Genomic DNA, 72,089 nt, shown 5'->3' with positions numbered 1-72,089 from the left:
TCCACAAGTGTCTGTCTCTCCGTAACCAGGCTAGTTTTGACTATTATCATTTTTTAACTTCTGACAATTTGATGAATAAAAATTAGTATCATGTTTTACGATGCATTTCTATGATCACTAGTGAGGCTTGACAGTTTTTCATATTCACTGACCATGTGCGTTTCCTCATTTGTGACATATCTGTCCTGTGCCCTTATCTCATTTGTTACTGAAATACTCTTTGTTTATGTTGAGGTCGTTTGTTAAAGTCATAGGAGTTCTTTATGTACCGAGCATATTAACTCTTCTTATTCTTGGCAAATATTTTCCTAATTTGTTGCACTTTTGATTTTGATGTTTTCAGTCGTAGAGATGATTTTACATTTCATAGATTGATTGTAGATTGAACATAGATATATAGATTATAGACTGATATAGATTTATAAATCTATTAGTTTATCCACTTTGGTTTCTTCCTTTGCTTTTATGCAACAAAGTCATTTCCTACTTAGAGATCATTTGAAAACTGAATTTTATTATACTTTCATGTCTCATCATACCTTCATATCATATTCATAACTCTTCATATCATTGATATTCATTTAGTGTATGGTGTGAAGTGAGGTCCCAAACTGTTTTCTTTCCAAATTGCTTTTTTCTGATTTTGACTTTTCTCCTACCATTTATTACATAACCCACCCCTCTGTCACTGATTTGTGAATATTCTTTTCTCTTATGTAAGTACTGGGGTCTAAACAAGGGTAAAATGGGATGTATTGTATAAGGGTAAGTACGGGGTGGGGGGCATTGCTAAGCCATCCCCTTTATCTGTCTGTCCTTTCTTACACTACCTCAACACTATTATGATTTTAGCAGATATTTGAACATCTGTTAGTATTAAAATGTATGATAAAATACCACTCTAAGTTCTTACTTCTCAGAAGAAATTAAAGGGCATCTTGGGAGTTTTTATGTTAGGAAAGAAAAACCCAGCATATGACTGAATAATATCAGCAGAAACCACACACAGATACTTAACATCAAGTTTTGAAAAGATCCAGATGAGAACCAAAAAAAAAAAAAAAATTATCTGAGAGTAAGAGTGCAAACACACGCTGTCTTGGGACAAATTGTCTCCCCATTTCCTTTAAGCCTGTAGATAACCTCAGTCAATTCTTGATCCTTCTGGTTAAATCTGCTACCAAAATGTGGCTAGAACTCCATGGATCATCAGTCCCATATTAGCCATGACTTAGCCTTTTCCCCAACCAAATGCATTAGCAGAATCTTAACAGAAAGTGTGCTCTGCGTAAACAGTATCTCTCTCTTCCTTCCCTGGTCATGTTCCTTGGGTGGGTTGTAAACACAGAGATCCTCCACGTGTCAGCAGGGGGAAGAAACACAGTAGCTAAAGCTCAGCTGGGTTGTGTAGACGTGGATGGGCACACTACCACCCGCAGGCCAAGTCTAGCCCACAGCCTCTTTGTGGACATAAAGTTTTAAGAACACAGCCCTGATAGTTCTTTCTCTTGTTGTCTATGCAGCGGCAGAGTTGAGTAGTGGCAACAGAGACTGTATGGGCTGCAAAGCTGAAAATATTCACTCTCTGGCCCTTTAGAGGAGAAGTTTGCTGATTGTGCCGTGGAACATCTGCTTCTCCTGTAGACGATCGCCTCACTGATTGTCAAGACAGACTCCTATTTCTCTTTTACTTCCACCCCAGTAATTCCTATCTGCTTTTAATTAGAATCAAATCTAGACCTCAGCCATTCACACAGAAGACCAGAGGGTAATGCAGTCACAACTTTTAATTTCCCTCCACTTGTCTGCAATCAGCAATGAAATTCAATCTGATTATCAAGGTCTGAGACATGTTCAAGCTAGGACTAGGAAAAAAATCAAGGTATAAAAACTGAGAAAAGGGCAAGTTGCCTCTTTTGTTGTGCTATTTCTGATGTATAAGAGAAGCCTAGTCGAAGGTGAAAATAGCAGTGTGGAAACGTCCAAGTTTCAGGCTGTCTAAAATAGATGCATTATTTTTAAATGCATTGCTTCTGTCAGTCTGAAACCTCTTCAGGTAAGAGCCGAGACATTTACAGGCCTTTGCCATCCACGAGGTAATTGCTGGCTCTAGTCCAAGAGGTTCAGTTCCTGAGCCGTAAATTGAGTGACACTTTGTACCAATAATCTTGTGTTTCCACAGCAGCGAATGAGAACAGCAAACCAAGCGGATGATAACAATGTTCTGGGCTTACACTCTGTCTCCGACTTCTGAGTTTGAAGCATGTAAATTGTTATTCAAATCATTTTCTACAAGCTCAGCCACAACCTTTGGTGAACAAAATGATAGGAACACTTCATTTATTCTTCTTTACCAGAAAATGAGGTATTCCATATAGGTAAAGTTTCCAAAGAAATAAATGTGGAGTTCAGAATTCTTTTAGTCATAATCACTTTGCAAATATTTTTTTTCCAAAATGTACTACTTTACTTTGTACGAAATGCAAAACACCAGATGGTTTTTGTGACCAAGGGCCATCACTGGGCATGTTTAAGACTCTGTCAAGAACCATCCTTGCCCTCAAGGAGTTTATAGTCCAGGTGTCAGCAAACATTTTCTCTAAAGGGCTAAATAGTAAATATTTTAGGTTTCGTGGACCACATACAGTCTTTGTTGCATGTTCCCTTATTGTGGAGAAATACAATTCTAGCTGGGGGCATTAGGCTTTTTGGAGGATCTGAGTTGAGTCCTCAAAGGATGAGTGACACTCTTTGTTTTCACAGGTAAACATATATCCAGAATATATAAAGAACTCTTACAACTCAACAACAAAAAGACAAACAAACTAACTGAAAAGAGGGCAAAGGTCTTAAACAGATGTTTCTCCAGAGAAGATATACAAGCAGCCAATAAGCACCTGAAAAGATGCTCAACATCATTTAGTCATCAGGGAAACACAAATTGTTATGTTAGTGAAGGTGGCTTTTGTCTTACACGTAAGGATGGGGGCTGGTTGCCAGGAGAAACAACCATGTGACTAGAGGGTTAGAACTTTGAAGCTCACCGCATGACCTCCAGGGATGGAAGAGGGGGTGGGGATTGAGTTCAATCACCAATAGCCCATGATTTAATCATTCATGTCTAGGTAACAGAGCCTCCATAAAAACCCAGAAGGACAGAGTTCAGAGTTTCTGGGTTGGTGAACACGTGGAGGTGCTGGGAGGGTGGGGCGCTCAGAGAGAGCATGGAAGCTCCACCCCCTTTCTCCATACCTTGCCCTCCGCATCTCTTCCATCTGGCTGTTCCCGTGTTATAACCTTTTGTGATCAACCAGTGACCTAATAAGTGAAATGTTTCTCTGAGTTCTTGGAGCTGCTCTAGTAAATTAATGGAATCCAAGGAGGGGGACACTGGAAACTCTGATCTGTGGACAGTAGATCAGAAGCCTAGGTGACAACCTGGACTTGGGACCGGTGTCTGAGAAGGGAGTGAGGGGACCGTCTCTGTGGGAATGAGCCTTAATTTGTGAGATCTGATGCTGTCTCTGGGTAGACAGTGTCAGAGTTGAGTTGAATTGTAGGACACCCAGCTGGTGTCCAAGAATTGCTTGGTAATGTGGGAACCACACACACACACACACACACACACACACACACACACACACACACACACAGACATGTTGGAGTTGGATGTCAAGTCATTCTCTGTTTTTTCTAGGAAGGTTTTACTTTTCCTGTTTCTTAGTCCACCTGGAATTGATGTTTGTTTATGGTGAAAATTAGGGCTCTAACTTTAGAAATAAGGAGGATAGCAGATAAGATTATCGCTGGATTTTGCATTTTGTTTATTTGGTTGGTTGGTTGATTGGGTTTTCAAATTCGGTTTTGTCTTCGGAAGAGTGAGTTTTGTTTTTATTCTAATTTTTTCAATTATCTGCGCCTGTGTTGCTGTGGAGAATGGTTTTAACTGCAGATTCACAACACAGTTGATTCAAGAGTAATGTTCAGAGCCTAATATTATGGCCCCTTTCCTTTCCAATGACGTCTCTTATGATTCCAGACTTGGTCCAGTGAGGACTTGAACAAGAGTGTACATCCGTAGATGTGAATAAAAGCAAGCTCAAGTCAAAGCAAAGGAAGGGAAGATGCCTGAGTGGTGACACCATGATGGCATATGGGCATTTACAACACTCAGCAACAATCCAGATCTATGCCCATAGGACTGGGTTTGGGGCCAAGATCTTGGGGGTACCATCAAAGTTGTTCTTGGGTTATGGTGCATGTAGTGGGGATAAAATGTTGCCTGACAAGTTCATCCTTGTTCATAGTGAGTCTTAATTCACAAGTTTCAACGAGGAGCAACAGAATAAGAGTGACAGATGCTCAGAGACCACAGGAAGCGCCTAACTGCTTAGAGCTTTCAACTCCCTGGGCCACTGGCTGGAATCCCCATGCAGACTAGGAAGGTCAGAGAGGAGGAAGTGAAACTGTGGTCAGTCCTTGGGCACATCTGGCCCGGCTGGCTGACAGAGTCTATGTGTCTCTCCTTTATTCCTTCAGCTTATGCCTCCTCCTATGAGATTTAGCTCCAGCCCACTTCATACCCATCTTTTTTTATTTTTTAAATTTCTTTTATTGAAGTATAGTTGATTTACAGTGTTGTGTTAGTTTCTGCTGTACAGCAAAGTGATTCAGTTATACATATATACACATTCTTTTTCAAATTCTTTTCCATTATGGTTTATAACAGGATATTGAATACAGTTCCCCGTGCTGTACAGTAGGACCTTGTTGTTTATCCATTCACTATCTAATAATTTGCATCTACTAACATCAAACTCCCAGTCCATCCCTCCCCCACCCACCTCCCCCTTGGTAAGTACAAATCTGTTCTCTATGTCTGTGGGTCTATTTCTGTTTCATAGATAAGTTAATTTGTGTCATATTTTAGATTCCACATATAAGTGATATCATATGGTATTTGTCTCTCTCTATCTGACTTACTTCACTTAGTATGATAATCTCTAGGTCCACCCATGTTGCTGCAGATGGCATTATTTCATTCTTTTTATGGCTGAGTAATATTCCATTGTGTGTGTGTGTGTGTGTGTGTGTGTGTGTGTATATATATGTATATATGTATATATATATATATATATATACATATATATATACACACACACACACAACATCATCTTTATCCATTCATCTGTCGATAGACATTTAGGTTGTTTCCATATCTTGGCTATTGTAAATAGTGCTGCTATGAACATTGGGGTGCAAGTGTCTTTTTGAATTATGGTTTTCTCCAGATATATGCCCAGGAGTGGGATTGCCGGGTCATATGGTAGCTCTATTTTTAGTTTTTTGAAGAAACTCCATACTGTTCTCCATAGTGGCTGCACCAGTTTACATTCCCACCAACAGCGCAGGAGGGTTCCCTTTTCTCCACACCCTCTCCATCATTTATTGTTTGTAGATTTTTTGATGATGCCCATTCTGACTGGTGTGAGGTGATACCTCATTGTAGTTTTGATTTGCATTTTTCTAATAATTAGTGATGTTGAGCATCTTTTCATGTGCCTGTTGGCCATCTCTGTGTCTTCTTTGGAGAAATGTCTATTTAAGTCTTCTGCCTATTTTTCTGTTGGATTGCTTGTCATACCCATCTTCATCCCGTTGTCTTGCTTTATCTTCATTGAAGCACTTTTTGAAAATATTGAACTTTTTTTTAACAGGTTTCCATGTTGTTATGGGTTGAATTGTGTCCCCTTGAAAGAAACAATGAAGTTTTTTTTTTTTTGGCTGTGTCGGGTCTTCATTGCTGCATGTGGGCTTTCTCTAGTTGTGGCGAGTGGGGGCTACTCTTTGTTGTGGTACGCGGGCTTCACATTGTGGTGGCTTCTCTTGTTGTGGAGCAAGGGCTCTAGGCATGCGGGCTTCAGTAATTGCAGCACGCGGGCTCAGTAGTTGCGGCGTGTGGGCTGTAGCGTGCGCGGGCTTTAGTAGTTGTGACGTGCGGGCTCAGCAGTTGTGGCGCACGGGCTTAGTTGCTCCGTGGCATGTGGGATCTTCCCGGACCAGGGATCAAACCCATGTCCCCTGCATTGGCAGGCGGATTCTTAACCACTGTGCCATCAGGGTAGTCCCAGAAACATTGAAGTCTTAACCCCAGATACCTGTGGATGGTACTGGAGTACAGTAGGCCCTTAATCCAATATGACTGGTGCCCTTATAAGAAGAGGGACCTTTGGACATAGACAAAAACACAGAGAGAGAACACAGCCATGTGAAGACAGAGGCAGAGATTGGAGTTATACTGCCAAAAGCCAAGGAATGCCTGAGGCTAAAACACTAGGAAGAGCCAAGGAAGGATTCCTCCATAGAGCCTTCCTGAGGGAGCATGGCGCTGCCGACACATTGATTGAGGACTTTTAGCCTCCAGAACTGTGAGAGATTGATTTATGTCATTTTAAGCCACCAAGTTTGTGGTATTTTGTTACGGCAGTCACATGAATTTAATCCACATGTTTACAATCTACCCAGGCCCTGGCCACATCTGGCAGAAACATGAAAACGAGGGCAAAGACAGGTCCTGTATCTCCGATACTTAGAATAGCACCTAACACATAGTTGGCACTCAATAAATGTTTCTTGGAAGGAAGGGACTGTAACAAGCTTTGGCACCTGAGATGCGGTGCCGCATCTGTATCCCCTTCCTCTTGCCTCTCTTCCCGTCCCTTGACTCTTGGCAGTCTATCTCAAGACGAACAGCTTCGAGCTGTGCTGTCCAGTCCGGTGGTGCATTTGGCTTGCTGAGCACTTGAAATATGCCTCAAGCACTGGAGGAAGTGAATTTTTTATTGTCTATCACTTTAATTAATTGAAATTTAAATATAAAAATAAATGCTCGATTCAGTTACTGGAAAATGTTTAAGTATGCTTGGAACATCTGGGCTATGTGAATCCACTTCTTCAACTGTTATTTTTATGAAAACCAAATGCAAACTAAGGATGTCAGATAAAACTCCAGCCTCCAAATTGAGATGTGCTTTGAGTGTAAAAGCACATTTTGAGGATTTTGAGGATTTTGGATGAAAAACAGAATATAAGGGTTCTCACTGATAATTTTATATTGATTACATTTGGAAATGATAATATCTTGAATATATTGGGTTAAAATAGATTATTAAAATTAATTTCACCCGTTTATCTTTATTTTTTAATGTGACTACTAGAATATCTAACATTACAGAGGTGCCTCACATGGCATTTCTATTGGAGAGAGCTGGCTTACAAGTTAACAGTTCTGCACTCAGAGCCTGGTTTGAGTCTCCACTTTCTAGGTTTGTGAATTGGGGCAAATAACACACCTTTCTGAGAGTGGTTTTTGTCATCTATGGCTTGCAGGGTCTTTGTTACGCTTGAAAGAGATAAATAAGGCAATTTGTACAATGAATGGCATAGAAGGGCTCAAAAAATGGTAATTCATTTTGAATTGTATTATAATGATCACTTTTCCTGATGGGAGCATTAAAAAGTTTCTACCTCTTCTGACCTGCTACGGTAACCTCCCTGTTAAAAATTATCTTACCTTGACCCTGACTGGCTAGCTAATTTGCAGAACTCAGTGCAAAAGGAAAATATGGAAAAAAAAAAAAGTGCTCTTAAAGCCATTAACATATAAAAAGTTTTCCTTCCTCCACCATTTCGCTCTCAACCTGTGGTGGTGGTATTTGCTATCCCATGCTGGGCTCCCCCAAGCATTCCTCCAGTATCCATGGGGTACTCGTGATGTGAGTGCAGACCCTCTCAGATGACGGAGACCCTGGCCTTGTAACTTGGTGTGGTCACATACGTGTGTGCACCACCCCTTGGCTGCCACGTTCCCCCTTGAGCCCGCCACCGGGCCAATGGGACAGGCTGGACCAGGAGCCAGAAAGTCAGTCCATCTCCCCTTCCAGGGAACCACCACCACATCCACAGTGGCTGGGCAATGCCCCCAAGGGATAAAAGGCTCCACACAGGACACACACAGCACCCGGATCGTGGCGGATGCAGGGGTGCCCTTCCTCCCCCACCCCCCTCCTTCCCTGTCCTGGGCGGTGATGACAGCCACCAGCTCCCACCCCGAGATGCAGATGTTGTTTGGCACGACAGGTTCCAAGGCTTCCTCCGTCCTCCAGAGCTCCCAGGGATCAGGCTGAAGCTGGGACTTCCCTGTCCTGCATCCTCCCTTCCCACCTCCTGGGAGCACTTCCTTAAGAAATCACTTGCTCTCAAATTCTCGTGTCAGGGTCTGCTTCAGGGGAACATGAGTTAAGACAAACCTTCCTTTTACTGCTTTTAGATAATAATATCATTTTTGAGGACTGCCGTTTTTGAGGACTGGTCTCTTCATCCCATGAAGCAGTCCGTGTATCTTCCTTGGTGTGGAGCAGAGCAATCAATGATGATTTGCTTGGAAAGAAAAGCACAAATGTAAAAAGAGCAATCATCATTCGCAGAGCAGAATACTTAAATTAAGGGAGTAATGTGACACATCTTCAATTAGCAAGGCTCCTCAGACAGAATTGCCCAGTCATCAGTACACTGTTTTCAGTGTTATTCAGGCAGTCAGATGGTGCTCCTTAGGATTTAAAGAAGCTGAAGATTTTATTTGCTGCCTTTAAGCCAAAATATTCTTAAGATAAACATACAGACTCACTTAGACATGACCATATGTGACGCCAAGAAGCAGAATCATTTATTTTGCTCTAATGGAGTAAGTGAAAGAAATTCCACGGGAGAAAAACATACACTAAGTATAAAGGCAGAGTGTACTCTTTCTTTCTCTTAATTAAAAACCACATTTTATTCAGATGAATAATACCAGTTATCCTAGAGAGAACAGAAGAGAAAGAAATCCTCTCTTTTAAGTAGGCAATTGGATCATCAAGAATTTCTTTGATTTCCAAGGGTCTACTTGAATTAGAGAATTATGTCTCAATGCTCTTCACTCCTGTCATCATCCAGAAAGTAATTTTTCTCTTTTAAAATGAAAGCACAATTTTTCCCTTTTCAACAAGAAAAGTTAGCAGTTGTACCCATAAGAAGGTGAAAACGGTGAAAAAAACTTTTTTTAAAATTGAGCATAGGTATATTTTATCTAAATCATGACAACTTACAAAAGTTCTGTTATGTTCATTTGATAAGTCTGTATTTTAGGAAACTTGGAACATGTAATCCCGTGCAAACTGTATGATACAAGGTCAAGACAATTGAAAACCCTGTTTAATCCATTAGGTAGCTAAATATAATATTAAAATGTTATTATAATTCCAACTAATTTCCATGTATTTGTATGGAAAATTCATCCAGAATGGTCATATGGTATGCCCCAAATCTGGCTTCTTGGCAGTAGCATCCTGAAACAGAAGGGCTATAAGGGGTACAGTAGACAGGTAGTCCAAGAAAAAATGTTTGTTAATTATTTACATCTGCATAGGTATTACATAGATATTTTTAATTTAGTTTTTTGAGTACATACTAAACTTTCAGGGTACTAAGTTCAAAGTTGTAAAAGGGCATACAGCAAATGTCTCCACTCACCATGTCCCTACCCACCCATTTCCTCTCCCATGTCATTAGTTTCTTGCATATCATCCAAAGGTTTTCTCTGCACACCCAAGCAAATGTGAATCCATTTTTTCCTTCTCTTTTTATGTCCATATTGTATACCGGAATGTCCCTTGCTTTTTTGCACTTAATGATAATGGTCTACTTGAATCAAAGGCTATTAAGGAAGTCTTTGAACCTCAAATTTAATTCAGTATCATAAGAGAAGATTCCCAAAGTGACAACCGCTGGACAACCAATATCCGAATTACCAAAAGCAGATGTCTGAGCTCAGCTTAGCCTTGAGACTCAGAAATGTGTACACACCAAAGTGTGTGATCTGAAGATATGAGCAAAAGAGCATTGGCTCTGGGGTCAGGTAGATCGGCGTTAGATTCAAATCCAGTCTCTGTGTGTGTGCACACCTTGGGCACTGGGGATAATGGTGTCTACCTCCATGTCCCTGGGAGGAGTAGAGATGAGATGCATATTCACATTAGGAAACCATATCAGGATCTGATGTGTCAGCCCCTAGGCACCCATACCAGCATCTTATAGCCCTCTCTCTGGAAGTTCTAGCAACTCCTCCCACCAACCTCACTTCTGGCCAAGTAGGGAGCTTCTTTGCTGCCCTTCCCTTTCTTGGCAACTTGTTGCACTCCGTTACCTTCCTTCACGACCAATTAACTGAAGACATAGCTCATGAGTAGGAGGTCCATGAATAGAATTCTTCCAGCACATTCATTCAGGGGGGTAACAGGCACAAATAAATAAAGTACATATTACCATAAAAACTAAAAAGCAAACAAAGAAGAGATAAAGAAAGAGAACACTTTGGGGATGGTAGCTGAGAAAACCTCTCTGCAGAGGTGACATTTCAAGGTCACCCAAAAGATGACCAGTTAATATCAGACTAATTCTCATGCTGAAAATAATTATAAATGGTGAACAAGGTATAGAAAACAACCATTGGAACGCACTGCAGGGCGTCCAAGCCAAGCGGGACTAGAAGCCTTGAGAAAAGAGGAGCCCAGGAAGCAAGCTCTGCATTCACCCCAGCTTTTCCCTGACAGCACTTCACACTCACGGCCCAAGTGGACAGAAGCTGTGTTACTGAGCTGAGGAGATGGAGATCACAGTTTGGAGCTGCCAAAGTGGCTGGAACTTGAGAGGAAGTTTCAGACAGACCTTGAGCCCCAAACTCTGCACCAAATTTCCTCTCAAGTGATTGGCTGTCTCCTTAGCTGTCTGTGCACGGGATGAGACTCTAGGAGACCCATCAGAAAACAGCAACTGACAGGTTAACGAACCAGGCAGAGGTGGCAGCAGTCACACGGTACTAGGAAGACAGAAGTAGTGGCTGCAACTCTGCCAAGGTAGAGGGGCCTTGATAAATACCCTAGGCCTGGTAAACACTCCTAGGTCACGAGCTAGCACGTGGAAATATGCTCTAGGATTAAGGGGAAAACTGAAATAGACCATCCCTCACAAAACCTAAAAACTGAAACTTGATAAGACCAAAGTAAGCCACTGGCATTTTATCTGCCTGCCAACAGAAAAGTTAACCCTCTCTGGAAGAGGAGAACATCATTCAGAGCCTCTACTCTTTATTGCCCACAATATCCAGTATCCACTAAAAAATTACAGGCCATGCTAAAAGTAAAAATCAGGAGCAATTGACCAAAATCCAAGAGAAATAAAATAAGTAATTTAAACGGAATGGTGGGTGATTCATGATATTAAAATCTTAAAATAGTTAAGATTAATTAAAATCTTAAAATAGTATGGAAAAGATGAAGATTCAATAGATGGCTTTAACATTAGGTTAGATACAATTGAACAGAGGATGACAGATGAGTAGATATATACAAATTGATGCACAGAATATAAAAAGATAGAAAAGAGCATAATAGCTGTGTGGGACATGGAGAATAGGCCTAATACATGTGTAATTGGACTCCTAGAAAGAAAAGAGATAAAGAGAATGGAACACAACCAATGTTCTAAGCAAAGCAATAACAGCTGAGAATTTTTCCGATATTGATGAAACCAGGGAAAGATACCAACCCACAGATTCAAGAAGCTCAGTGAACTCCAAACAGAATAAATACAAAAAAAACACACGTAGGCATATCTTAGTTTAACTGTTGAAGTAGAGGCTTCATGATGTGTTTTTGATCCCTGGTCAGGACAAACATCTCCCTCAAGGAAAAAGATGAAAGCTAGTACAGTCTATGTGTATCAGGTGAGAATATTGCAATAGAACAAGAAGGTTACTATTGCATGTGAGAGAGAAGTAGGGTAGGAGGAGGGGAAGCAGACAGATGATTGAAGGAGTGAAGAAGTGTTCAACAAGGTATAAGAGGATGGGATCCAGAGCTCAAGTGCAAGGGTTGGAGGGAAGAGAACCACAGCAACCCAGTGGTCGGTCCTATGTATTTATTTGTTGAGTGTGTGTGCCTACGTATGTGGAGTGGGCTTGCAAAAATGAAGTCATTCTATACATACTGTTTTGTATACTACTTTTTTAACTTTATGCATTATGAAGGACTGTAGTAAATGCTATCAGGGCCTCTAGCCTTTACCACTTCAATGCCTGTAACCCAACTTCTTACATCATCTCCTGTATCTCCTTTCCCAAAAGGCTCTCTGTGGCACTGTAGTTGCTTTGACCACCCACGGGCAGAAGTGCCCGGGAATTAATGCCTCCTGGGAGCAGCTCTCAACAAATGACTGGTGGGAGTTGGTAAGTAAAAATACCCCAGTTCCCTTGCTCCTGAGCTGAGGTAACTGTGAGATATGTTGGGTGTTTTTTTTAACATCTTTATTGGAGTATAAATGCTTCACAATGGTGTGTTAGTTTCTGCTTCATAACAAAGTGAACCAGCTATACATATACATATATGAGATATGGTTTTATACTGGCTGCCAGAATCTCATCAGTTCCCATTCATGGCACGTAACTTGTTAATCCTTCACTGCCTGCCTCTCCATTCACTTCTGCTCACTTCTCCACCCTTTACTAGAGCTTCCTTCACCCTGCAGATAAACTACTTGCATTTGAATTCTTGTCTCAAGAGTCTTCTAAGGGAAGCCAAGCTAAGACATCACCTGTCCATAATAGCAAGGTGGAAAAGGATGTTACAAAGATTAAAGGAGTGAATATCTATAAATTAGAAAATTGCTAGATTATAATTGGCCCTGTATGAGTTTGCTATCATTATTACTATTATTATTATTACTACAATCTCTATGTTTAATGATTGGGAACATCACTATTAATAATTGTCCCCAGGGCTTCCCTGGCGGCGCAGTGGTTGAGAGTCCGCCTGCCGATGCAGAGGATGCGGGTTCGTGCCCCGGTCCGGGAAGATCCCACATGCTGTGGAGCGGCTGGGCCCGTGAGCCATGGCTGCTGAGCCTGCGCGTCCGGAGCCTGTGCTCCGCAACGGGAGAGGCCACAACAGTGAGAGGCCCACGTACCGCAAAAAATAATAATAATAATTGTCCCCAAATGCCTCCTACCTTGCTTCACTAAGGAATAGTTTATTCACCAAGCAACTGGAATGCTCCATCATTTCCATTCCTGTAGGCTACAGCAGGCCTTTATCCTTAGCAGAATTCTTAGAAATTGAATCGCCTGTGTCTGAATTACATTTTTTGTTGTTGTAATCATACTCCAAAGCCTTCACACTCCTCTCTCACTCACATATGAGGCATGCATTATTAATTAAATGACATTATTATAGCCAGTAATTGAATTACCCCAGAGTTCCTGCCTGCAGTAATTAACATCTATCAAAATAAAAGAGGAGGAGTTCTGTTGCCCTTATTACAAATGGTTTGGTTTCATGGGGTTTTGATCAAATTAAATAGAATCAAAGTAACCAGTGATTGAATTAAGTGAAAGGCATCATCCTTGCATTGCCCTTATTTGTTCCCAAATATGACTGAATATTGAGAGTCCACTTTAGAGTCGACACATTTTTCCTTAACAAACTTCTTCCTTCTAAGTGCAGACTCAGGAACGGGACTACACTTTTAAATTGATGAATGGTATTCTCATCAGGCTATATTTAGGAGCTGTTTTACACACAAGAAACTACTTAAAAGTAAGTCAAGAACAACCAATTAAATCTAAAAACGGTTCTGCAGCCACTGTACCAATTATGGGCATAACCAAGGAGCAGTTTGTAAGCAAGAATACTCATATCAGAATGGTGTCAGAGTCGGTCAATAGCTATCAATTTTGATTAGTGTAAAGCAAAGCAGTAATGCGGGGAAGCGCTGAGAAGGCCACAAACTGAATCAAAGGGAAGTTTTCTCATGAATAGGCAAACAGATGGTCTCTCAAACAGCCACATGATTGTATACAGAAAAATCAGTAAGAAGAAGACAGACCACCCCCAAAATAAAAGAGCTTTCTACCAAATCACATCCCCATGAGTATTCGGAACATCATGAACCACAAAAATGTAATGAAATCTGTATTTGTAACAATATTCATGACAGCTGTGGACTTCAACAGAAACATAGACTACTTTTCTCCTCTACCTGAACTCACAAAGACAAAACCTGCCTTAACTGGAATCTTCCTCTCTTTAGACACTGTTCCGTCGCTCCGGTACACAAACACGCATGCAACTGCAGCCCTCACTCGTTGGTTGGCTAAAAGCAGCCTAGATGAACTTGTTCTAGCCTAGACTGCCTGGCATAGTCCCGTTTAAGGCTGTTGTGCTAGCTGAATTAAGAATAGTACCCTTTTCCTTCTCAAAAGTGTCCTCGTTTGGGCTTCCCTGGTGGCGCAGTGGTTGAGAGTCCGCCTGCCGATGCAGGGGACACGGGGTCGTGCCCCGGTCCGGGAAGATCCTACATGCCGTGGAGCGGCTGGGCCCGTGAGCCATGGCCGCTGAGCCTGCGCGTCCGGAGCCTGTGCTCCGCAACGGGAGAGGCCACAACAGTGAGGGGCCCGCGTACCGCAAAAAAAAAAAAAAAAAAAGTGTCCTCGTTTGGAAGATAAATTATTTGGTCCTCTGGTGTCCACATTGAAGGATTCCAACATATATTTTCATTCTCTTCTGATCTGACGTAATAAACACTTCTGAATCCCAGTTAGCACTCCTGAACGACTCCACATTTCCTTTCAGATGCTAGACCTCTCAGATGCTAGAGCATGGTAGGCTTAGAGAATAGATTAGGAGAGAAGAAAGGGATTAAGAAATGAAAGAACACCTCCTGATCCCTCATAAGAATTTGAGATAATTTATACAAGTTTCTTGACAAGGTTTTTCTTCTCTTAATATGTAAATGACAGTCTACTAGATAGAAGGCATGGATGAGTAGCATGCCTTTATTCTGAACTAAAGGCAAAGCATTATTATGGAGCTGAGGTGCTTCCGTGCTTAAAATTTCTTAAATAATAAAATGGAGTTGTCCTTAAAGACAAGTGAGTTTCACACATACAAACAGCACTTGAATTTGATCATGAATAATTTAAAAATCAAACTATAGAAATATCAAATGGTGGAGCAATAAGATCAGGTAGGTGTAAGAACATTCTAGAAGTCAGTAACCTCACTTTGTCCTCAATATAACAGTATTGTGTCTGGCATTTACCTGCCTCAGCAGGATCTTCTAAGCAATCATCCATCAGGATGATAAAGTATTGGAAGAGGCTGGCTAAAGGAAGTGGTGGGCTCTCTATACCTCGAGATATACCAGAAGAAAATAAATAACCACCTCTCCTGAGTGCTATGGACATTAATCTTCTGAACCAAATGATTTTTCAAGTTACTTTCCAGCCTTACAAAATCTGTGATTCATTGGAAATTTGAAGTCTTCTGTAAGCAATAGGCTAACACAAATGGTATAGCATTAAGTACATCCAGGGAAAATGTGACCTTGTGTAGACCTAAATTTGCAAATGGCCAAATTAGAAAAACAGCTCATGAGCTTAAACAGTAAAACACTTTATTTCTTAAAAATCCATTCTAGTTACTCAAGGAATATGTGTTCACTGGGGAAAAGTTGGAAGACACAGTTATAGCAAATAAGAAAATCACTCAATTCCAATATGGTTCACACTTTGGCTTATGTCTTATGTACAATTGGATGATGAATGTATACTCCCATGTAACTTCCACCAGAAGCAAGTAGTAGAATATTTCCATTTCCCCCAAAAAGGTCCCTGGTGGCTCCTTCTGGTCAATCCCCACCCTCCATAGGCAAACATCCATCTGATTTCTGTCCCTGTAGATCAGTTTTGCCTGTAAACTGCATAAAAATGGAATCACGCCACAAAATGTTCTTGAGATTCATTCATGTTGTTGCATATATAAGCAGTTCACTCACTTCTTTAATTGCTTAGCCATTATCCACCATATCAATACAGTGGTATCCCATTGTGTGGCTATACCCCCATTTTGTTTACTCTATCTCATATTGATAGCCAAGGGTAAGTAGAATGTAGACTCAGTGGTAGAGGAGAGAACAGACAAGTATCAGTTACGGCCTCAAACCCGCTGCAGAGATGAAATCTATAGTACTCACTAACTTTCCTCATTAAGGATTTTGCAGGAAAAGAGACCAACCAGACTTGGAAAGAAGCCGTTCCCAGAACTTATTATAAGATGCAAGGACATCCGGGACTTCCCTGGTGGTACAGTGGTTAAGAATCCGCCTGCCAATGCAGGGGACAGGGGTTGAGCCCTGGTCCGGGAAGATCCCACATGCCACGGGTCATCTAAGCCCGTGTGCCACAGCTACTGAGCCTGCACTCTAGAGCCCACGAGCCACAACTACTGAGCCCACGTGCTGCAACTACTGAAGCCTACGCACCTAGAGCCCATGGTCCGCAACAAGAGAAGCCACCGCAATGACAAGCCGGAGCACCGCAACGAAGAGTAGCCCCTACTCGCGGCAATGAGCCCAATGCAGCCAGAAATAAATAAATTTTAAAAATTTATATATATATATATAAAGATGCAAGGACATCCCAGTTGCACAAAGGATGGTGTGGTCTGGCACAAAGAATGGATGCTCTGAGGCACCAGCCAGATCCCCATTAAGGCCAGAAGCACTCATTTCCACAACTGCTGGAAGTGCTAGTGGTTGATAGCCCTCAGCTGAAGAGTGTTGACTCGCCCAAGGTTATAGTCCCTCCCTGAGAGAAGCCAGCAGCCAATGAGTGGTCAGATTCAGGGTATAAAAGCCAGGCCTCCCTTACCTCATGGCAGGGTCGTTCTAAAGGGCTACCTTGATTGCAAGGTTCCCTGAGAGGTCGACTGAGGCAACTGTTGCAGCTCTTCAATTTTTCCCTCTGCTTAATCATACTTCCTTCACTTCTTACAGGTATTGTTCCTTCCAGCTCTCTCCCATAAAGCTTCTGCATGCAAATGTCACAGTCTCAGAACTGTTTCCTCGTGGAATCTGAATCATAACACAAGTTTTCAAGTAAGGTAAAGTCCTCCAGTTTTGTTCTTCCTTTTCAAGATGGTTTTGATAATTCTAGGTCTGTTGCACTCACATGTCAATTTTAGAATGAACTTACCTATTTCTAACCAATAGCCTGTTGGCATTCTGATTGGAATGGTGTGGAGTCTGTGGATCAATTTGGGGCTGAGGTTAATCTTTTTCCATATGGATATCCGGTTGTTCCAGGAATATTTGTTGAAAAGATTATCCTTTCCTTCAGTGAATTACCGTGGCATGATCATGTCATCTGCAAATAAAAACAATACCGTGTTAGGTGCAAACTATTATATAGAGAGTGGAGAAAAAAAAGGACCTACTGTATAGCACAGGGAACTACATAAACCATAATGGAAAAGACTATGAAAAAGAATGTATATATATGTATAACTGAGTCACTGTTGTACAGCAGAAATTAGCACAACATTGTAAATCAATTATACTTCAGTAAAATAAATTTAAAATAAAATACAATGTTGAATAGAAGTTGTGAGAGCAGGTATACTTGCCTTCTCTCCAATCTTTGGGGGAAGCGTTTGCTCTTTCACCAGTGAGTATGTTAGCTATAGGTTCCCCCACCATGACCACCAAGTTGAAATACCATCTTTATTAAATACCAAATTCCCCTATATTCATGGGCCTATTTCCAATGATCTGTCTTTTTCTACAACAGCATCACCCTGTCTCATCACTACAGTTTTACTGATCATTTTTATATCAGATAGAACAAGCTTTTCTTTTTTATTATTTTCTTGGTTATCGTCCATTTGTTTATTCTTCTAGAGAAATTTTAGAATACTATTTATTTGTGCAATTTTTGTTGTTCCTCTGTTTCTTTCTTGATGTCTGTTAGTCAAATATTGTTTTATTATTCCATTTTAATTCCTTTATTGACTTTTTGTCTATAACTCTCTGTATTATTTTTAGTAGTTATTCTAAACGTTATGATATGCATCCTGAACTTATCAGAAACTATGTAGATTTAGCGTACACCACTACACATAAAATGTAAGAACCTTGTAACACTCGAATTCTATTAACCCCTCCCTTGTTATTGTTGCTATTTATATTACACTTATATATATTATTAATGCCAAAGTAAAGTATCACTTTTGCTTTAAAGAGTCAGTTGTATTTTAAAGAAATTAAAATTAAAAACAAAAAGAAAGAGCCTTTTACATTTATGCAAATATTGATCATTTCCAGTGCTCTTTATTTCTTCTTTTGTATTTGAGATACCATTTGATGATATTTTCCTTCAGCCTAAAGAAATTCCTTTTTCATTTCCTGCAGTTCAGTTCTGCTTAGAACAGATGCCTTCAGTTTTTGTTCTTGTCAAAAAATATTTTTAATTTTTTCCTTTCACTTTTAAAAAACACTTTCTCCGGATACAGATTTGTGTTGGGTTTTTATTTTATTTATTTTTTACCAAATATAGAATTCTGGTTGAATTTTTTTTTTTTCTTTAGGCTCTTTTAAAATGACATTCCAGGGACTTCCCTGGTGGTTCAGTGGGTAAGACTCCATGCTCCCAATGCAGGGGGGCAGGGTTCAATAACTGGTCAGGAAACTGGATCTCACATGCATGCCGCAACTAAGAAGCCTGCATGCTGCAGCTAAGAGTCCACATGCCACAACTAAGAAGTCCGCATGCCACAAGTAAGACCTGGCACAGCCAAAATAAATAAGTAAATTTAAATAAATAAATAAAACGTCATTCCAGGGACTTCCCTGGCCATCCAGTGGTTAAGACTCTGTACTCCCAATGCCAGGGACACAGGTTCAATCCCTGGTTGGGGAACTACGATCCCGCATCCCACATGCCACACGGTGTATAGCACACGGGTGCAGCCAAAAATAAAATAAAATGTCATTCCATTGTCTCTGGGTAGCTATTATATCTGATGAGAAGTGAGACATAATTCATACCATTGTTTTCTGATGTATCTCCCTCCCCCAAGCTGCTTTTAAGATTTTTCTCTTTACCTTTGGTCCTCAGCAGTTGGACTATAATGTGCCTATGTGCCTAGGTGTAGTTTTCTTTGTAGTTTTCCTACTTAATATCCACTGAGCCTCTTAGACCTATAAAGTGATGGTTTTCACCACTGGGAAATTTTCAGCCATTTTTTTCTGCTCCTTTCTCTCCAAGCCTTCTCATATACCAATTACACATATGTAAGACCATTTGATATAGTCCCACCTGTCCCTGAAGGCCGCTCAATTTTTTTCAATCTTCTTTTCACCTTATTCTTCAATTTGGATAATTTCTATTGATCTCTCTTTAAAATACATTATCCTTTCTTCTGCCAATTCCAAGCTGCTGTTGAGCCCATCAGTGAATTTTTCATTTCTATTATTGTATTTTACAGTTCTAGAATTTCATTTGGTTCTTTTTTAGGTTTTATTTCTCGGCTTTAGTTTCGCAGCTGCATACTCATTATAATAATTTTTTATTGAAGTTCTTGGATGTGATTATAACTCCTTCAAAGTTCCTGTGTGCGAATTTTCATCTGTTTCTATTCACTGCTTTTTTTCTGACCTTAGGTCACATGTTTCTGCTTTTTTGCATATCTTGTAATTTTTATTATATATTGGACATTGCAGATGACATGTTTTAGAGAATCTAGACTCTGTTATCCCCTGTGAAATTGTGTTGAGTTTTGTCTTAGCAGGCAGTTAGATTAGTGGCTGATAACCGTGAACTTCTGGAGGCTTGGTTTTACACTTCTATCAGAGTGCATCTGTCTTGATTTGTCCTTAGTCTTAGGGTTAATTTCTTAGTCCTGTTACAAAGTTTTCACACCCTGGGCATAGCCTTTCTGGAGTTGCAGTGGAAAATCCAAAGTACTTGTCTCCCTTGTTGTGTGAGCAGGAGCTTAAATCTCTGCCCACAGTTTTCAGCTTTCCAGCTGTTGCCTTTCACTAGTATGCTTGGGTGCTCCCTCCTGATTCCGGGATCAGCCTAGGATGTCAGAGGAGATTGTACACACATTTGTATGCATATATGAGATGCATTTGTAGGATTTAAGGGGAGATTACATGCAGCCACCTCTGTGACTCCCTCCTTCCTAGAGTTTTACCACTCAAATTCCAGCCAGTCTTGCATCTCCTAATTTGGTCTTCTGACATCTCTAGCCAGTGTGATGTCAGCTTTCTGTTTGTGTTTTAGCATAGACTGGAGAATGCCTTTAGAGAAAAAGCTATATAAACTTGGATCTTACCCAGTGCAGTTCCCTTGTTTCACGAGTCAATTCCAATTTCTGCAGCCTTTTTGTCACTTTCTATTGCCTTCAAATAGTTATTTTGTTAATATTTTGTCAAACGTTTACAATTTATATATGTAGGAGGCTTCGTCCGATCCAAGCTATTCTGCCATCACTAAAACTGAAAATCCTCTCTGCATACTGTTTGGTAACTTGCTTTGTTTACCTAACAATTTAGCTTGAACATTTTCCTTTACAGTTAGGATTTTCTTCCACAATGTAATTTTTCAGATTTAAGCATAATTTTTTCAAACAAACCTCACTACGTTTGTGTCTGAATCATGGAAACTGCTAAAATACATAACTTTAGTTTCCTCATAAGATTATGATGACAGTCTGGTCTGAGGTGCCGTGGAGATGCTGAGAAAATATTAGGTAATCTTTTGTGGAAATTCGGAATTTCACAAACTCTTCCACTGAGAGTTCAGATAACTTGTTTGTTATTCCTCTCTTCTGGCTGTACATTAACTGATAGACCAACCTTAAGGATATTGAAAAAACTGTGACTCAGGTTCTAAATGGAAACCCCTTCCAAAAAAGTAAATGTTCCTTGCACCTCTCAGATCGATCTATTTTCCATTTCTCAGCATGTGCTCCCTTTACCCACTAGTATTTTCTTCATGGGAGCTCTAGGAAAAGGTGTAAAGAAGAAAAAATTGACACTAATGGCAACCCTTTACCACACATCAGAGCCCACCGTTACTTTATATTTCAAACACCATCTATGATTTACAAACACAGTAAAACAAGAGAGCTTGACAGGATGTACTAAGTCTGTGGGGAGCTCTTCATATCTAATACTGACTTATAAAACCCTATCTATCTATTCAGAGACAAACTGGGGTGCTTCTCTTAATACACTCTTTGGCAGCTCTCATCACTTAGAGCAGATAAAAATCTCAAGCGTTAGTTATCAGCTCTTACAAGATTTATTTTCAGGTTTTTGTTTTTCTTTTTTTTAATTCCAGAGTTTTCTAGGCAGTTCCATCTCCTGGGAAAGAAAATATCTCTTTAAAGTTCATGCCTGTGTTTATTATTCTCCATGGAGAGTAAACAGCTGAAATTAAATGACTACAAAATCAGGTTTCCCTTTAGTCATCAGAATGTGGAACGCAGCTTTTCCTGGATTATTATTCTGCTATTGGGGTTTCAGAAGTGGAGCTGTGGTGGTGTTTACTCAGGACACCTGAGCCCTTGCATTAAAAATCTAAGCCTGCTGGAAAATATAAGATTCCCTAGGCCTCAAATCATTAAATCCTCAGCATCAGAATCTACAAGCATCCCGCTGCAGTTCTCTGTCTCTTGGACAGAAATGCTGGCTGAAAATTCAAGTAATAAATTTGACAAATTATGCCATCATACTTATACTAAGCTGTTCTTAAAAGAAGCATATGTTTTGAGGGACAAAACGCATGTTTGTCTTTTTATGATCAATACACTTTCAGTTAGCCACATATGCTGATGAGTGTCTTGGACCAAACACACCCCCACCTAGAGGTAAGGTAGCTGAATTGCAGCCGAGGTAGTCATTTTGTTTTGTTTTGTTTTGTTTTGTTTATGGATGAATAAAACACTTTTAATTTGAATCTTCAAACTTTAAGTTACCACTTTGTCCATGAGGAAAATCACATATCTCTCTGATGACCACTAGAGTACTCCTGTACTCTCTCAATTTTTCAAGAGCTGTAATCTAAGTCCTGTGATTCTTAGAATTTTCCCAGCCTGCTCTCAGGAAGAGGCTTGATTCTTACATACCAGAAGGATCTGTAAGTACTCACTCAGCAACAAGAAGCAGGCTGACATAAATATGAGAAGTGGAAGAAAGGTGCAAATAGCATTTCAGCCAAAGGCAAAATGTACTGAATAGGTAATTAGTGACATTTGAGAAGCAGGAGGAATAAAAATGATTGAAAATGAAGGTCATTATAGGAGAGGTAAGGACAACTGATTGGGTAAACGAGACCCCCAAGTAGGTAAAAATAGATGGAAGCTGGGCTCATCAATGTTATGCAATACTCCCACATGAGTTATAACAGAGAGAAAAATCTGAGATGGTTGTAGATAAAGATGAAAGACAAGCCTGGGCATTAGACAGCAACCCAGTATAAGTGCTGTACTGCCACAAAGTAGTTCACATCAGTTTGCTTTTCCTAAAAGTGATGCCCATATGTAATTGAGAGAATGGACAAAGGAAACACCTCATTTTTTCTTAAGGAGTTTGTGGGTCCTGTGTAGGTCTACAATGCAAAATGATATAGCTATCAAATAAGGGTCTGGAAGAAGATTCACTTCCTAAAAACGAAAGAATATGGCATTTAAGGAATTCCAGATGTGAACCAGGAGCTTTACATGGTATGTCACTTAATTTTCTTATTTAAAAAAAAAGTGTGTTACGTTCATTTTAAACATATGAAACTGAAGTTTAGTATCATTTATTAAGCTCTTACTATCTTACTATGTGCAATGCGTATGTGCACTTTACAAACATTATCTTATTTTATCTTCACAGTAACTTTTCAGGTAGGTGGTATTATGCCCAGTTTACATACAGTGCAAGTAGTAGCTGGGATGACCCTTCCTTCTGAGATACATATAAGCTTGGTGTGAACCTCCATTTCATGAAAAACCAATGCTAGTAGCCCCTTGATTTCTAAAACTTCTTTGGGGGCTTACTTTCTCGTTGTTTCCCCTGCCTCCGAGCTCCTGCTTTTGCTGGATGAATTTAGCTTAGTGACTGTCTGATCGCTCCATTTTTTTCCCTTTTCTATTCAGTTCTACTCTAAACATTGGGCCCATTCACTTTACTTAATTCACAGGCGAACACAAACACACACACAAATGCAATCAAGCCATTTGTGTCTACAGCAAATTTCACCAAAGATTCAGAAAGACGAAGTGTTCAACATGGTAACAGAAGTAAAGGAACTGTTACTACCACTCCGTGTTCCTAGAATCCTTTTGGCTACACTTCGTGTAGCCCCAACCTTTCTTACTGGCTCCTCTTGCCCCTTGTTCCTTACTCCTTCTCCTCAGGGCCAAAAATAAATTAATAATTTCTCCCCAAATGACTGGACTTCTCTGTAGTCTGCATTTCCTTTCCAGACCCTTCTCTGAGGCCTGTATTTTCATAGCCAAATTTTCCATCAAGGTATTTTCCCAAGCAAAGAAAGTTCTGTCCCCAAGAGGAATTCTGGTACCAGGTAACAGGAAATACAGTTAAGGGAACCAAGGCTTGAAGAAGTTTAGAAATTTGCCCCAGGTTAAGCAGGTAGTAAGTGACAGAATCAAGATTCATTCTTTAGAGCTGCACTGTCCAGTACAGAAGCCACTAGCCTCATGTTGCTACTTAAATTTATATTGTACTTAATTAAAATTAAATAAGATGAACATTTTAGGTCCTCACTCTCACTAGCCATATTTCAAGTGCTGAAGAGCTCATGTGGCTGGTGGTTATTGTACGGGACAGTCCAGATATAGAACAGTTCCATCATCCCAGAAAGTTCTATCGGGCAGTGCTTCTTCAGATGCTGTACGGTTCCCAGATTCTGCTATCTCTTGCTCAGATGCCACCATTGGAGATGGGCACAGATCCATCTTTTTTATGTTGGACTGCCATCTGCTGTGCCATTAGAAATGAGAAGAAACACAATACAGAGTTACAAGTATGGAGTCTTTGAAAAAATCAGCCTCGCTTCTCTGTCAGCTGTGTGAAGGCCGCCTCTCACTCTGCACAGGTGTCCTACTTTTAGGTGAGGAAATCGCCAGACCATGCTCTTCCGACGTTTCCACTGGCCCTGGAGGACTGTTGAGATTTCTTGTCCTCCATAAACAAAAGTTTCCCTTCATAATCAAGGCACTGGCCACTTTATGAACCTTACAGAAGCAGCAGGTCTTTTAAAGAGTAGTTGTGTTTCCTGCTCCCCCTACCCCCTTCAATGATCAAGCCCAGTGGTCTCTGAGAGGAGGAGCTCTTAATGGTGTCACATTGAGAATAATGTGCCTAGCCCCTCCCTCTAGAACAGTCCACACTGGATTCTTTCTGCTTTCTCTCAATTCTCTTGAATTCTCTGATTCAGTTACTCAAACTGCCACCATTTCTGTGTGTGTGTGTGTGTGTGTGTGTGTGTGTGTGTGTGTTTGCGTGTTTGCGTGCGTGCACGCGAACGCGCATGTTAATCAAGAGGGTGACATAATCAGATATGCCTTTTTTTTCCACTTTTTAAAATTGAAGTAGAGTTGATTTACAATATTATGTTAGTTTCAGGTATACAGCATAGTGATTCAGTCTTTTTATAGATATACTCCATTATAAGTTATGACAAAACAATGGCTGTAATTCCCTGTGCTGGTCAATATATCCTTGTTGCTCAAGTCTATTTTATACATAGTAGTTTGTATCTCTTAATCCCCTACCCCTATCGTGCCCCTCCCTATTTCTTCATTCTGAGCTTTGATAGCAGGAGGGATGATTCATTGGGATTGAAGGCCTTTAAGCCAATGGTTCTCAACTTGGCTACCCAGGGCAATCACCTGGGGAGCTTGGAAAAATCCCGATGCTCAGGCTTTCTAAAAAGGGCATCTGAAATACAGCTGGCGTCTAGAGAATCCTCAGTTAGAGAATCCCTATGCAGTGGACACTTTTCCATTCATAATGCAACTTTTCTGCCTCAAAATTAGTCTTTCTCGCTAGCACCCAACCCATTCTGTAACTGAGTCCATGGTCCCAGCATCTTGCCTTATACACTGTAGGTACTCAGTAAGTCTTTGAATATGAGTAGCTAATGTGTAGAAGGATTCCTATTTTCATAATTTGACATTCAAAGATATTTTTAAAGGTATACTTTTTACAGTCAAAAAAGTCCCTTTTGTAACAATCAAATTAGTTCAGTGGCACATCTTTGCATACAAAAGTGGTAAAGTAGAACTTAGGGACATTATTTAAATTAGCAGAAGATGGACCCTGCAAGCTGTCTAATTAATGCATTGGGAATTAATATCATTCCAATTTTAAGTAAATTTTCTGAAGTAAGTGGAAGAGCCTACTGAAACTTTCTTCCACATATCTGTATGAATTTTGCTCTCAAATACCTATAAACTAACCAGAAGACCAAAGAAAATAGAAACAAATGTTACTTTTTTTCCAAGGGGATTTCCTTGCAGAACCCCTGGCAGTTTCAGAGCTGGGGGGGCGGGGGGCCTGGCTTTTATTAGAACTGCCTGTAGGTGGTTTTTCTCAGGCTTAATCACGGAAGTTTCAGGAGCTCAGAACTGCTAATAATTCAAAGGTGCTCATCCAGGGACCCTGTAGAAAGAGGCAACGTTTATTCCCAAAGAGGAGGATCTTTCCTTCCTCCCTTTTGCTTGTATTTTCTGTCATACAATAAAAATCGACCACTAGGTAATAATAAATTTACATCTACCAGCTCAGTAGTGAACACTGGGAGTTCTGTTTTTATTCAAGTGGAAATTAGGACCTTTTCATCTCTGTTCAAAGGTGGATTAAGTGGTCAAACTAGTGCTCACTGCTTGTTTGGAATCCTTCTCTTTATTGGGAGCTTTCTGCAAATTTAAACCTCTGATGATAAACATTAATCCATGATAGAATATTTTGTCCATCACACAAAAATTTCCAGTTGTGTATTCCTTTATGCATTCTTCACAGATAAAGGAATACTTCAAAATGCATCTTGAAAGTAGCTTAAGAAAACAATCTAAACACTGAAATTCAGTATGCCAGAAAATCTATCGATAATGGTAAAAATGTGGAAACAAACATCCCGCGACAGAAGAGTGGTCTAGCAAATTATACTATAGCCGTTTGAAAGAATATTTTGAAGCCATTTTAAATGTTGATTATGAAGGATAGCAACCTGGAAAATGCATATCAAATAATTTTTTAAAAAACAACATACAATCAACACCACACTGATATGCCACTTCATAACCAGTAGAATGACTAAAATCAGAAAGACAGGTAATACGGGACTTCCCTGGTGGCACAGTGGTTAAGAATCGCCTGCCAATGCAGGGGACACGGGTTCGAGCCCTGGTCCGGGAAGATCCCACATGCCGCGGAGCTAGTAAGCTTGTGCGCCACGACTACTGAGCCTGTGCTCTAGAGCCCTCGAGCCACAACTATTAAAGCCCACGCGCCTAGAGCCCGTGCTCCGCAACAAGAGAAGCCACCGCAATGAGAAGCCCACGCACCGCAACAAAGAGTAGCCCCTGCTCGCTGCAGCTAGAGAAAGCCCGCGCACAGCAAAGAAGGCCCAATGCAGCCAAAAATAAATAAATAAAATAAATAAATTTATTTTTTAAAAAAAGACAGGTAATAACAAGTGTTGGTGAGAATGTGGAGAAATTTGAATACTCATACATCGCTGATGGGAATGTAAAATGGTGCAGCCCCTTTGGAAAGCATTCTGGCAATTCCTCAAAAGTGCCGTGTGACCCAGCAATTCTACTCCTAGATATATACCCAAAAGAATTGAAAACAAGTGTTCAAATACTTGTACACAGATGTTCATAGCAGCCCCATTCACAAGAACCAAAAGGTGGAAACAACCCAAATGTCCATCATCTGACGAATGAATTGAAAAAAATGTGATCTATCCATACAATGGGATGTTATTCAGCCATAAAAAGGAATGAAGTACTGATACATGCTCCAATATGGGTAAACCTTGAAAACTTTATGCTAAGTGAAAGAGGCCAAACACAAAAGATCACATATTGAATTCATCCATTTATGTGAAATGTCCACAGTAGGCAGATCTACAGAGACAGAAAAGCTCCGGAGCTGGGAGGATTGAAGGGAAATAGGGAGTGACAGCTAATGGGTACGGGATTTCTTCGGGCAATGATGGAAATGTTCTCCAATTGATTGTGGCAGCAGTCACACAGCTCTGTGAATATACTGAAAACCACTGAACTGTATACTTTGAATGGGTGAATTGGATGCTATGTGAGTTACATCTCAATAAACTTCTTGTTAAAAACACACCTAGTCATATGCACACTATGACTAGAGAAAAGCACACGCGTAGAGAAAAAATTCGAAGTTTAAAATGTTTTGTAATGTGATTATGTAATTATAATGAGAAAAGTTTTTAATGAATCCAATTAATGGAGAGCACTTAGCACAGGGATTTCCAAGTTAATTTTGTGAGCATTCCATGCAGTCTTCAGTAAAGATTCATTTTATCAGTTTCAAGCCAGACTTACAACATCTGGAGACGAGGACTGAGGGAGTAGGAGACAACTCTCCCTAAAAGTCAAATGTAGGTGATAGATTAGAAAGATGACTGGCAAGCACACAGTAGGTCTGCATTCATATTAGCCAAGCAGAGGTTTCTTGGGTTATAACCTGAGCCCCTTCTCTCTTCTCCCTACACCTGCCCTTGCAGTTTCATTCTCTCCTGTAACTTTGATTCCTTCTGAAGTCATGACCCCCAAATCTATTTCCAGCGCGGAGCTCTTTCCTGACTTTCAGACTCCTGTAGCTATCTGCCTCTTGTTAAGTTTATTAATAAACCGTGTTCATTGCTATTAACCGTCTTCTCTTAGAATCAGCACTTGTAAGAATATCTCTGACTTTTCTTTGACCCATTGCAAGCTTGTTTATTTGAACACTCCGCCTCAACACAAGGGTCATGCTAGTGGTAGGGTGCGAGGGCAGCGTGCAAGGTGGGGGAAGGAATTCAGCAGTCTTCCGGAGGACTCTCCTTTGAATTTCCACTTGGAATACAAAACAAGTTCCAAGACAACTCCACCCTGCAACCTCTTTCCCACTTCTGCCATCAAATCATGAAGTATTAACATTGAGATTGTCAAGAATAGGGTCAAACAAATGATCTCAAGGATGCTGCCAAGAAGCCATAAATGCCCCCAAATAGAAGGAGATATTTTGGAGATAATTTGCTCCCTGGCACTGTGTTAATGTTTCACATGTATCAGCCCATTTAAACCTCACATCAGCTGCAAAGCGAGTGCTAATAATATCATACTTTCACATGGATTCAGGCAGGCATAGTAAGTTGCTCAAGGTTACACAACTAGGAAGTGAGAGGATGAGAATTCGAATACAGGCAGTCAGACTCCACAGCCTCACTCTGTAGATCCGAGTTCCTTCACCTCGGTACTAGTGACGTTAGGTGCCAGATAATACTGTGCTACGAAGGCTGTCCTGTGCGTTGTAGGATGTTTAGCAACATTGCTGGCCTCTACCCACTAGAAGTCAAAAGCAACACCCCAGTGGTGACAATCACAACTGACTCCTAGGAGGTAAAATTACCTCCAGTTGAGAACCACTGCTATAGATGGGGAAAAAAACAAACCTAGCTTAGAGATTAAATAAATTGCCCATCTATGGTAACTAGTAAACAGTCAGCCTGTATTCAAAATCTAGGATGACCTCATGCCATATGCTATTATGCTACATTGATCAATATAGCAGAAAACCCAAGAGCAGAGAAAAAAAAAAGGAATAAAAGAAAACATATAAGAGTATTCTTTTGGAATGATTTGCTTTTATTTAAAGCAAAAGAAACAGAAAAGGTCCCTAAAGACTATTAAACACACTGTTAAGAGTGTTCAAGAAAGAGCCCCTAACCTACTTAAGCTTAACTGAGAGTAAGCAGGGATTTTCTGTAACGCAGTGTTTCCCAAACTCGGCTACATATAAGAATCACCTCGTGAGCTTTGAAAATACTGATAACTGAGTCCCAGCCCCAAGAGATTCTAATTTCTGGGATGTGGCCTGGGTGTGGGGTTTTCTAAAGCTCTCCAGATGGTGCTAGTGTGAATTCAAAGCTAAGAACCACTGCTGTAAATGATTCATTCATTCACTTTATTTCCATGGGTCTTACCAACTATGCATATTCAATTGATTGCATTTGTTTAGCTTAAAACAAAACCAATGGCTACCTAATAAATTGAGTACATACATTATTCTCAGCAATTATTGAGCTACTGATCATCAAATTTGTAGATATTCATAGCATTCTATAGGCAGAAAGGAAAGTATTCTCTAGTTCCTAACCTTTTGGTCATCTTGTCTCCTGTCATCATTTCCAACAGAAAATGAGCAAAAGAAGATGGAAAGGTTATTGATTATGTCATAATTTTTTACAACACTGTAAACATGTGATGGAAGAATTTTAAAATTATTGGGTAAAATGTGGTTTGGAATTTTTTCAGGGCTCTAAATACTTTCTTTTCGATTATTCCAATATGTTTGATGAAATTATTTTTCTAAAAGTTAACCTTGAAAAAAAATAAAATAAAATAAAAGTTAACCTTGTCCCTACCATCATGACCAATCCAGAATTCAATAGAGGTGTCAGTTTCCAATGTGGGATTTATTCAGATAACAGGAGATTGCAGGTTTTCATTAATATAGCTTTCAAACTATGGAAAAGATAACCATGAACTCAACTTTCTATCACAATGAGCAGCCAATCTTTTCTAATCTAGACACGACACTGCTATTCACTCCAAACATACACCCTTTCATTTCCTGAACAATCTACACCTGCCCATAGTCAGCAATAAAAGAATATAGACCTTCCCATCATTTCTCCAGTACTCATGATCATTTCTAACCACGGTGAACAAAACTTTGTCCAGCAATTTGCATTGATGCTTAGAAGATGGTCACTTCTCATACACTGATCTAAGTGTAAGTCGCTTCTCACACACAATCCATGGAATCTGCAAGGTTCTTCAAAACTAAGCAAAGCAAACCAAAAATTATGTCCCATTGCGAGTTATCTTTCAACCACTACTCTGAAGATTTCAGGGTGGGTTTGCTTACTTTGTCTCATGGTTATTGACAATTTTGTGTATTTTTTGGAATAACGAGAAGGCCTGGAAGTGTAATAAGTTTTCCCAGACCCAGGAAGTCCATAAATACCTTCAGGAGTGGGGTGGAATTCAAAAATTATGGTAGAAGCTCTCTTCAAAAGAACGGTTACAGGGCTTCCCTGGTGGCGCAGTGGTTGAGAATCTGCCTGCCAATGCAGGGGACACGGGTTCGAGCCCTGGTCTGGGAAGATCCCACATGCCACGCAGCAACTAGGCCCGTGAGCCACAACTACTGAGCCTGCGCGTCTGGAGCCTGTGCTCCACAGCAAGAGAGGCCACGACAGTGAGAGGCCCGCGCACTGTGATGAAGAGTGGCCCCCCGCTCACTGCAACTAGAGGAAGCCCACGCACAGAAACGAAGACCCAACACAGCCAAAAATTAATTAATTAATTAATTAATTAAAAAAAAAAAAAGAATGGCTACACACCCAGTGTGGCCACCGTTGAGTTGAAGTCTTACTTTAGACACAAGAACTAAAAGAAAATAGCACTGGCCCTGGGTAGCAGAAATAACTGAATTTATACAGCACATATATTCCCAGAGAGTTAAGTGTTATTTAATTTAATTAATTACATTTAATTCCATTTTAATTGAACAAATGGTCCACTCTACTACAGTTCGTTATTTTGCAAAAAAAAAAAATTCAGGGGAGGGAGCATAAATGCATAGTTCTTTTGAGTCTCCATGGCATCTAGCAAGCTGCTTTGTATGTTAAAAATATGCCTTATATGTTCAAAATCCGTGGTATTTATTAGTTGGCTAAGGGAAAAGATCCTTGAATCATGTAAATTACTATTCTCTAATTTGTTTTGTACAGTTTCTGCTTTGCCTTGTTCCATTGTTCCTTTCTAAACTGGAGGTAAATTTGTACCGGGATGAAGTCTATGAATAGAAAGGATGAAGTGACACAGGGAAAGAATGAAGCAGATGCAAGGGTGGCCTTTTGATGACTATTGATGGAATGACTCTGCTTTCACTTTCCATTGATCTGTTGGCATTGCCTGGATTTACAACTCCTATGCTTTGTTTCTTTTTTTTTTTTTTTTTACTTTTTTTTTAACTGAAGTATAGTTGATTTACAATGTGTTAATTTCTGCTGTACATCAAAGTGACTCAGTTATATACACATTCTTTCTTTTTTTTAATATTCTTTTCCATTATGGTTTTTCCCAGGAGATTGGATATAGTTCCCTGTGCTATACAGTAGGACTGTGCTTTGTTCCTGAGAGCCAGTATTTTATTTTCCCTGTAGCAACATGTCTCTTGTGCATAGGTCATTTTCCTGAGACCTCAGCGTATCCATAAAACAGCCAAGAGCTGAGAAAGAAGCCAAAATACCTTTGAGCAACCAAAATAGGTATGGCTGTGTCTCCACTGGCCAAACACTTACACAAAACCAAAAGCCCTTTGGAGCTCTCTGCACATAACTGCAGTAAACTCGATTGTGTGATTTTCTAACAGGGCATATTAGAAGCAGCAAATCTGTAGGGAGATTAGGAAAGAAAGGCTTCCAAAGGCTGAGACACTGGCAACCACAAAAATGACACCTGATAGCCTGCAAGTGAGAAAAAGACCAAACAACAAAAAAGAAAACCCGTCAAAACACGAATCAAGGAAATCAAAACTCAGCAGAGGTTAGATCATGCCATGTAGAGGCAAATAACCCTATACCTGAACTACACACGAAGACGTCATTGTATTCTAGGGTGAGAGAGAAATTGACATTCATCACGGTAAATGTGAGATAGAAAGAAAAGAATATGATATGTGCAGGAAACTGTAGGAGAAGGCAGGAAAATATGCAATACGTTTTAGAAAGATTTCTAGCCAAAATGGTTTTGTTATTGTTTTTGTGTTAAGAGGAGTAAGAATCAGTTAACAGAAAAAGATCAGATTCAAAAGTCATTAACGTATGCTACTTCTTCCCTAGCATACTGGATTCACTAGGCATTACTGTATTTCAAACAAAGCATGGAAATCTCTTTAGAAGTGTCAGGTTCTGCAAATATCACTATGACAGCAATAATGTCATTTAGGAAGGAGAGAGGTACACACAGAGATAGAGATACAGAAAGAAAGAGACTGCTAACTCTGTGACATGTCAGGGCTTGGTAACCATTCCATCTTTCCTGCCATTTTTTCACAGCCACATATGCTCTTGATTTCAGCACAGTTATTAACATGACACATAATTCATTCTGCTTTTAAATAAAAGCATTAGGGCTTCCCTGGTGGCGCAGTGTTTGGGAGTCCGCCTGCCAGTGCAGGGGACACGGGTTTGAGCCCTGGTCTGGGAAGAGCCCACATGCCATGGAGCAACTGGGCCCGTGTACCACCACTACTGAGCCTGTGCTCCAGAGCCCGTGAGCCACAACTAGAGGAAGCCCTTGCGCAGCAACAAAGACCCAACACAGCCAAAAATAAATAAATAAATTTATAAAAATTAAAAAATAAAAGCATTATTATCATTCACTAGACCATGCACTTATATAATATTCATAATGTTCTTTTTTAAAAAAATTTTTTTTTGTCCACACCATGCAGCATGTGGTATCTTACTTCCCGGACCAGGGATCGAACCCGAGCCCCTTGCAGTGGAAGCGTGGGGTCTTAACCACTGGACCACCAGGGAAGTCCCCATAATGTGCATTTTGATGTCTGCCTAATATTCCATGTTCCTAAATCACTTCCAATTTCACTAATTATCCATAAACAGTACTGCAATAAGCATCTCTACATATATAGCCATAATGGCCTTTTATTGTTTTGAATTCCTGTCAAAAGAGAAATTCCTCAAAATGCAACTAGAAATAGATCTAAAGTAAAGTAAGAAACATATGTGAAGAGTGACCTACTTTACAAGGCTGCGGTAAAAAGAAGGTTGGGACACTCATCAAAGCCCTCTTCCCAGATAAGCAGAAATCTAACCTCTCACCTGGAGCCTGCTGCTTTCCACTGCCCTGAATTGCCCGAGAACCTAGAGACTGATTCAGTCAACCTCTTCACAGACAAAACCAGAGGCTCTGGCCGCCATCTGGTGGACACTTCATGACAGCGGCTGTTGCTTCAGATCCTCTGTCCTGGGGCACAGATTACCCCATGCATCTACGGGGCACGTATCTATGGCTCTTATACGTTGAGCACACATCGCCCAGCTGGGAAGAGGGTCTGGTGCGCATCACTGTTCCTCTAGTAACAGATGAAGGTAGACTTGGAGAAGTAGTGACTTAAGGTCACACAACCAGTAAGGGACAAAGCCAGATCTTCTGTCCCCTAGAACAATTCTTTGTCCATTTCATGAGCTCTTGTGTACAATATCCATGCCAAGCAAAATCTAAAAACGTTGGGAGGGCGCTAGGAACCTGATTTTCTCTAAATCTCTAAGAGGGATAGTGCACAATATCTGTAGGTGGCTGTGCTTTACTGCTGTGTCATGACCTGTAAGGTATCTTGTGAGAACAGAAAACATGCCATGTGTGAAATGATGCTCTCCAAAACCCTTACACGTTGTTGGGCACCAGTGATTTTAGCCGGGTGAAGTTAACAGTATTATTAAGAGATTAACTTTCACCTAATCCTGAGCTCGTTGAAGGTAAAATAACTTTTAAAAACAATGTGAAAGAAGAGAGCTGGAAACTCAGTCAACAAAAAATATATTATGGAACTTCTGATGTACAGTTACACTCATTTATGTGTGATGACATATGTTGCTGTAGCGTGTGGCTGTGAGAATGACACACTTCCTTTTACTTTGTGTTTCTCCGTCAATAACTAGGTACAGTGTGCCCTCTGCTGGCTGAAGATGGGTACTATTTTGTAGGTTTATCCATAGACATAATACAGTGCTTTATAATCATAGCTATTTAAGCAAACATTTTTATTACTTGAATTCTGGATAACCTTTCAGAAATTAGTTGGTTCTATCCCACACCAATCCCCTGGTCCTCTTTAAAAATTACTGATAAAGAATCTCATCTACCAAAGATTCAAAACACCATTAAAGATAAGCTCAGAAAAAATGAAAGGAAGTGTTTCCAAAAGAAAAGATAAGCTCAGAAAGTTTAGTATGATCAGTTGATAGGGACCCTTGTTACTTCTCAAAAAAGTACTGGTCACTTAATATAATAATATAAACAGGGATTAATCTTTTGGAAGTTTCCCACGCCTCAGAAAATACATAAGCCCTTCATTATAGTATTTAAGTTTGCAGATATCCAAATAACCACAATTATTGTCCCATTTCATTTCTTTTTTTTAATTTTATTGATGTATAGTTGATTTACAATGTTGTGTTCATTGCTGCTGTACAGCTGTTATCCATATATATACATTCTTTTTCATATTCTTTTCCATTATGGTTTATCACAGGATATTGAATATAGTTCCCTGTGCTCTACAGTAGGACCTTGTTGTTTATACATCCTATATATAACAGTTTGCATCTGCTAACCCCAAACTCCCACTCCATCTCTCCCCCACCCTGTCCGATTTTATCTCATTCTTGCATTTAACCAGTATTCATTCCCAGGTAGTATGGTAGGCTGTGATGACACAGAACCAAATGAGGCCCGACCCTAATTCTCAGGAGCTGTACCATTGAATGGAAGATGGTTTTATATGTTCTTATACACAGGAAAGAGAGTAGCATGCACATGCTTAGATGGATTAGTCTAGAACAAAAATGGGAGGACATACACTCAATATAAAGAGTGGTTATTTTTATACCATATGACCTCACTTATATGTGGAATCTAAAATATGACACAAATGAACTTATCTATGAAACAGACTCACAGACCTAGAGAACAGACTTGTGGTTGCCAAGGGGGAGGGGGGTGGGGGAGGGAAGGACTGGGAGTTTGGGGTTAGCAGATGTAAACTATTATATATAGGATGTAAAAACAACAAGGTCCTACTGTAGAGCACAGGGAACTATATTCAATATCCTGTGATAAACCATAATGGAAGAGAATATTTTAAAAAGAATGTGTATATGTGTATAACTGAGTCACTTTGCTGTACAGCAGAGATCAGCACACCATTGTAAATCAACTACACTTCAATTTAAAAAAATAAAAATAAAAAGATCTAAGAATAAATCCAGAAAAAAAAAGAGTGGTTACTTTTAAGTGGTGGGAGTGTCTCTTGCTGTTTTCCTTCATGCTTAAGCACATGTGTTTTTCTAGCCTTGTGTTTTTGTTCTTGTGTTTGTTTCCTTCCTGTGTTTTGTGCATTGATCCCAGGTTACTTTTGCAGTATGGGGAGGGAAAATGTGGTAATTGCAAAGAAAGAGGCATGATCAATAGTATGAAACACTGCAGAGAGGCCAAATGAGAGTGGAGAGTAAATAGGAAAAAGTCTGCAGGGAGCCTGGGTCAGACAGTTGTCCTGTAACAGATGCGCCAGAAGAGAAATGGAAGTGAGTTGAGTGGAAAGAAGGGAAGAGAAACAAAGTCGCCCACTTATTACAGAAGCAGGACGAAAAAGAGAAGCAGAAAGGACAGGATGGAGCAAGAGATGAAAAATCAACCAAGACTATTGTAAAGATCAAGGAGCCTGAGTGAGGTTGCTGCTGACGGGGAAGGGAAGAGAGGGATGCTGATATGAGAGAGAGGTGCATAACTGAGGGAGCGAGGTGCCTGTGAGGACGCGGGCCTGGATCCAGGGAATAAAAGAATGGACCAGCTTAGGCCGAAGCCACTCTTTAGGCCGAAGATACTCTTTCTCTAAAACAAGAGGACAGTGAATGCGGAGTGCAGATGGCAATATATTTTGAAGTGATGGAATCCGCACCTGGGCATCTTCATTTTGTCCTCCACTGAAAGGGAGAGTGTGGGTGGTGGGACAGGGACTTTCGAAGGAATCGAAATCAAAAGGAAATTGGAGGAGAGACCTCAGAGGGGCCGAAAGTCGGGTGTGCTAGGGGATGCTCCTGGGAAATTGACCTTTCCTTTTCCCAGCTTCCAGGAAAAGACTCGGGACTGTTTCCAGGCAACGGAACTGGCTCCCAACCAGTTTCTCCACAGTACTCAGGTGACAGAGGGGTGCCCGAGGGATCCACAGAGCCCCACAAGATTAGCTATGGCTTCCCAAACCTGGCGGGACCGTCCACACTTGCGCGTCCCTAAGGGGGACTCTGGGGCTGAGTGTCACACTCTGGGATGATTCTGAGCTACTTCCGGCTTTAGGCATTGGCGTCTGTAGAGTTCATCGCCATGGGGTTTAAAGAAAGGCTACACCCTCTCACCAGGCCTCTTGGCATCTCTCAGTCAACCTCATCTCCAGCTCTTGGGACAAGCAGAAGCAGAGCTGTCCAGAGTGTCCACAACAGAACGTGTCATGCTGCGGCTAGAGCTGGAGTTTTCTCCCAGCACTGTCTTCCCATCCCTCCCAGGCACGCCGGTCCCACTCCCAGGATTCACTGACATGAGATTGCCATGGCATATGGCTTCGTAGATGGTGGAATTTAGATACTCTCTTTCAAGGAATGGTTCTCAACTGGGGGCGAATTTGTCCCCCCACCAAGGAAGATTTGGCAATGTTTAGTTGTCACAAATGGTGCTACTGGCCTCCAGTGGATAGAGGTCAAGGATGCTGCTAAAAATCCTACAGTACAAAGGACCTCAGAAGGTCAGTCATGCCAAGGGTGAGAAACCCTGCTTTAAAGAGTCCCTCCTCTTAAAGGACTCTTTAAAACTTTGCTAAAATCCAGTTAAGGGTTATTTATAATTTGAGGTTTAGGGCTGAGACTAATGAAAGAAAATACCGGACAAGTGGGTGAGGAACGGTAGGGTTTCTGTATTTCCACCAGATGGCGCCAAAACACAAGTCAAAAATCCAACCTCCAGCCTCCATTTCAGAATCCAGTTTCTCTCCGTGGTCAGCTCTCTGGAGTAACAATTGTTACTTTTTAAGTGCTTAGTTTTCTTCACCATCAATATTTTCATGCAGGTGAATTACAAGGAATGATGATGAAAACTCTGCCTGGAAGATGAAAAAAACAGGGCCACCTCCTCTATCAGCTATGGAATTTCCATTCCCTGTAGCAACCAGGGTGTGGGAGAATCAGCTAGCTTCTCGCCGCCTTCTTGAGCTCGCTTTTAGCTGGGTACCTGGCAGGCAGACAGTGCCAAGATTCCTTTACCCTTAGGATGGCTGAGTGATGAAGTTCTGGCCATCAGCGGGATTTGAGCAGAAGTGTTGTAGGAAACTTAGTAGTTAAAGCAATGGTTCTTAACTGCTGGGGTGCGGACGGAACGTGGTGCGGACGTGATGTCAACCGCCGGGGGGGGGGGGTCATTTTGCCCCCAGGGGACATTTGGCAATGTCTGGGGACATTTTTGGCTGTCAGAACTGGGGAATGATGCTACTGGCATCTAGTGGGTAGAAGCCAGGGATGCTACTAAATATCCTACAACACACAAGAGAGCTCCCAGAACACAGAATTATCAAGCCTCAAATGTGAATTATGCCAAGGTGGAGAAACCATACTTTAGACGGAAGTGGCATGCCCTGGCTTCACCTTTCTGCCTTCCCACCCGCTAGAAGGTGCAGTGAAGCACCATCTTGGACCATGTGTGCCAAGGCATCAAACCGGGGAGTCTGGACCTACAATGTAGGTGGAATTTGAGCCCCTGGCCTGGTGGGTCTCCCTTTCGACTCTGAACACCTTACACCCAGAGAGAGAGAATATATACACACACTCATAGTACTATTGTATATAAATCATAGTAGTCCAGTAACTACTCGACCTGAAACACATCCACTCCAGGCCTGCTTTGTTCTGCTTTTACCAGGGGCCCCCTAAGCTCTTTCTCCCTGGTATCTTACCCCTCTTCTCTCTTCCCTTCCTCCTCTGATGTGGTTTCTTCCCTCTGGCAAAGACTCCACCAGGACCCAATTGATTTATCAGCCTCAATCCATCCCTGACTTCTCCTAGAAGACACCCCTGCTATCTCCCCACCCTTCTATCCACAAATATCTTAGTTCCTCCCACATCCACTTTCTGGAGGACGAATCTTGTCTAAAATAACCACCCTCAATATAAACACACTTTCTGGCCCTTACCCTGTGCTATGTTTTCTGCAAAGAGCTTACCATGGTGTACAATGATGTTATTTACTGTCTGCACTCTACTCAGTGGTGCTCATTTTAGGAGGTCAAAAACTGTCTTGTTTACCACCATATATCCAGTAAATGGAATACCGCTGTCCAGTAGACGTATATAATTATATATTGCATGCCCCATATAGAATGCTGAATGTTCTAGTAGCCACATTAATAAAGTAAAAAGATAAAATTAATTTTAATCTTATATTTTACTTAACCTAAACAGTCCTTCCCTAACATATTGTTACTATTTTAAAATGAGGTATCTCACATTCATTTTTTCAAACGAATTCTGCAATAGCCACTGTGTAATTTACCCTTCCAGCCCACCTCAGTTCAGACTACATCTCAAGCTCTTAACAGCCACGTATGGCAAGTGGCTGCAATGGACAATGCAAATATGGAATAATACTTGACACACAGTAGGCATCCAGTACTAATTTGTTAATATTCTTCTATAGTATTTGATTCTTCTTGAGTACAGGAATAACATGGTAATAATGTTCACACCATTGATAAAGTCTAATTGAGTTAGCCATTTACTCTTATTAGGCATTTAAGTTGTTTCCACTTTTTGAAATAATTCTGCAATGAGCGTCCGATTTACGTCTGTTTTTCCTTGGAATAAATTCTCAGAAGTGAACATTCTACTACAGAAATAGGCCCCCTCTTAGGGCTCTTGGCGCAATTTGCCAAATTACCCCGGAAAGGATTATGCCACTTAGGCTTTGAGTGATTTATGCTTGGTTATTATTGATCCTCTGCGATGCTAACAGAACAGGTATTGCTGATAATTATTGTGATGATTTAAAAAATGTTAATTAATAGGCACCAATTTTTGTCAGCTATCACGCACCAGGCCCTGTGCACCAGGTGTTTCTCACCTCTTCGGGGCGAGAACCCGAGGCTTAGGGAGGTTAATAAACTAAGCGCTAGAATCGCACTCAAACTCAGATCTGGGTGACTATTTTCAAAGCCTGGGCCACGACCACCCTCCGTTTTAGTTTTTAAAAAAAGCAAAGGCTGGGCTTCCCTGGTGGCGCAGTGGTTGAGAGTCCGCCTGCCGATGCAGGGGACACGGGTTCGTGCCCCGGTCCGGGAGGATCCCACATGCCGCGGAGCGGCTGGGCCTGTGAGCCATGGCTGCGGAGCCTGCGAGTCCGGAGCCTGTGCTCCGCAACGGGAGAGGCCACAACAGTGAGAGGCCCGCATACCACCAAAAAAAAAAAAAAAAGCAAAGGCTAACAAAACACAAGGGAACGGAAGTGAGAAAGTTCAGAGCGAAGAGTTAAATGCCAAGGAACTGTAGCGGAGGCGGAAGCCGTGCAGAAACGACCGTCGTCTTCCCGACCCACCGCCCGACTCCGAGGCACAGGAGTGCCCGCCCCCCCCCTCCCCCACCGCGCCCCGAGTGCCGCGATCCGATCACTACACCCTGCACCGGCCGTCCCCACGCTCCGCCCCGAGAGGCGGAGCCCCCATTTCGCGCCACTCCCCCTGAGTGGTGCGGAACGCGGCTAGGACGGGACGTCAACCACGGGGGCGGGACTTCCTGCGCGTCATGGCCACATGACCAGCACCGGACGCTCACGTCTAGTCGCCCCGGCAACATCCTCTCCCACGCACCGCGTATCCTGTTTCCCACCGGAAATAGGTCCCTGCTCGCCCACCGCCCAGGATTTGCAAGATACGAGCTCTCGAGGTGACTCCGGGGGCGGCTGGGTATCATTTGGGAAGTGAAGGAGGCCCCTGGAGGCCCCTGAGCCTGGCGGCCCCTGAGCCTGACTTTCTCTGAGGCCGGGAGAGCAGAGGCCTTGCCTGTCACGTTATCGTTGTAATTATCAGCATCCCGCTGATTGTGAGAGGGAACTGGTTCCAGAGCCCCTCGGCTCTGCCGTGCGCCAGAATCACTGGATGGTTTTTAAATGCCCGGGCCTCCATCCCAGACCAGTTAAATTCGAATTTCTAGAAGTGGGGCCCCGGCATCGGTGTTTTTCTGAAAGCTCTCCATTGTGATTCTGATGTGCCAGGTAACGCTGTGTCAAGCTAGGTCTGGAAGGTGAATTCGGACTTTGCCCATCCAGCCCAGAATCAGAACAGATCACCCAGGTCAGCCTCATCCTTAGAGGGAAGTCTAGGATATTAGCCCGTCTATTCAAAAATTGGGGTTTTCTTTACCTCTCTTTTCCCTCGCACGTTGTCCTCTGTGGGAGGTCAGAGGTTTTGATGGCAGTTACCTGGAGAACATTTGGTACCTGCGGTCTCTGCGCCTTAGCTGTGGAGGTGGAGAATGTCTTTTCCCTCTGTTCTTCCTCAGTAGTTAAGTGAAGTTGCACCAGTGGCCAACGAAGTACCTTTTAGCTCTGAAATCCTGAGAGTCCCTTAGTACAGACCAGATGGTTCTGAACAAGTTTATTTTTTTCAGGAATGATTTTTAAAGTTGTTTCACAGGCTAGATTCTGTATTCAGCTGTTTTGCACCTCAAGTCAGAATAACATTACTTGAAAGTTTAGACTGAAGATTAATAACACAAGTAACATTTCTGGAGTTACTTACTCTCAGAGTTCCTATGAGTTATGGGATGGGGGTAACCTTTATACGTACAGTTTTTACTAATATAGTTTATAGGAGTAACAGCCCCTTTGGGATGGCAATGTGAACAGAAACCATATATTTTCCAAGACTGTTAGCTAGTAACTTTGGATAGGCATAACTGAAGGCAAGTTCACAGTAAGGTGTACAGATCTCCTCTGAGTATTCGTTGTTGTGCAGGGAAAGGATATAAACTAAAGCTCCAGAGAGAATTTTCATTCTAAAAGTGTTTTACAGAGGGTGAAGGATTATTTTGGTTTTTAGGGTGCAACATTTAAGGATAGGGTGAAATGAGCAGAAAGGGAGGAAAACTGAACAAGTAAGCATAGAGTAGAGGTTGGAGAATTCACAAAATAGATGCGGAACTCGTGAAACTTCCTTCCGCATTCGCGGATACGTAGGGCCGACTATACCACGCCATTTTATGTAATGGACTTGAGCATCCGCGGATTTTGGTCTCTTGTCGGGGGGAGGTCCTGCAACCAATTCCCCACGAACACCGAGGGACGTCTGTACTTCTCTACAATAGGAAATCCAGCTATAGAACAGTGTAAAAAAGTGAACAGGTGAAAAAAGAGCACAACTTGTTGATCAAAGATCAGATGATTTGAAAATATCTTTGAAAACATATTAATGTATTTAGATATCTACTTTCCGAAAAGATTTGGAGCTTTATAGCCAGAGTTATTTGAGTTACTAGCTACTCAATGATTTTAGGGAGGGTAGAGGTTGCAGGAGAGTGTTAACAGGAAATGGCGATCCCAACAGCATCGAAGGGCAGGAAATATTAGCTATGACTTTTTTATACTGGAAGGAAAAAAGGAAATTTAAAAGGAACAGATGGCAGAATCCAGGCCTACATACAAGTAATTGATTAAATGGCCAAATGAAAGGGGCATAGTGAGTGCCGTTTAAATTCAGAAAAGAGAGATTAACGTGGAATTACCCTGTATGTGTTTATGGAAGGAAAATTTGAAATAAGGTTCCTGACATCCAGTGGTGACTTTAACCACTTTAAACCAGTCGTGGTTTATGCTCTTAACTTGTATTACCTACCTGTCCAACCCTTATTCCTTCATGGTCACACTAGGTTTTGCTGTTTGAAGAATATACTTGCAATGAGGGGAACTTATCTGTTTCCTCTTTTGCGTTGTATTCTGTCCTTGTCGGTTACCCCAATTTTCAGCTTTCACATTGCCTGTTGTGTTCAAGAGTCAAGGGGTAACCTTGTTTTGGGGCTGTCCTCATATTTCACTTATGATTCTTATGTTAGTCACATGGGGATTTGGTGAACTTGCAAATAAATCCATTCCCAAATCCATCACCCTTGCTGACAAATTAAACGGTGCCGTTCTAGGGGTGGAATATGGTTTGTATGAAAAAGAAGAATTGTTAACTACGTCCTTTCAGCCATGAAACTTTCAGCCAAGGAACTAGTTCCTTCCCCATGCTGTGCCTTCATTGTGACATTGCTTCTTATTGCAACAGCCAGAAGAGTAAATTGGGGCTTGGGGTCGAGAGAATGAAAGGGAAATGAAACTCAGGTTTGAGGCTCCCTCACCCATCCGTTTTAACTGTTATAGGTGGGCAGAGGCAGGCCTTCTAAACACAGTAGCTTGTGCGCTTGTAGGAGGCCTGTGTCTGGAGGAAAGATGGAGCTTGGACTGCTGAGGGTGGGAAAAGGCCTTTCAGACTTGAGCCATCTCTGATGTCTGAATCACTAAGCCGGGACCACGCCAAGCCACAGGAGGGAGCCTCTGAGGGCAGCAAGCCAGCTGAACTTGCCAGCCTCAGATCGAAGCTGGGGGTGATGGCAAGAAGCAGTGCTCTCCAAAAAACCTCATTTTCTCATTTGTCTTAGTTGAGGAAGTTCCTACCAGTGTGTGCGTTTACTGGGAGACATCTTCTCTGATAGGGTTATTACCGCATATACCGAGATTCCGTAGAACTGCATCTGACTCAATGTATGTAATTCGGATTTCTCACCATACCGTCATTTATTTTGAGCCATCTCCAGCAGACCCCGTTCCTTCTACCGTGAAACTGTGTATACTGAAGGCCTAATTAGATCCCCCCAATTCTCTGGTTGGCTCAGAGAACCAAATTAGGGAGAGCCTTATGGGAAAGTTGGCGTATCTTATTTAATGACCAACGTTGAATGTGTTTCTATGCAAAAATCAAAGCCGATGAATTTTCGTGTATTTAATTTTCAGAATTCTAGTGGAAAAGGAGGATAGAGAGGAAAATCCAGTTACAGAGGATACATTATCATTTCGAAGGGAATTTGTGTTTTATTTATCTGGTTGCTGTGATGCATCCTAGATCCTATATTTATAAGAATCTAAATAGGCAGTAAAAAGAATTTGTACGAGGAATTCCCTGGTGGTCCAATGGTTAGGACTCCGTGCTTCCACTGTCCGGGGCACAGGTTCAATCCCTGGTCGGGGAACTAAGATCCCACAAGCTGTGCAACTCAGCCAAAAAAAAAAAAAAAAAAAAGGCCAATGTCACTACCTTTCAACAAAGCCACATTCCTTATTGGTGGAAACGTTTAATGACTCAATGGAAGTAGTCACATTTTGTCCATTGAAAACCACAAAGCTCATGTCTGTTGTTGTTCATGTATATTTATGCATTTAAAAATGTGTCTCCCAGGATAAGCAGAGTCATTGAAGAATGAGTGCAGTTTTTAAGAAAGGCTATACGGAAAAATATATCATTGGAGACTCAGAGGCACTGCCTTTTGCCTGTGGGCCTCAGCAGTGTTTCGTGAATGACCTCAACGCTGTTTTTTTCCTTCCTCTTCTGGTGGCTGAGGACAGACAATGAATTCGGTCTCTGTACTCGCCCAAGCTCAGCTGGGCAGTGACTATCGTGCCATTGTCCTCCCTGGGGAGGGCTGCCCAGTTGGTAGTGCCGTGAATCCCGGCCTTCCCTGGCATTGACCCTCTCTTTTCTTTCAGCTCCACCATCCCATTAGGAGAAAAGTTGCTGCGCAGTACACAGAGCCAGGTGCCAGAAAAGAGTAGGAGACACTCTGGGGAGGTGGGGAATGAAAGATAAAATTAAAAACCATTGAAAGGGCAGCTCAGTCTGCTGCTACCTTAAGCTTTCTCTCTTTTGAGCTGGTGGTGGTGTGTGACAGTACTGCTGTAGTGTCTAGAATTATTTTAACGTTGGCTTTTCAGAAGCCCAGGCATTTTTATTAGGTCCTTAAGCTCCTTTGTGGAACCCAGTTTTGAAAAGCTAACAGGGCCCATTCTTAGAGTAGGGTCTCACCTTCCCTTGGGTGCTAACTGATGCGGTCAGCCGGGAAGGATATGGGTTCCTTCTTCCACGGAATAAACACTCGGAACTCTCTCCTGCTTCCCAGTTCCTGCTTCCCGTCCTTGTTGGGTTCCTGCCTAGCCCGGGGCAGCTCGTAGAATCTCCATCAGAAATCATGGCACTACATATGCTTTCTAAGCCCTGTTGATTGATCCTGTTTTGCAGGAGTTAGGGTGGGTTGTTTTTTTGTTTTTCTTTATTAAGTCCTTAAATGTCTCTGGAGCTCTTTAAGAAATGGTCCGATATGCTTATTTAGTCACAGAGATGATTCTTTTGTCCCCAGTATTAGGAACTGGTCACCAAATTGCTATTGGTCATAATCACAGTTTTCTTGCTTCCACTAGTCTTATTCTGAGCCTAATAACTTATGAGATGGGTGAGAATCTCAAAGTTCCTCCACTGACTTGCAAGTGCAAAGCGAGGAACGATTAGGATGCTCAACATACTGAGGACAGAGTCTATGGAGCCTCGTAATGGATTAACATAAAGCAGTGGTGGCCAAGTGATGGCCCACGGCTAAGAATGATGTTTACATTTTTAATAGGTTGTTTTTTTAATTTAAAAAAAAAAGTACGGCTATGTAACAGTATATGTGACACACAAGCCCAGAATATTTACTATTTGGCCCTTTAGAGAAAAAAATTTGCTGGTATAAAATACCAACAGTAATACTGGAAATAGCAAGCTCATAATAAAGTTCTATGCAAGCTGCTCTTTCTTTGGATGTGTTTTTTATACTTTTTCTTTTTTTTTTTTTTTTTTTTTTTTTTTGCGGTACACGGGCCTTTCACTGTTGTGGCCTCTCCCGTTGCAGAGCACAGGCTCCGGACGCGCAGGCTCAGTGGCCATGGCTCACGGGCCCAGCCACTCCGCGGCATGTGGGATCCTCCCGGACCGGGGCACGAACCCGTGTCCCCTGCATCGGCAGGCGGACTCTCAACCACAGCGCCACCAGGGAAGCCCTATACTTTTTCTTGATTTGAGAGGGGCTGATTAATTTGTCATTCATTCTCAGGATTATTTTGTTCAACTTAAAGAAAACTTTATTTATTTATTATTTTTGTTGAAGTACAGTTGATTTACAATGTTGTATTAGTTTCAAGTGTACAGCAAAATGATTCAGTTATATATTCTTTTTCAGATTCTTTTCCCTTATAGGTTATTACAGAATACTGAGTAGAGTTCCCTGTGCTATACAGTAGGTGCTTGTTGGTTACCTATTTTATACATAGTAGTGTGTATATGGTAATCCCAACCTCCTAGTGTATCCCTCCCCCCCTTCCCCCTTTGGTAACCTTAAGTTCGTTTTCTGTCTGTGGATCTCTTTCTGTTTCGTATATAAGTTCATTTATTATATCTTTTTTTTTTAGATTCCACATATAAGCGATACTCTTTTTAATTGAGTATCTACAGGATTTTAGGAATCTTAAAGATTCTTAAAATGTAAAAGGATGTGATAGATAGGTTTTGGAATTTGGAGAGGGAAAATAATAAATCCAAGGGTGACATGAGCGGCATATTGAACGTAGAGCCTGAGGACTCTAAACGTGCTGTAAGATGGCAGCAGATCTGATTCTAAGTGTTCCGGTGGCCAAAGCAATGAGAAAAGCATAATCAGAAGAAAATCGATGACAAAGGTGCCTGTGTTCCATGATTAATGTAAATTCATCTTTCCTTAATGGCCTGGGTCTTAAAAGAGGTCAGCATCTCGGCAGATCAGTTGATATGCTTTATAGGTAGTCAGCAGCCTGCGCTGAATCTGAACGGCCTCTGGTCCAAATGCTGGGACTGGCTTTCTTCAGCCACCCCAGCTCTTAGTCCTGGCTGCTTTCTTGCAAAAGTGCTCAGAGTGCCTTTCGTGATTTCTGACGCAGTGGAACATGGCAGCCCTTCTATCAAATTATTTGTTGAATCAAAGGCATAAGTAAGTAACCATTCCTCAAATTAGCACTCCCATCCCTTTTTAATCACAGCCATTGGCATTTGAACAGCCTGGGGCACTCATTGAATTACACTTGAACCTCTTAAACAGTTGTTTACTCTACCACGCATGCCTAACTTCTAGCTCTGCAGAAGGGAGCCTCTCATAAGCCATCTTGTGCATTTTCAGAATACTGGTACTACTGCTTCTAAAGCCAGGCTGGATTTTCCCAGTTATAAATAAAAACAGGATCGTCTGAGGTCTGCAGTAGTATTCAGTCACAATGATATTTATTATATATCTGAAGCTGTCAGATCTCCCAGTTCGAGATAATTAATATTTACGTTGATCTGGTTTTAAGTACATATTTTATAAGGCATAGAAGTCTGGGTTCAAAACTCTTAATTTCCCCAAGATGCGCAGATGTCTCATAGGCTTTTTTAATTTAATTCCTATGCTAATTGTTAATCTCTAAAACAAATTTGATTAAGATACACATGGAGTTCACTTTAATGTCATTTTGTGCTTCAGGCACTCAGAAAGCTGTTCAGATTTCAGTGGTAGACATATAAAACCTGGCTGGAGTGAATTAGCCACTTAAAGGCTGTACCTTACACTTTAGCACTCAAGTGTATACTGATTTCTACTGTAATTTCTTTTGTGTTGGTTTTACTCCTGTAGGTGGTTAACCCCTTAGTTGTGTTGACTTTTTTTTTTTTTTTTTTTTTTTTTTTTTGCGGTACGCAGGCCTCTCACTGTTGTGGCCTCTCCCGCTGCGGAGCACAGGCTCCGGACGCGCAGGCTCAGCGGCCATGGCTCACGGGCCCAGCCGCTCCGCGGCATGTGGGATCTTCCCAAACCGGGACACAAACCCGTGTCCCCTGCATTGGCAGGCGGACTCTCAACCACTGCGCCACCAGGGAAGCCCATGTGTTGACTTTTTATATGTATTTCTTCGGTAGCCTATAAAGCACATAGCAGTTAGCCAGGTTTTCAGATAATTGTTTATGTTTTAAGCCTTTAAATTATAGTTGTAGTGTGAACAATAATTTACACTTGTATTTTCACTGTATTTGTTAGCTTTTCCCCGGTTTACATTCACTGCATGTGTGTGTGTTTGTGAATGTAGAACAGGGAACAGGAAGTGTGGGCTGTGTTTAAGATAAATTTACAGAAGACCATGTCAGCCCTCTTGGAAATACCGTCTTTGAAAGCTTATTATATTTAAGAAGAATGTGAATCGTTCTCTTTAGGCTAAATCTTAAAAGATGTGGTCAATTTAATATCTCAGTGTTCCGCATTAACCATAGCAAAACATCTGGTGGAGATTACAAAATAAGTCAAGTTTATTTCTTAAGGCTTGGAGATTTTAAAATTCTACCCTGTAATTAAGTAAAGTAGGAAAAATAGGACTCCTTCGGTATCTGATTTCCAGAGTTTCAAAACCCAAGTACCTGTTTGCTCAGCATCACATTGTGTTAGGGGTTTTGTCTCATAGATGCTTAAATTCTCATGCATTTTAGGCTATTGCTTTTGTTTAACTTTGTTTTTAAGTACATTCTGGTGTCGGCTGGCACTTGAGCATCTCTGAACCCTTGAACAGAAGGGAAAAAATTGAAGTGTGTTTTAAATAGGCTGTAAAAGGTGCAGATGCAGATTAAACTTTACTTTGAGGTGCTTCCTGCCATATCAGTAAATCACAAGAGGTAGATAGCACGGAAGGGAGTAAATCCTGGCAGAGCAAGGCTGTTGGGCAAAGGTATTCTACGCAGTCACTTGGTGGAGTCTCTGTAAGGCCAACTGGCCCGAGGCAGGGGAACACAATCAGATTCACAGGTTGCATCAGACTGAAACTTTCCGGACCACCCAGTTCCAGAAACTGCCCTGGAGACATTCCGGACCACCCAGTTCCAGGAACTGACCTGGGGACTTTGAACCCAGCCCAGCCTTCCCGCCTTTCGAGGGGCGGGACTAACAGTCCCCCAGGATACCCGAAAAGACCACCAAATAAGGAATACCCTGCGCCCTCCCAGATTCACCACACCCCTTTCCCTTCTTCCCCTATAAAATCTTGCCCAACTCTCGCCCAGGTGCGACTTCTCTGGCCCCTTTCTCTCGGACCAGTGAACCTCGCCCGGGAGCGCTCCCTAATAAAGCTCACCTGAAGCTTTCCTCTGTTTCGCGGTGCCGTTTGTTAAGATCCGACCTTACATTTGGTGCCGAAACCCGGGAGGGGTACCAAGCCCCGGGGTTACCGCGCGGCCCGCTCCTCCCCTCTCCCAGGAGACAACCAGGGAACCTCTACTCATCCACCCGATCCGGCAGAAAACGGGGTAAGTCCCCCTCCCTTGTTCCCTCCGACCCTCAGAGTCCCTGCCCACCGGACTCCCTGTCCTTAATCGCGGCCACGTCAGGGACTCCTCCGTCCTCTCTCCGGGCCTCGGGCAACTGTGGAGACGTCCCAATTGCCTGACCGCTCTCCAACCCGCCGGGCCTCGGGTGATTGTGGAGACGTCCCAATCGCCTGACCGCCCTCCGACCTGCCGTGAATTGGAGACGGAGACCAGGGACGCCTCTCTCCCTTTCCATTCACTCAGGGACAGACTGGGGGTCATGGGAACCTCACAATCGAAACCAGATCCTAAGGCGCCCCTGGGGTGTCTCCTAGCCAATTTTACAGCCCTCGGCTTCTCCCAAGATCTCCGTTGCCGACGGCTTATTTTCTATTCCACTGTGGCCTGGCCACAATATCCTCTAGAAAATCAATCCTGAAGGGACTTTTGATTTTTAACATCCTCCGTGATCTAGATAATTACTGCCGCAGGACGGCAAATGGTCCGAGGTCCCCTATGTTCAGGCCTTCTGGTATTTGCGCTCCCGCTCCTCCCTTTGCGCCAATTGTTCTACCTCTCAAATCCTCCTTGCCAAGCAAACATCTCCTCCATCCAAAACCTCAGTCCCCTTGGATTCCTCCCCACTAACCCACCCTCCCGAATCTCTCGCCTCTCCCCCCTCCAGAACTCCTCTCCAACCTCCACCCTACCCTGAAGCGGTCCCTCCTCCTCCCGAAGCGCTCAGGCGCCTCCAACCGCTCTCCCGCCTCCCTCAACGGTTTCTCCTCCCACGCCCCTTGCTTCGCCAATTAGTGCACATACACGCTCTCACGACTCCCAAGATTCAAATCTCCTGTGCCCTCTGAGGGAGGTAGCAGGAGCGGAAGGACTGGTCAGAGTCCATGTCCCTTTCTCTCTCCAGGACCTCTCTCAAATTGAAAAACGATTAGGCTCCTTCTCTGCCGACTCCTCCCACTACATCAAAGAATTTCGCTACCTATCTCAAGCTTACGATCTAACCTGGCATGATATCTTTGTGGTTCTGTCCTCTACCTTAACCCCTGACAAAAGGGAAAGAATTCAAACTGCTGCCGGAAACCATGCAGATCAGGTTCACCTTACCGACAACTCCATGCCTGTCGGAGCGACTGCCGTACCTGGCACCGATCCAGACTGGACATATCAGGATGGCTAACATGGCCGCCGTAAACGCGACCTCATGATCCAATGCCTCCTGGCTGGCATGCAGGCTGCCGCTCATAAGGTAGTCAATTTTGAAAAAATTAAGAGAGATAACCCAAGAACCTAACGAAAATCCAACTGTCTTTCTCAATCGCCTTACAGAGGCCTTAACTCTCTACACCCGGCTGGATCCCGACACCCCAGCAGGGGCAGCGGTCCTAGCCACCCATTTTATCACCCAGTCAGCCCCGGACATCCGAAAGAAATTAAAACGGGCAGAAGACGGCCCTCAAACCCCTATTCGAGATCTATTAAAAATGGCCTTTAAAAGTCTATAATGGTCATGAGGATTTGGCAGAATCCAGCCGACAGGCTCGGATGCACCAGAAGGTGGCCCTCCAAACCCAAGCCCTTGTAGCCGCCCTAAGGCCGGCCATCTCCCATGGATCACAGCATCCCCGCGGTCCGCAAAAGGCAACCCCGCCGGGGGCCTGCTTCAAATGCGGAAAAGAAGGCCACTGGGCTCGCCAGTGTCCCAATCCCCGACCTCCTTCTAAGCCCTGTCCCAGCTGCGGGCTAACGGGCCACTGGAAGAGTGACTGCCCTACGACTGGCCCTCCCTCAGCGTCTCTACGCGGGGGGCAGGCCGACCCAACGGCATTACCACTCGAACTGCTGGGATTGGCTGACGACTGACGGCGCCCGGACTCGAAGACCCCCATCACCCTCGCCGAGCCCAGGGTAACGCTACAGGTAGCGGGTAAGTCCATCTCATTTCTGATGGACACGGGGGCTACCTATTCGGTCCTGCCTACTTATTCCGGGCCAGTTTCTCCTTCCCAGATCTCGGTCATGGGTATTGATGGCAAACCATCCTTCCCACTCCAGACCGGTCCGCTCCCATGTCATATCGAAGGACTCCCTTTTACTCATTCCTTCTTAGTCATACCATCCTGCCCAGTTCCCTTGCTAGGCCGAGATGTCCTTTTCCACTTAGGGGCCTCCCTCCAGCTGGTTAGACTTGACCCTAAGGTCCCCTCCTCCCAACTCCTGCTTTCTCTTCTTGGCCTGTCTCTAGAACCCTCCCCCTCCTATCCCCCTCTTCCAAGCACACCGAACCCAATCAATCCCCAAGTCTGGGATACTTGTAAGCCCATAATAGCAACACACCATTCCCCCGTTCTCATCCGCCTAAAGAACCCCTCCAAATTTCCATCAGGGCCCCAATTTCCCATCTCTGAGACTCACCATAGGGGCCTACAACCTATTATCACCAGACTCCTAAACCAGGGACTCCTTATCCCCACTGACTCTCCCTGCAACACCCCCATCCTGCCTGTCCACAAGGCCTCTGGGGATTATCGCCTGGTCCAGGACCTCTGAATAATCAGTGAGGCCATAATTCCTCTCCACCCAGTAGTACCAAACCCATACACCTTGCTCTCCCATATCTCCCCATCCATAGCCCACTTTACGGTTCTGGATCTCAAAGATGCCTTTTTCACTATCCCCCTTCATCCCGACTCCTATTTCCTCTTCGCCTTTACCTGGACGGATACGGATACCCATACTTCCAGTCAGCTCACCTGGACAGTTCTTCCCCAGGGCTTCCGCGACAGTCCTCACCTCTTCGGTCAGGCGCTCGCACGGGACCCCACTTCCTGCTCCCTTACCCCCAGCACACTCCTTCAATATGTAGATGACCTCCTCCTTTGTAGCCCATCTCTCAGCCTCTCAAGACAACATACTGCAGATCTCCTCAATTACCTTGGCCCTCGCGGTTATCGGGTCTCCCCATCCAAGGCTCAGTTATCTGTATCTTCTATAACCTACCTGGGGCTCCACCTTACCGCTACCACAAACGGTCTAACAGCCGACCGCACCCGGATTATCCGTGAACTCCAGCCTCCGGAAACAGTGGAACAAATTCTCTCCTTTTTGGGCCTTATAGGATTTTTCTGGCACTGGATCCCTAACTTTGCTCTTCTCGCTAAACCCGTATATCTAGCCACTAAAGAAACCCCTCAAGGACTCCTCACCTCTCCTTCCGCCGTTCGACAGGCCTTTCTCACCCTCCGTAATGCTCTGATATCTTCTTCCATTTCTCTGCCCAACCCAAACCGACCTTTTCACCTTTTTGTGGATGAACGGGCCGGAATAGCCACTGGACTCCTTGCCCAGCCTATAGGGCCTTCCTACCACCCCGTGGCTTACCTCTCCAAACAGCTAGACCCAACCATTGGGGATGGCAACCATGCCTTCGGGCCCTAGCAGCGCAGCCGAACTGACCAAACAAACACTCAAACTGACTCTGGCCCACCCACTAAGCGTGCTTTCCTCCCACCGGCTGGTCGACCTCCTAGGCCCCTCCCGCATCCAGGAGTTCCACCTACTGTTCATTGAAAACCCTGCTATCTCCCTCGACCTCTTCCCCCCCCCCCCCACCCCGCCTAAACCCGGCCTCCCTCTTGCCTATCTCCGACACCGGGACCTCCCCTTCCCACTCCTGCCCCCAAGTCGTAGAGGCCCTCAGCCCGCCGAGAGAGGGACTCTTTGACACCCCTCTTTCAAACCCGGACCGCACCCTCTTCGTAGCATGCTCGCTCCCTGCTTTCTTAGGTTCCTTCGCAGGCGCATGGAGGAAGTCTCTCGGGTGGCCACAAACCAAATGCTCCCCGGCCCTTACACCTTGCTTCCTACAGAACCCCCCACTGGTCTCCCCTAAGCCTCGGACCTCTGGTCGCCCGACTCCCCTTTCGACGCCCCAATTCAGCATGAAGTAGCCAGAGATCAGAACGCCGCCCCATTACACCAAAGATGTCGGGATATAAGGCCAACTGGCCCGAGGCAGGGGAACACAATCAGGTTCACAGGTTGCATCAGACCGAAATTCTCCCGACCACCCAGTTCCAGGAACTGACCTGGGGACTTTGAACCCAGCCCAGCCTTCCCGCCTTTCGAGGGGCGGGACTAACAGTCCCCCAGGATACCCGAAAAGACCACCAAATAAGGAATACCCTGCGCCCTCCCAGATTCACCACACCCCTTTCCCTTCTTCCCCTATAAAATCTTGCCCAGCCCTCGCCCGGGTGCGACTTCTCTGGCCCCTTTCTCTCGGACCAGTGAACCTCGCCCGGGAGCGCTCCCTAATAAAGCTCACTTGAAGCTTTCCTCTGTTTCGAGGTGCCATTTGTTAAGATCCGACCTTACAGTCTCCAAGCGACCAGTTCCTCCTCCCGCAGAGACGCAGTGTGGGTAGGCAGGGAGTGTAGTGTCACACGCTGGCTGAAAGATGCTTTTTGCAGTCAAAGCCAAAGCAAGGTGCATTTGAGGGGCTTAAAGCCCAGGGTACAACCCAGCCGAGAGAGTTGTTTTATTTAGAGAGGCTTCTCCGAGTCCCAGGCCTGCAGCAAGACCCAACAAAGGTTTCCAGTGAGTTGGCAAGATGTATTCTATTCTACTCAGGACTCTGGGAGATCCAGGGTTAATTTATTTTTTTTAATGAACTTTTTTTATATATAAATCTATTTGTTTAATTTTTGGCTGCAATGGGTCTTTGTTGCTGTGCGCGAGCTTTCTCTAGTTGCGGCGAGCGGGGGCTACTCTTTGTTGCGGTGCGCGGGCTTCTCATTGCGGTGGCTTGTCTTGTTGCGGAGCACGGGCTCTAGGCACGCGAGCTTCAGTAGCTGTGGCTCGCAGGCTCTAGAGCACAAGTTTCAGTAGTTGTGGCTCACGGGCTCTAGAGCGCAGGCTCAGTAGTTGTGGCACACGGGCTTAGTTGCTCCGCGGCACGTGGGATCTTCCCGAACCAGGTCTCGAACCCGTGTCCCTTGCATTGGCAGGCGGATTCTTAACCACTGAGCCACCAGGGAAGCCCTCCAGGGTTAATTTAAATAGGCACTGGCATGAACTATGGGTTAGTAAATAAAGTAATAGTTGTACATTTTTAGTTCATGCTCCGTGTAATTTTTACATACATATGACTAGCTATTTATGTGGTTACTCTCGTGGACTTTACTTTCAATAGGCAAACAGGTACTATACTTGAAAAGCGCAGTGTACTTTGAGCCACTGAATCACACCTAAGGGGATCCCTCCTTTTCGGACCACTAGCCCAGGTGTCGGTGCTGTCGTGGTGTGTTGCGTGAAGATCAGGCACCATCCTGGGGAGACAGCAGCCTCTGAGGAGCTGCTATGCAAACCGCAAAATAGCTATGAATATCATAGCCCTGGACTGACCAGACGTCTGCACTCTGCTTGTTCTTTCCTAGTTTCGGCGCTCGTTTGGACTTTCACAATCACAGATGACAGCAGAGGTAAGTTTTTTTTTTTAACTGATGAGAAAAAAGGTAAGTTTTAGTCGTTAAGGTCTTGGTGTCTCATTGCATGATGGAGAAGACCAAAGAAATACATCAGAAAACTAAAGGTAGAGCACCATCGTGTGTGTTGCTCGTCATCTTTTGTCCCAGGCACTGAGGAGTGGGCCGCCAGCACGTTTAGGGGGCAGAGAGGGAGGGACCGGAGAACATCATGTTCACCAGTTCATGTGGTTCTTGGCAGGCGTTTCTAACTTGGAATTAGTCATTTAATCACAGTGGGTAGAAAGGCCCAAGATGATAGACATCGGGTCCTCTTGCCCCCTGCATCTCATCTAGAAATGATCATTATTAGCCTCTGTCCCCACTTTATAATGGGCCGTAACCTCAAACTAATTGTTCTCTGTGTGCCTCATGCACATGTACTTCAGAGCAAGTGTGCACATGCCTGGCGCCCATCGTGGGCGTGGACCCGTCTTATATTCTCCTTGGCCCCGTAGCACCCTCGTGGAGAGGAGATATTTAGTAGATACGCAGTAAACACCCGGTTATTTGATTGAACGTTTGAAGGTTTCTCTTGAGGCTGAACCACGTGCTGTCTAGCCTACATTTTTTTTTGTTTTGTAGCCGGCAACAGCGCTAGCTGTGGAGTCTTGGCCCTCTCATCCGGTCTACGCAAGATACTGGCAACATTACCATCAAGCGATGGCGTGGATGCGCTGCCACCAGAATGCCTATCGGAAGGCCATGGAATCTTGCTTCATGTCCCCGTGGTACTCTTCTGCCATGGGCCTTCCCCAGATCGCTTATGCTAAGGAGGGCAGAAGGCCTCAGTCCTGCTACGAGCATCCCCCAGCCTCCTGGGACTCCCACCACAGTCATTCACATGCTGGCGGGCGTGGACCACATCCACGCGGCAGAGAAGAGCCAGCTTGGTACGCAGAGGAGGAGGAGGAGAAGGAGAAAGAGAGCGAGTCCGACGATGGCGGCATAGAATGCGACGTGAGCAACATGGAGATCACGGAGGAGCTACGCCAGTACTTCGCCCAAACCGAGAGGCACCAGGAGGAGCGCCGTAAGTGCAGCCCGCCCCTCTCCACGGCCCCGCCCCGGGCCTTGTCTCCTGCCCACATTTATTTTTATTTATTTATGTTGGCTGCCCTGGCTCTTACTTTTTGCACGCAGGATCTTCATTTCAGCACTCGCTGGCCTGCAGGCTTCTTAGTTGTGGCATGCATGCCGGATCTAGTTCCCCAACCAGGAATTGAACCCAGGCCCCCTGCTTCGGGAGCATGGAGTCTTACCCACTGGACCACCAGGAAAGTCCCATCCTGCCCTCGTTTATAACCTTCTAAGTCCTCCCTTGGATACAGATAATATTTCAAACCCAATCCTAAGCCTGGAAAAGCTCTGGTGATGTGGTACCTCACTTATATTAGTTTTCAGGGTTGTTTTAATATAGGACTTTTTTTTTTTTAGTTCTAGAACAAAACTTATCCTAATAGTACCTCTGCCATTTACTGAATTTCAGACACTACACCAGAGGAGTGTGTGTGTGTGTGCGCGCGCGTGTGTGTGTGTGCGCGCGCGCGCATTCCCTAGTCTACACAACAGTCCCTCAAGGTTTTAAGCCCATTTCACGTATAAGGAAAGTGAGCCTTCAGGAGCTTCATTGACTTTTTCTGTGGTATCAACTAGTAATTTGCTGTTAGGATTCAAAGCAAGGTGTGTGTGACTCCAGTTCCTGTGCTCGTTCCTCTAGCACAGACTCAGGGCTTAGGACCACTAGGTTCCTAAAATGCTGCTGCCGCCTCACTGGTGCACAGCTCAGACTGCCCTGGTGCTGCAGAGCTACCGGGTCTTAAATCTCAAGCTCCCTCCAGAGTAGACACCAGTGGGAACCTAAAAAGAATAACAAAATGCCTGGTATTTACCCTCTCCGGTTTGATTCTGTGCCATGGCTGTCTGTTCCTGGGGTTAGAGAATTGTGATAATGGTCTTAAATCTTCAGTCGGAAAGCAGGAATTTTATGTTTTTAATTTCTTACTAACTTGCCACAAAAAACTAAAAGTGCTTTTTGTGCTTTCCTTACTGTTAAGATTCACCAGCCCATTTACATTTTCAGTGTCTCTAACAGACATACAGATGCTTTCCTCCCTATTACAACATGCCATCTCAATATTGTTTTTATTGAGTTCTAATTATATATTTTGCCTAGAATTTTCTAGTAAACGGAGACATAGAAGCCTGGGGAGGGGTGCATTTCATGTACATCTTGATTGATCTGTGTTTTCCTAATGATGGGCAAGCATGTATTGATTCCCCCACTGGGTGCCAGGAACTGAGCAATGGGCTGTGTATAGTCTCATGCCCTTTGGTGTCTGCCTATGATTCTTCACTACTCATTCAGTTTTACTTCCCTTCTTTTGATTAAACCTTTGACTTCTTTGATGCATATTAGAAAGTATATGCAAACAAGTATTTTTAAAACAGTACTTTCTATTACACATAGAATGCATGTCTTTCCTTGATCTTCGGGAATAAATTTTACCTTTTTTCAAAATACATTTGAAATAACTGTTAGTCTAATTTAAAAGCATGTAACAGATGAGGGAGACTTGGCATTGGAGCATGTCCACGTGTGGTTGGAATGCCGTTTGTTACAGCTTTTGAAAAAGAAAGTATGATGGAGACAGGGCTTGTTTCTGTTGTCCGTACCCAAAGGCAGAAGAACATGTTTTTCCTGCCAGAGAGAGTGCCACATTTATGATAGAAGTTGTAATTAAGGATGGGAGCAAACCCCAGCCATCTAAAAGGCCATTTTGAATGACCTGCTAATTTAAAATAAACCCGACAGAGTTATTCAATGAAAAGTAGAGATGAATGATGTGAAAATAGAATAATGAAATGTGTCCTTCACATGTCAGTTGAGTTACAGATGTCTGGTTAAGAACCATCCCTGTTTCTGCGTCTTGCCTTTGTCAGGTAGGTTAAGAAAAAGTCATGAAAATTGCCTGCTAAGTTTTGCGTGGCACTTAATATTATTTTGAATGAATGAATGAAGTCTTTCAGTATTAATTATGAGCCTTAACTAAGAACTTTTCAAACCTTATCCCATGAAGTGCTAAACTTGCTGTGGTTCTTTGGGCCATTTTACAAGGTGATGTAGGCATTGAATATTTTATAAACTTGAGGAACTGCATGTTTCCTTTGATATCATCCCTAAATCTGCTTAGTTGACATCAGGGCTCCAAGTCCTATTATCGTCATTGTTATGGGTTGAATTGTGTCCGCTAAAAAAAAGATTTGTTGGAGTCCTAAACCCCACCCAGACCTCAGGATGTGACCTTATTTGGAGAGAGGGTCTTCACAGAGGTAACAAGTTAAAATGAGATTAGGGTGGGCCCTGATCCAGTATGACTGGTGTCCTTATAAAAAGAGAAAAATTTGGAAACAGAGCCAGACGCGCACCCAGGGAGAATGGCACGAGAGGACTGGAGTTCTGCTGCCACAAGCCAAGAACTGCTAGAAGCTGGGAGAAAGGCCTGGAACAGGCCTTCCCTAGCGCCTCTGGACGGCCATGGCCCTGCTGACAGCTTGATCTCAGACTTCCGGCCTCCCCAGCTGTGAGACAAGACATTTCTGTTGTTCTAAGGCACCCAGTGTGCTGCACTTTGTTACAGCAGCCCTAGGAAACTAATACAATCACCCTGTCAGAATTTTCTTTGTTTCCAAATGCAGTCTGTGAGTGGGACGTAAAGTGAACCACACAGGTCTTGTCATTGCTGTGAAGAAAATCTGGTACATGTTTGTTTTACCGTGATCTAGATAGCAAACCAACAAAAAAGGGAATTTTATGGAAACCCTTACAACCTCCATCCCTACTCACCAATACTTACATTATTGTTAATAGAATTATACAGGAGTAGCTGTGGCAGGACCGCTGGAATTACAGGCTTCCAGCCCCACTCCAGCACTTACTAGCTGGAAGTTCTTATCCTGTGCACCGCTACCCTGTGCCTCAGTCTCCTCATCTGTGAAATGGGGATTCTAATGAATGGGGTGCTAACTATGAAGATTAAATGAGATAAAAGTTATACAACAGTGCTCTGTACGGAAGTCAGTGCCCAAGGAGTGTTGCTTGTTATGGTTTGTTGCTAATAACTCATCCTTTAACATGGATTAACCATGAACTGGTTTTACTCTGATACTGTCTTGATTAGTGCTTGATTGTTATTTTTTTTGATTGAAGTATAGTTGATTTACAATGTCATGTCAATTACTGCTGCATAGCAAAGTGATTCAGTTATACATATATACACATTCTTTTTCATATTCTTTTCCATTATGGTTTATCACAGGATATTGAATATAGTTCCCTGTGCTCTACAGTAGGACCTTGTTTATCCATCCTATATATAAAAGCTTACATCTGCTAATCCCAAACTCCCACTCCATCCCTCTCCCACCTCCCCTCCCTCTTGGCAACCACAAGTCTGTTCTCTATGTCTGTGAGTCTGTTTCTGTTTCATAGATCAGTTCATTTGTGTCATATTTTAGATTCCACATAGAAGGGATATCATATGGTATTTGTCTTTCTCTGTCGGACTTCACTTAGTATGATCATCTCTGGTTGCTGATTAGTGAGTGCTTGATTAAGATTCTGCATATTTTTAATAAAGTATTCTCTGACTTCGAAAAAAAAGAAGTCATATATTTCTGCCCTAGGCAGCACTTTTCAAACTCTTTAATTGATTTAGAATATTTAAAACATAAATGAATGAAAAGCTTTGATATCTGTCAAATTGAGCCACTAATACAATTTTGTCAAAGTAGTCATTACCACAACTTTCAGTACTGTTTCAAGGACATTCTTGCTTGATATAAGTTAATATAGTAAACTACACGGGCTGGGGAAATGAACCTGCTTCCACCTTCCTCATAACAGCACTAAACGCATTGAGCTTCCGCTACTTTGTGCTTTAAAAACGTGCAATTGTAGCATAATTCAAAATTGCTTGTGCTGGGATCTCTGATGCTCTTGTGTCCTGCAGTCCGCCATGAAAGCTTTATCAGGTCCCCGGGAGACATGAGTGTTGTCTGGCGAGGGTGAGAACAAGGCTTTGGTGTCGGAATTTAATCTTCCTGCAAAAGATGCGGTCTCTGTGAGAAGCAGCCGCCAGGCCCTGACGCTGCCCCACCAGAAATAATGGGCAGCACTTCACCAGCGCTAGGTTTTTCACCAGCACTTTCAGTGGCGTATAGGATCAATTCGTGTTCCTTGGAGCAGTCATGAATGATGGCATTCAGACATAAGTAATTGGAATGCCCGTGGTGCTTTCCAATCCATTACCTTCGCTAGAAATGCTCACAGAGGTTTAGTTACATACACAGTTGGGAAATGTTTGAATAAAGAGATGAGGGACCTGAGTCATGTGAATACTCGGTTGAAGTTGTTTTGCTCTTTGAGCCACTAGAAGCTACTTATTCAATTAGGACAAATTCAGCCCTGAACATGAATCATTTAGAGAACACAGATTGTATAAAATATTACTAGCAAGGGAAAATGTAGCTAAACTTGAAAGATACAGCTTTTCAGGACTATTCACCTCCAAAGGAATGTATACGTTATATAATACATTATCATCTGTGTCTTATTTAATATTTTCTTGGGATAAAATCCTTTAGACTGGACAACGTGTTCTTGTTTGTGATTACCATTCCTCCAGACAGTCTCTAATTTCACATATTTCAGCAATAAAAACCAAAAAAATATTAAGTAGGGTAAACAAAGAACTCTTTTTTGTGCAGCAGTAACAGGCATGCTTTTGATTATATTATATGTCATCATTTCCTAGCGAGATATTGCTGTTATTTAAAACTTCACTGGTAACATTACTTATGGGAAAGTAGACAGTTGTGAAGTTTTAAAAGGTCAGCTGTGTTGTCAGTTATTTCTTAGGAAAAATGTTTATTGTTAGGTTAAGGAAGGTATCATTTTATAGTCATAAATAACCATCAGTTGAGACTGCGAGGTCCTCGTCCTAATACTTAGAGGGAAAATGAGTGAAAGTTGTCATGCCCCGTAGAGAAGCAGGCCCCCCGAAACAAACCCTTGCCACTGTTGTCTCTACACGAACCAATCAGATAGTTGTCACCTGTGTTTTGGGGGTAGATGTCGGGTCCAAACAGGGACATTTCTCAGAGCATAAAGCCACGTGGGAAGAGAAGACAAAATCAAGTTTAAGATGATACCTACAAGAGCCATTTATGGTGTGCGCCATGGGTAGTTTTGCAAATGAGGGGAAGAGCCAGTGAGTGAGTGGGCTCAGTGGTCAGAGGAGCTCCACGGGCTGGTGGTGGAGAAACGGAGCGCACACTAGGCTTTGAGGGATGGGGGCAGTGCGGAATGAGAGGGAAAGAAAGGGCTGAGTGCACTCCCCGCCCAGCACTCAAAGTGCTGGTCTTACCAGGGGCCCAGGTGTACTTTGTAGACATTTGATGGGTGACATCTGCTCCTTTACGTTGTGTCCACCCGAGCAGGAAGGTTTAGACTCTAGTCTTCCTAGTGAGCCTTCAGTCAGTCTGCTGGAACCCGTCCCGCTCTCCCTCATTGCACCCTCCACAGAAAACCTAGAAGATATAACGAAACCTACGGCCCAGTGTTCAGGGAGCCGTCTTAGTTTCGTCAATGAGATTGAAGTGTGGAATCATACTGATTGAGCACAATTCCACCATGTGTGTGTTTCATCTAGTCCAGATGTTCGGGGCATCAAAGCAGTCCGTGAGAAGATACGTGTGAATGGCCATAGAAAAATGGAAGGGAGGGATGGAAACGCACTTTTATTCTAAAAGTAAACATGGTGATTGCCCACGGACTTGGGGATTACATCTGTCGTCGAGTGAGGGATGTGGGGTGAGGATGGAAGACCCGTCAGTAATGGCTCCAGCTCTGCTGGCAAGCACCTGTGTTCTGGGTGTGTTGCTGACAAGCCAGAAATGAGGCATTCATGATATAAATCAAGTCTGTGCTTTCGCTCGGTTGTGCTGAGGTCATTAATTCTGGCAACACAGCAGAGAATATAATCAGACATGCTAATCCTAGAAAAATGGAGGGAAATCACATTCTTTAACACTCATTTGTCTTAGTGCTTTGTCCTCCAAAATGTTCTGCCTTTGAGCTAATTATCTTGGAATACTGAATGAATGTTTTCCTGCTATGTCAGGGTCTCTGAAGTGCAAGTCACTTCCCATGATTGTTTTTTCCTTTATAGACTTTAAGCCTACGTTGGTAACACCATGTAAATGTATAGATTGAGACAAAAAATATCAAGGTTATATATCCTGAACACAGATGGAGTCCAGTAGAGTTTCTCCTTAATAGTATAATACTGTTTTTCCTGTTTTAACCCTGTATGCATGGTAACCCCTGAATTAGTTTCCTAATTGTTACTATTGTAACAAATTACCACAAACCGTGTGGCTGAAAACTACAGAAATTTATTCTCTTACAGTTCTGCAGGCCGGAAGACCAAAATCAAGTTGTTGGCAGGGCCACGCTTCCTTCCAAGGGCTCTAGGGCCTGCCTCTTCCGGCTTCTGGCGGCTCCTGGCTTTCATTGGCCTCTGCCGTCATCTTTACATGGTTTCCCCCTGTGTCTGTATGTGTCCTTTTCTGTCTCACATAAGGACACTCTCACTGGATTTAGGACCCACCCTAATGTAGAATCATCTCATCTCAATGCTTAATTACATCCCCAAAGACCCTATTTCCAAATACGATCACATTCTGAGGTTCTGGGTTGATGGAAATTTGCGGGGAGGCTATTCACCCCACTACAACCCTGTTTTAAAGCTGAAATTGAAAAAGATACTCTGATTTGTATTAACACAAATTGCCTTGGTCAAGTATCCTACAAGAAAAAAGTGCTTGGTAACATTGAGTCCCACAGCTGTTTTTGGGAAAAATGACCGACCTCTGCATGACAAGGCCCCTGTTCAGTTATTTGTGAAGTGTGTTGTTCGACTTCTCTGCTTCAGTCAGATGACTCTTCATCTGGCTGGCTGAGTCCTCACCTTGTTTTGACAGGAAGAAAAACCACCAGTGATTGAGAATCCTTTCTTTCATTAGGAGGGAGGAAGCAATAAATGGAGCCTAGAATAAGTGGATGCCTTCAAGTGAGTATTGCATCCTCAGGCTTGCTTGGTCCTCTAGGTCGGTATACACTAAAGTACTTTCACGTGCTACCTGTAGCCTCCAGCACCCAGCTAGTCTGAGGGTATTTAGTTTTAAGCTGACTGGTTTTCAAATTTATAGTCTAATGTTAGAACTTTTTTTTTTGTGAGTAAGTAGAGGCAAAGCAACTCGAATGTAAGGGAACAAAATCAGACCCCCAACTCAGCGGTGCCCCTTCCTTCCCCCTCCCCCAACCTCTCCTCCATGGAGACTCAAGGACCTGCGGGAGGGGGCTCTACGCAGCGCCTTTTGAGAGTCGAGCATCTCTTTCTCTATCCCTGGGTTGTCATTGTTTTCCAGTAGCATCTGGAAGGAACAGCTGTTTACAAAAAATAATGTCTGGGCTTCCCTGGTGGTGCAGTTGGTGAGAGTCCGCCTGCCGATGCAGGGGACACGAGTTCGTGCACCGGTCCGGGAGGATCCCACATGCCGCGGAGCGGCTGGGCCCGTGAGCCATGGCCGCTGAGCCTGCGCGTCCGGAGCCTGTGCTCCCCAACGGAAGCGGCCACGACAATGAGAGGCCCGTGTACTGCAAAAATAATAATAATAATAATAATAATGTCTGGCCTTTGTCTGAGCTCTCTCTTGACAACCTCTGAGCACCTGCTTTCAGTCGGGCATTGCGGCCTCCCCCAGGGCTGGGGAGACAGGGTGAGTAAAGGCCACAGTGCCCTCCCCCGTAGTGGACTCCCGCAGGTGGGCCGCTGGTGCCAGGGGACCCACTTCCCGTCCCTCCGATCTATGTTTGAGGGCAACTACCGGCCGTGCAGGAAACCAGGAAACCTCCACACTTCTTGTGAGACTGGGAGGGGACCAGGGTTTGGGCCTTAAATTTTCATGAGGAAACCCGGATGGGAAGGAGATAAAAATAGAGAACTGAGAGCAGAGGGCCGTGTCTTTTATTCTTACACGGTATAAAGTCTATTAAGGAATAAAACCCCGTGATGGTTGCTGTGATGAGCACATGCTGAGTGCAGACTTGGAAAACAGCACAGGCTTCACTGACGGCCGGCCAGCTGGGGTTGCTTTGGTGTCACGTAGCGTTTCATCCACAGCTGTCAATAAGAGGAAACGGCTCTTGGCGTATAAATTGTTAGACTGATTTAACGTCTGCAAGATAGTTTTTGTCAGAAGGGCAGCAGAAAGAAGCATCGTTATAACCATGTTAAGTTATAAGGAAAAGGAAAATAAAGATGCAAAAGTAAAAAGGTTAAATTCACATATCCTAACGGCAGAGAGCAACACTTACTAAGATAGCAAAAATTCCAGTGTTTATTAAAACTTAAACTGAGACACTGATTTCGACAGGAAGTTGAACATCTGCTGTGTCACTAAATCTGTCAGTGAGAATGATGATAGTCTTGGGACAAATTCGAGAGTGAAAGGCCCGTGGTCTGGGAGCCTCTGTCGTCTACATGCAGAGGCTCTGAGGGATCACGTGGGATCGCCTCCTCGGGGCCGAGGATTGGTAACGTGTCACAGGTGGCAGAAGGGGCTCTTCTGTCCCTGGCTCGGGTGGAGATGCCAAGCCTTTGGAAGAGTAGTCCCCAGGGGAGGAGGGGGTAGAATTCAGACACCCATGAGAATTGAACATCTTAAATCCTGAAGTTTCAGATTTACCAGAAAGACCAAAAATGAGAAACAAATGCTTGTTGACCTCCCATTCATTTGCATATCAAGCCAATATTTTGGTTTACTTCCACCTTTCACAGTAGGTCAATTGTCTTTTTCATGGATAAGGTAACAGTTATATTGCATGTCTTTTGCTTGACAGTCATTTGGCTTATTCCCATAGTACTTCCTTGTATAAAAACAAACTGCAGAAGCGACGGTGGAGGTCAGTCCCAACCTCCTAATTTTACAGATGAGAAACTCCACATCTAGTGAGGCAAAATGCCTTTTCTAAAATTGTAAGCAGTAACGCGTGATGTAGAGCTGGAACCCTTTATCTTCATGTCCAGCGTTCTTTTCTCTGTTAGCGGGGGAGCAGCATCACCAAGTGTAGGGGGAAGATGGTGGCACTGACTCCAGGGGGAAAAACAATTAAAAAAATTAAAAATAAACTGCAGGTGTGCTAAGAGACAAATGGTCGTGTGCATTTTTAATAATGTTTCCAAGAGTATAAAACTCCTTCCCTCCAGCTCCAAGGCACGATTTTTAAAGAACGGGATTTGGGAGTGTCTATGCCTAGCCACATAAATAGCATAGCCATGTAAATATCTCGCCAGTCACTTGAGTTGCTCACTGTTGTGTTCCCTTCCATACTCAGCTTTCATTCTGCTACTTTTTTTTTTAACGAAGGAAAGAATGGTTCATATCATTGTTTTATTCCCCTACAACCATCTTCACTCCTTAGTATTTCTCTTGCTAGCAGTGGCTACAGATGTGTGCATTCTGCTACCAGTTTCTCTGTTCTTGACAGTCACAAAAATCTGTAAGTTGGCTAAATTTGACCTTATGTTTTGTTGACATTTTTATGTTGTTTCTATTTACATAAGAATACAAGTTATGATCTTAGGACTTGTTACAGTAAAAATCGACAGGGGAGAATAACCTGAGTAAATCTGTCTTGCTTTACAAGAATCCATTTAAATTCGTAGGATTAGAGCATATAACCGTCCCACCTGAAGTTTAGCCTAAGCTGACCTGGGAGGTGAAGGGGCAGGTCCCATTCCTCGGTGAGGAAGGGGGCCGGCTGCTGCGGGCAACACAGCAGCAAGATGAGGTGGCCAAGGCCTCCCTGCCATCTGCAGAATTATCCTTTCTTGGCCCTTTTACCTTCGACAAGGGTTGAATCGGTTAACCTTTCCTTGTGTAGTGTGATTTGCGTTTGCGACGCACGCAGAGATCGTGATCCTGGTGGAGTTCTGTACCTGCTAGCCTTGCCCTCTTCCAGATGACCTCAAACCCATACCGATTCCAAAGAGGTGACTTTTTTCCCCACCATCTCATTTGTGGTGGGAAGTACTACTTCTTGCAACACTGGACTTTCCGGGAAGCGTTTCCTTTCCCTGCCGGCCCGGTGCAGTGTTTGAAACCATGGGACCGCCACCAGCCATGCCCCGCCGGGCAGCTTGTGGGCAGCGGTGTAGACGGAGACCCACATGGTTGCATTTCTCTCCTCTGTTTTCAGGGCCCGTTGCAGAGGTTGGATAACTTGGACTGACACGTTTCCTGGTGGCTTGTTGCCACTTCTATTTGCGTGTAGCCCTCTGATAAGTGAGTGAGCGAGCGATGCGCCTCCTAACTAAGGAGATAACGATAATCCGGCGCAGGTCACGCCTTAGAGTCCGAGAACCTCCGAGCTGGGCCCGAGAACCTCCGAGCTGGGCGGGCGTGGGGCAGTGAGAGGAGGAGGGCGGAGGGGGCCGGGGGCCAGCCGAGATCACCCGGCTCACGGCGTCGCCGGCGCCCGTGTCGCTTGCTTCCCAGGGCGGCAGCAGCAGCTGGACGCGGCGCGCCTGAACGACTACGTGAACGCGGACCACGACCTGTACCGCGACACGCGCCGCCGCTCCGTGCTGCCCCCAGCTGAGCGGCCCGGCGAGCGGCGCCGGGCCGAGATGCGGCACCTGTACGGGGCCAGCGCCGCCAAGATCCAGGCCATGGAGGCGGCCGTGCAGCTCAGCTTCGACAAGTACTGCGACCGCAAGCAGCCGAAGTACTGGCCAGTCATCCCGCTCAAGTTCTGAGCCGCACCCCTTCCTCTCGCTGTCCCCCCTCCCCCTCTCCCGTGGCTCTTCTCTGGGTAAGGCTGACTAATGAGCACGTTCACCAAAGTCCCCTGGGGGCGGGGGTAATGTCAGCCACCTGGAGGTGGGCAGGACGCGTCCTGCCGCCAACATGAGAGAACTTCTCTTGAGGTAAAGTGGGAATTTCATATACATCCCACTGGTTTTTAATGTCAGTAAGAGCGACCAGTTCATTAAAGTTCTCGCTTGGAGATACTGCCTAGTTGTTGCGTTTCTGTTTTCTTGTATCTTTAACCCAGCCGAACTAGGCAAAGGCCTTCAGTGAGTCAGGTGTCCTCTCCCGCTCCAATTCCTTTAGCCCCGCGGAAAAGGATGCAAGCCCGCCGGACTCCGCTTCTCCAGCACAGAGCTCCACGTGCGTGTTCTATCAAGGGCCTAAGAGTTCCTAGTTTTGGCTTTCAGGCCAGGTGGGCTGTGTCCTGACTCCTGCGTTCTGCCCTTGCAGCAGGAAAGCAGCCAGAGATGGTAAGTAAACAACTGGGCATGGCTGCATGCCAATAAAACTTTATTTATAAAAGCAGGCCACAGGCCAGGTTTGGCCTGTGGGTGGTAGCTTGCCAACTCCTGCTCTAAAGGAGTAAGAATCCCTGTGTGATGTCCTTCTGGTTATCTGCTTGTCTCTACAGAGCTTGAATGTCATCCAGAATTGAGAGCCAAGGACGGCAGTTCCCAAACCTGCTCACCTCTGCAGTCTCCTCTGTTGTAGGAAAGGTATAATTGAGCTCTTACTACAAGGAGTGACTATTGTTTTGATAAAAGAATACATTTCTGAGAACGAAAACCTAAAAATGGACGAGACAGTCGATTTGTAAAAGCCAGCTGCCTTTTAAATAAGTTATTACAGTGCGTTGCCGGGGTGAGCCGCGCTGACCTGAGAATCTTACCACGTCCATCAAAGGTTGTTGAAAAGATGTAGTATTAACATGCTTCTCCCTCGGAACACTTAGCTGCACGTTCCAGCCCCTGCCCTGAGACAAATGCGTTACTTTCATCAGCGCTGGGTGCTTATTTTTCCAAGTTCCCGTTTTATTACTGGAGTTGCAGTTTGTGCTTGGGTATTGCAGACAAAAGTCAGAATTAACTTCCCCTGAGGTGACACGTGACCAAAATTTCAAACCTTTACCAGTTCTCTTTTTTTATTTGAAACCCGTACGCCGAAATAGAAAATTAACATGACTGAGGCACATATACAAACCGAAGTCTATAATTGCAGCAGGTTCTTAGCTGTTTGAGAGTGAAGTGTTTCTCTGTACAAAGGACTCTCCTACCTTCCCCCAGAGAAACCACCAGGCTGGTCCCACCCCTGCTGGCTAGTTACTTCCACCTCCCGGTGCTTGGTGTTCCTCACTCTTGAGATGGGCATTCATGATTCCCCCACATGCGGTCCTTGTGCGGACCACCTGGAATTAGTGCCTGGAAAATGCATAGTGCTGGCCACACAGTATATACTTAGTCAGTGTTGACACTTATTTATTCCCTGTCTTTAATTTTTGTTTTGGTTGCTCTGGGTCTTAGTTGTGGCTCGTGGGCTCCTTAGTTGTGGTTCGAGGGCTCCTTAGTTGCAGCTTGCCAGCTCCTGAGTTGTGGCGTGTGGGCTCCTTAGTTGCGGCACGCTGGCTCCTTAGTTGTGGCCTGCGAACTCTTAGTTGCAGCACGCATGCAGGATCTAGTTCCCTGACCAGGGATCGAACCCAGGCGCCCTGCATTGGGAGCACGGAATCTTATCCACTGTGCCACCAGGGAAGCCCTATTCCCTGTCTTTAAAAATTGCCAAAGAGTGCCAGCTATGGAACTTCTTCCAGATATGGAGACATGTCTCCCTGTCAGCAATTGGAATGGATGGACTGGCTCTTGACACCTGAGTCCCACCTGTCCTTCTTCCCTGATGTCTCATTTGTGATCATTTGTGATAGGAGGGACCCATGACTTGTTCATTCATTTACACAGCAGGTGTTTAGTCTTTTCCATCCCAGTTAGCTGGACCATGGCCTCTTCGCTCTGGGAAGTGGCAGCCTGGGAGGGGCAGACAGGTGTGCGATGGTTGTAGTTGCAGTATGTGCACAGTGGAGAAGGAGGTGAGGGCAGGCTCTGTCGGCCTCAGCATCGGTGACATTCGGGGCTGGATCATCCTTTGTTCTAAAATAGTACATACCATGGATGCATACATATGTACTCAAATTGAGAAACTCTCTTCAAAAAGATTCACACACACCAGCTTCAGAATAGAGGTTAGTTCTGAGCAGGGAGAGGATTGGAGTGCCAATCCAAAGGGGTTTTTCTGTCTCCCTGATGTAATTTCTTTATAACAGAAAAGCTATAGCAGCAACGCAGCTTTTTTTTTTTTTTTTTTTGCAGTACGCGGGCCTCTCGCTGCTGCGGCCTCTCCCATTGCAGAGCACAGGCTCCGGACGCGCAGGCCCAGCGGCCATGGCTCACGGGCCCAGCCGCTCCGCTGCACGTGGGATCAGCAACCCAGCTTTGATGGAGGCCCCCAAATTCGTCAAACTTCTGACACAAAATAGTTTCTCTTTCACTTCAGTTTTAGGGTTAACTGTAACATGAAATGTTTATTTATCAAACACTGATACAAGGTTTACTATGGGCCACATACTTTTCGAATTGCTTTACAAATATGAATTTCTTTAGCAATCAACCTATGACACACCTATGAAGTAGCTATTATAGGTATACAACCTGTTTTCCAAAACTTAGGTCAGGTATGTTTCAGAATTCAGACATTGTACTTTTAAAAAGTAGAACAGCGTATTGTGGAACTTGTCCCAGTGGGCTGGGGCAGCAGCCTGCCATCAAAGCCAGTTGCAGTAAAATGGACGAATATTCTAAGCGGGATAAGTAAAGACCATAAATATCCCCAATTCCATTCGCGTCAGGTTTTGTCATCAAATCCTTATAGTCTAGTCAGGTTTGGCTGGCAAACAAATTATTTAAAAACAAAATGTAACACAACTTCCGGTTTCTAGAGATTTGGGGACTTCAGGAAAGTGGTGAAGGAATATTATTTCCATTTCACAGATGAGGAAACTGAAGTACAGAGAAATTGACCAACTTAAGTTTGCTCTCAGTGATGGAAGTGAGGGTCAAACCCAGGTGTTCTGACTCCTGAACTCCCCACTTTTAGCTGCTCCACCCTGCTGAACTTGGCCTCTACAACCATATTCACAATATGTGTAAAGCACAGTGTATCCAGAGCACGGTGGAGAATCTGGAGCTGATATGGCCCTCAGCAAGATCCCAGTGTGTTCCATGCTGGAGCACGGGGTTAGGCTCTAGTCCTGCTGGAGAATGTGTGACTCTGGATAATGTTCTTTGTTCTGAATTTTAGAAATGAGCCTATAGCAGCAAGAAGAGGGGACACAGTCGAGCTATTGAAGAAATGGATGTTCTGGGGCTTGGCAATTTGGAGCAGGTGAGGAAAAGTCTAGGATGGCTCAGGTTTCTGTCTTGGATAGTGGTTCTCATCGTTGAGCTAAAGAAAACACTGAGAAACAGGTTTAGGAAGAAGGATAATTAACTCCATTTGGGGACACAGTGAGTTTGAATAGCTCACAGGATACCCAGTGACATCCCGTCGGTCACCGGATATTCGGGCTTGGAACTCAGTGGAGAGGGTCCACATCAAAGACACAGACTTCTGGGACTTCCCTGGTGGCACAGTGGTTAAGAATCCGCCTGCCAATACAGGGGACACGGGTTCGATCCCCAGTCCGGGAAGATCCCACATGCCGTGGAGCAACTAAGACCGTGTGCCACAACTACTGAGCCCGCGCGCCTAGAGCCCGTGCTCCACAATAAGAGAAGCCACCGCAATGAGAGGCCCGCTCACTGCAACGAAGAGTAGCCCCCGCTCACCGCAACTAGACAAAGCCCACACGCAGCAACAAAGACCCAATGCAGCCAAAAGTAAAATAAAATAAAATAAAATATATATAGACTTCTGAGTCCTCAGCCTTACGAATATGGAAAAGGGGACCATATACAGACTAGGAGGAATGGACCAGTGACAGTGGGGCCCTGAAGACAATGACTTTAACATGCAGGTAAAGAGGAGTCTGTAAAAGGAACTGAGAAGAAATGGCAAAGACAAAGGAGAGGAGAACCAGGAGCCAGAGGCATTTCGAAAGGGAAAATTATAAGTGGGACAGGTGGCCAGTATGGCTTCTGCTGTGATGCGTTACGAAGTTGATTTACCCACCAATGAAGTATTTTTGCAAATATATATATATAGAGAGAGATAGAGAGAGAGAGATATAGATATAGATAAATTGATTTATCAAATATATTACAGATATTTTTGTAAATATGAAAACAATCTAATTAAGACTTTACATCGAATTACCAATTTCTAGGAAGTTCAAGGACTAGACTAATGTGTTACAAGGCACCGTGAAGACACAATAAGCCAAATCCAGAAGTGGGGGAAATTTGATATGACGGAAAACCCAATTTCTTCAACAAATGGACTTTTTTTTTTTTTTTTTTTTTGCGGTATGTGGGCCTCTCACTGTTGTGGCCTCTCCCGTTGCGGAGCACAGGCTCCGGACGCGCAGGCTCAGCGGCCATGGCTCACAGGCCCAGCCGCACTGCGGCATGTGGGATCTTCCAGGACCGGGGCACGAACCCGTGTCCCCTGCATCGGCAGGTGGACTCTCAACCACTGCACCACCAGGGAAGCCCACAAATGGACTTTTAAAAAGTGTGTGTTGGAGAAGGGGTCATGGCAGAGGGAGGGACTGTCAATGAGATGTAATGTGTGGCATGAAAGGATGCTCAGCATCACTAATCATTAGAGAAATGCAAATCAAAACTACAATGAGGTATCACCTCACACCGGTCAGAATGGGCATCATCAAAAAATCTACAAACAGTAAATGCTGGAGAGGGTGTGGAGAAAAGGGAACCCTCCTGCACTGTTGGTGGGAATGTAAATTGATACAGCCACTATGGAGAACAGTATGGGGTTCCTTAAAAAACTAAAAATAGAACTACCATACGACCCAGCAATCCCACTACTGAGCATATACCCTGAGAGAACCATAATTCAAAAAAGTCATGTACCACAATGTTCATTGCAGCTCTGTTTACAATAGCCCGGAGATGGAAACAACCTAAGTGTCCATCGACAGATGAATGGATAAAGATGTGGCACATATATACAATGGAATATTACTCAGCCATAAAAAGAAACGAAATTGAGCTATTTGTAGTGAGGTGGATGGACCTAGAGTCTGTCATACAGAGTGAAGTAAGTCAGAAAGAGAAAAATACCGTATGCTAACACATATATATGGAATCTAAAAAAACCAAAATGGTTCTGAAGAACCGAAGGGCAGTATGGGAATAAGGACGCAGACTTAAAGAATGGACTTGAGGACACAGAGGGGGAAGGGTAAGCTGGGACAAAGTGACAGAGTGGCGTTGACATATATACTCTACCAAATGTAAAATAGCTAGTGGGAAGCAGCTGCATAGCACAGGGAGATCAGCTCGGTGCTTTGTGACCACCTAGAGGGATGGGATAGGGAGGGTGGGAGGGAGGGAGATGCAAGAGGGAGGGGATATGGGGATATATATATGCGTATGGCTGATTCACTTTGTTGTACAGCAGAAACTAACACAACATTGTGAAGCAATTATACTCCAATAAAGATGTTTAAAAAATTAACAAAAATAAAAGATGTAATATATGGACTTTTTATGGATCCTAACTTGAACAAATTATTAAAATTTGGGAGGAAATTTGAATATGGACTGAGTATTGGAGGATATTAAAGAATTATGAATTTTGTTAGGTGTAACATTGTTTTGTGGTTATATATTTTTTTAAAGTTCTGAGCTGTTGAAGACAACTCTTTACAGTTGAACTCATATGATGTTTTTTACAGTTGAACTCATATGATGTCTGGGGTTTCCTTTAAGGTTTGTATTCCAGTGGCAGAGCGTGGGAGAGGTGAAACAAGAGTTGAAACAAGGTGGGCAAAATGCTGAGAATTGTTGAAGCTGGGTCATGGATACACGGAGATTCATTATGCTCTTTTCTCTAGCTTTGTTTATGTTTGAAAATTCCATAGTACATTTTTAGAAAATGAAATGGAATTTGAAAGAAAGAGATTAATAGTATTGTCACAGA

At 43.5% G+C, this 72,089-nt stretch overlaps 1 protein-coding gene across 1 annotated transcript; it reads left to right on the top strand.

Annotated features, from left to right (window-relative positions):
• Window positions 1-39,952: 39,952 nt before the first annotated feature.
• GEMIN8 (gem nuclear organelle associated protein 8) lies at window positions 39,953-66,104 on the top strand. Its single transcript, XM_082864526.1, has 4 exons — window positions 39,953-39,985; window positions 53,910-53,954; window positions 54,582-55,029; window positions 65,622-66,104. The coding sequence occupies exons 2-4, from the start codon at window positions 53,943-53,945 to the stop codon at window positions 65,879-65,881; spliced, it is 720 nt and encodes a 239-aa protein (XP_082720652.1). The 5' UTR covers window positions 39,953-39,985; window positions 53,910-53,942; the 3' UTR covers window positions 65,882-66,104.
• Window positions 66,105-72,089: the final 5,985 nt, after the last annotated feature.

This window comes from Leucopleurus acutus, assembly GCF_964270905.1.
Source record: "Leucopleurus acutus genome assembly, chromosome: X".
NCBI classification, from domain to species: domain Eukaryota; kingdom Metazoa; phylum Chordata; class Mammalia; order Artiodactyla; family Delphinidae; genus Leucopleurus; species Leucopleurus acutus.
This window is presented reverse-complemented; position numbering and strand designations above follow the sequence as displayed.

Bases quoted from the DNA above. Each gene is read 5' to 3' on its own strand.
- GEMIN8 (XM_082864526.1), top strand. The intron at 55,030-65,621 runs GTAAGTGCAGCC...CTTGCTTCCCAG, and splicing joins GAGGCACCAGGAGGAGCGCC to GGCGGCAGCAGCAGCTGGAC.